This window comes from Stegodyphus dumicola, chromosome 7 (assembly GCF_044657685.1).
Source record: "Stegodyphus dumicola isolate Sdum_Otavi_A_Nest chromosome 7, ASM4465768v1".
Taxonomy (NCBI): Eukaryota; Metazoa; Arthropoda; class Arachnida; order Araneae; family Eresidae; genus Stegodyphus; species Stegodyphus dumicola.
In genome coordinates, this window is record NC_140774.1 from 200,204,319 (window position 1) to 200,276,407 (window position 72,089).

The window sequence follows — 72,089 nt, forward strand, 5'->3', positions numbered from 1 at the left end:
GTGGTCTTTTGTGTGGGAACAGTACCAATCTATGCACAATGACAAGGCCATCCAAACTATGTACAATGACGATCATAGGAAATATTTTATTTTTAGTGCACCTAAACGCCGCATGGGTAGAAACGCCGCACCCGCTGAAAATTTAAGTTTTAAACACGTAAACGCCACGGCGTTTTTTCCGGAAATTAAGGTACTCTAAATATAGCATTCTTTTAGGAGAAGAGGCGAAACTCGCCAAGCGCGCTTTGTTGATCGCCAAACAATTGTCAGATACTACAAGAATAATTAAGGTAAACATTTTGATATTTTCCAGTGTTTTCAGATGCTCAACCACAATTTTTGTAAGTTAACATTTCATACAGACTTGTAATACATTGGGGCTTGTAATACTCAGACCCACCTGCCCACCAAGTGTCCTCATGGTCAGAGAAAGAAAGAGTGACCCGCAAAATAACACCAAATACAAAATAAATAATATATAGTACACAATATAAATAAGATACAAATAAAACTCATATATAAAATAAAAATATGGAAAAACATATAACAAGCACTCATGAACATACAAAAATGAGCACAAAGGACATCATCAGATCAGAATTCCAATTACCTGTAGATTTACATTAATAGATTTAAGGACATCTTGTGCAAAAGATATAAAAGCCTTGATATCAAAATTATCATCATATATAGCATTATCAATTTTGTAAAGCTTCCTCTGATCGGCGGAAACAGGGCAGCCCCACACAAAATGTTTTGCGTCTCCAATTGCATTACAAGAAGCACAAAGTTCATTATTTTTTAAGTTGAATCTCTTAAAATAATAGGGAAATTTCCCGTGGCCAGTAAGGATTTGTATTGTTAAAAATAGCCATTTTGTTAGAAATTCTGATAATTTTCTTGTATCAGTTATTTTTTGGTGAATTTTCCCATAAATAAAAAGATGCCAAAAGAGCAAAAAAAGTTAAGCAAAAGTTAACCCTATTAACAACTCCAAGTAGAAACTATTTTTACTGGCAAAGATACATGGAACAAATTATTCGGAAACTTTCATCAGTTTACATCCTCACTATAAATAGTACAGCAAAAGGGTACAATTCTGATATACGGCCCTAATTTCACCAAATGTGGCGATATGTGTTCTGCGCTGGTTTTTGGCGCGATTGCGTGTTGTATGGCAACCTTGTTGACGTTGAAAAATCTTTTGCTGGAACTCGTTGGTTCGCGTCATGCTCTGTGTCTGAGAAGATAGGAGGAAAAGATAAAATGATGCAAGTTGTTGAAGTTCGGCGAAAGGAAATATCATTGCGGTTGAGGGACAGTGGGTATTTGGAGATGTGGAAAGAGGGTCTGAGAGATTATTTTTAGTGGCTGTGTATGATAGAAGAAGGGATTTGTGATTGTGATTTTATTTATTTGTGAACCATAGTAGGAGTTTTTTGGATAGCGTGTCTGGCTGTCATATAAATACGACAGGGATTACGTGGCAGCATGAAATTGGTATTTATGCTGTTCGAAAAAGCAGTAATTCATGGTAAGTGCATTTTATTTTATTCTTGCTCTTATTTTGTAGAATGTTATGTTCATTGTTTTTTAGTATGAATTTATGTCGTTATTGTTGTTTTTCTGAATTGTTTGAAATTTATTTTAGATATTTTAGTTTATTTTGTTGATTAGTGCGTAGTGTCTAGATTGTGCAATTCCTAGATGTTTTTTAAATTTTAAACAGAACGCTGTGTACATGGTAGTCTTTCAAATTTATTGTTATGTTAATTTATTAAAGCGAGGTGTGCGCAGTTCGTAGATTCGTTCGTTGCCTAGATTGCGCCATTCGTGGATGGTTTTAAGTTAAAACATATCGCTGTGTACATGGATTCTTGACAAATATTTTTGGTTAGTATCTTTACTAAACTAAATTTTTTGTCTTTGTTTCAGAATTTTAGTTTGAATTGTGTGTTCAAAACGTGGTTTTTGCGTGTGCGAAAACCGCGTTTTTGGAGACATTATAGGCTTAAAGTTCGAAATGTAGACAAAAAATTTAGATAGTAATATGGCAGCGTGGAGTTTCTCGTCAAAAATGTTTGACGTGAAATTTGGCGACTTGAGGGCGCATGTCAGAGTAGTTCCCAACATTTTTATCCGAAACCATATGTACACCTCGCACAAAAAATGGAACAGTTCTATATATCCCGTTCTACTGGACAGATTGTCGAAATTTAACTTCTGTTTTCCATGTGTCAAAAGCGCGACTTAAGGTATATATTAGTTTTTTTATTTAGCATAGTTCTAACATAGGTATTCTAACACCAAATCAGACTTTTTATGAAATAGCGTACTGAGATTTTTCCATATTTAGTTTCAACAATTTAAAAGTTGTTTAATTGAACTAAGCCTAACGAAGCTGCCATTTGTTTATATTTGAAATTCATAGTAGAACAGTGAATTAAGTCAGTTTGTGCACCAACTTCAGTGTCTGTTTGCTGAGTGAGACCAAAAGTAAACTTTCAGTTTTGTACACCGAAGAATCCGTCTTCCTGCGTCCTGGCCGAATTGTTTATCTTTACCCAGAAACTCTAATTTTAATTGAAAAAAAATTTAACTGTATTTGATGTTTTAGGTTATCTGTATTTTACAATTTTTAACCAAGGTGTTTTGAATTTGTATGTATTTTTGCCTTGCTACGAAGTGAGAACTGAATTAATTGAATGCGAAATATATCTCTGACGAAATTTGAAGAAGTAAGTTTAAATGAAGCGCAGCAAAATATATGTGTAATTTAATAGGTCGTGCAAGTAACTTATGTGGTGTCCACACCACATTCTGTCTAAAGTATTTTAGATGAAAAATTTGAACTTCTCTTATTCAGGTACGTTCTTGTGAGTGTTGTATACATTTTTCGGAGTACTGAAAGTACAAAAATTAAGGAGGAATTTTTTGTTCATCTTCCTTTTAAATAATTACATGCATTTCGAAATCCATTATTCCTTTCAACCGAACCTTTCTCGAACAATATTTTAATCAGTTAATTTTTATTCTCATGTATTGTTCATGATCAGTGGTGAACTAAGTTGAAATCTTGACGAAATATTTACTTGCTATTTCATTTCATTTCAGGAAAGCTGTTAAGGCAACTGCTCTGCTTTTCCCTCTTCTCGGCCTCACTCATTTAATGTTCTACGTCAACCCCAAAGATGATGCCTTGTTTGAAGAAGCCTGTATGATTACAAACGCTATTCTACAATAGTCACAGGTAAGTGTATATCCTAAGAAGTATCCAAGTGAATATAAATCTACATTAGGGGGACTTAGACTCGATAATTGACCGAACCATTGCGAAGAGCAACGTTGCCGGTTCCAGAAATAAAGGCCTAGGGCACATGACATAATGCAATCCGGACGTGGAAGCAATCTCAGAAGAGAAAAGGGGAAAAGAGAATTACTAAAAGGAGCAATGCAATCTAATCAGACAAATTCTCGAAACATGACGAGCCATCAGAGTTTTCTAGAAGAATACAAGACAATGCCGGTTCAATGACAACAATATGAGAAAATACAATACAGCAATGGCTTCAATGACAAACTCAAATTCTTCAATACAACCTCAATCAATACAACTAAGTACAACACAATTCAATACAACAATACAACACAATTCAATACAGCAATTCTACAACCACCTAGGCTACAAAATTCCAACACAACAGTTTCATCACAATAATGCAATTTACATCACAGCAATAGTAACCACACTTTCCAAGAACAATGTTCAAACAGCAGAAATACTACTATCAAGAACAGATGCATTAGAAGTATAAACAGCTACCAATTGAGGAGCTAAGTGATAAAGTTCTTATCTACTCCCATATGAAGGTGTGAGCTGCCAGTGGCCCGAAGCTTCGATCTTCGAAGAGAATTTCATAATTAAAAACTGGAGAGTAATTTACGAAGTCACACTGCACAGTTTTGTTGAAGAATATTTCATTGGATCTTCTGATATAATCTAGAATTGTTTCAAGTTTACATTTCTATGTAAAAGTTCATTACGAATAAGATAGTGGGAGTCAGTAATAATGCGCAGAACTTTGTTTTGTACAACTTGCAATTGATGAAGCTGAGTTTGAGTAACCGTGTTCCAAGCAGGAGCAGTATAGCAAAGTATTGGTCGAATGCAGGTAGTATAGATATGTTTTTTGGTACGCAAGCTAAGATTTTAGTATTTTACAATGATAGGGAGAAACATGCACGTGATGCCAATGGCCTTGGTCTTGGCACTTGTAATGTGGTTGGACCATGTAGGTCTTTGATTTAAAATGATTTCTAAACATTTAGCCTTTGTGATAAAAATCTACAGTTAGTTTGAGAAGTTCATATTTCCTTTATAGCTGTAAAAAGAGTAGTAGATATTTAAAAAAATATAAAAATCTACAGCTAGTTTGAGAAGTCCATATTTCCTTTATAGCTGTAAAAATAGTAGTATATATTTAAAAAAATATGCAAATGTTCTGTTACTTTTTTCTTCTCATGACTCAATGGTTCACTCAAGTTATTACCCTTTCACACAAGTATAACAGTAACAAGTTTTATTGAAACTGAAAATTCCTCACGTTTTCAAAACGTATTTAGATCTGCCGGAACGTTTCTTTTGTAGGACAGTAGTTACAGAGTGTTATTCGTAAGTAGAGGAATAAACTTCTAGTAGGGCTAAGGTACATCTAAACGACTCGGAATCCTGTAGCAGTGCAATCATAACAAGACAGGGAGGTTGCCAATGTCTGTCACAGGAAAACATCCGACAGGTGACAGGTGACGGAGGACGGGGGCGCCTGGTGTCTAACATAGGTAAACAGGCATATACCCCGCGTCCTCCACTGTGTAGAGGCAAAAACTCCCTGGAGCCCCATGAGGCCGCCCCGGGAGTTTATTAGGATCTTAAAAGTTAACATGGCCATACAAGGGCTAGACTACATGTAGTACATTGTAAGAACGTGAGACAACTGAAGGTTATGGTTACAGAGGTAGAACAAAATAAGACATAAAGATAAAACATAAATGGAAACATATAAAGAAAATCATGAAGAAACACATAAAGCACTAAAAACACAAGAAGGTACACTAAGATACACTAAAATACACGTAACTAAATAAACACCGAACTGACATAGATAAACACGATGCAGACAATTAAATAATGTGGACACATAAAAACGAAACACTTGATGATGTTATGAGACGCATAATAGCACGTAATTATTTAAACAGCGCGTGTGATACTGAGAGGACACTCAATAAGGCACGCATATATACGTGAAGCAATGTGATGACAATAGTTCATGAAGCCATGATAATAATAGTACGCACAAGAAAACGCGTAGATATGCAAGATGCAAAGTAAGGACTAACGTACATGATACAATGATATACAGGATGCAATATAATGGTAATAGTATATGATGCAATAAAGTTAGTAATTCACATAACAGGTAATAGTACACACATGTGAGCATACAAAGATACGTGTTACAGCATAGTGACAAGAGTACTTGACGTAATGGTGCTAATAGTTCACAATGAAAAACATCCGACAGCCACATGTAAAGCTATTAGGACGAATACATTGTGATTGAAGATTGACTTTTAAAGACAATAAGCTTAAGTCATGACTTTTAAGGCAATAAAGTTGCCGCTGGGCACAGTGTGGAATCTTTGTCGTTTTGAAATACACCCGACAACCTTCGGACGTGCCCAGTACATTTTGAAACGTCCGACATTCTATGTCTTACGTCTCGTTACGAAGAGTCGGCGACCTTTACCATCAGGAAAGTCAGGACTTACTTTCATGGTCTTCAAATGTCAGTTTGCGACTGCAGTATATTCCTATTTTCCATTCTACCACCTCTGGTATTATAATAGTTATACTATTGCTTTGATTCGTATTATGTTCTTGATTATCTTTTTATTGTATTTTATTATTTTAATATAAAATGATCATCATGCTCCGGGTGGTGGTCTTATAATAGTTATTCTAATGCTTTGATTTCCATTATGTTTTACTTGAAGGGTCAATATAAATTGATGATGCTCCTGTTTGCATTGTTTTCGTTTACGTTATTTTAATTATAGTCAATACTAGTTGATGATCATTTTTCAATTTTTATTGCTTTTATTTCAGTTTGTGGTGATTTGTTGATGATCATCCTACAGTTTACGTTATTTTATTTACTAAACCGCTACTAGTTGACGATCATTTTTCAATTCTCATTGCTTTTATTTCAGTTTGTGTGATTTGTTGATGGACTGATACCATTTGCTGATCGTACTCTAACTTGGGTGCTACTTTGGTAGATGGTTTCACGGATTTTGGCGATTTTTTTTTTCTGGCGAGGGATACGACTCATGGTAAACCCATTGCTGGACAAGTTATTTACGGTAACCGATACTTTGTTGTCATTTTATTTAAAAAATAATGAATGCGTTTTATTATGTATAAATTCAGTGTTTTAAATATTATTTATGGCGTCTAAATATTAAAAATCAATTTAATTTTGCCATTTTATTTGAAATAAATTTTTTTGTTTATATTTTATATAATTTTATGCTGTGGTTGATGTAATCAATGACGTCACCTTACTTAAAAAGTAATTGGTTTTATTAATATCTATAAAAATTAATGTTGTAAAATCTAACGTTTTAAACATTATTTATGGCTTTTAAATATTAAAATACAATTTAATTTTTAATTTAATTTAACAATTTTATTTTGGCCAACATGGCTTTCCTAATCAAAGATTTATTTATAAATTGTTAGAAGGGTCAGAGGAAATATATTTTAAATTTTTGGAAGAAACCTCGCTAATTGCTTCTTCAATGAAGTGCGAGAGATGTGGATCACAGATGAAGATAGTTAGATCTTTTTTCAGTACATATTTTTCTTTTACTTTATACTTGCATACTTCAATTTTTATTAAAAAATTAATACACTGTTTTCAAAAATTGCTGAGACATTTATTTCCACATGTGTTTTAATGTTAAATAATATCTTATAAAACTTATTTTAAAGTATTTGATTTTAAGTAATATTTTAAATCTTTTAAATGTTGGCGCAATATTTTTATAGCAGTGTTTTTATTCTATTATATGAAAGTAATAATTTAATCTTGCTTTAGCATTTTATATTCTTGGTAATTGTATTTATTTTCATTTGCCAGCCATCTTAAAAAAAACAACGTTTTCAACAAAAAATTAATCCATTATTTTTAACGATATTTATTTTTTAAAGTTTAACATTTTACTAAGCGTAAAATACGTAAAAACAGCATTTTTCAAGATCGCTGACGACTGTAAAAACCGCGCCAATATAAATTGCCAAGAATCCGTGCAACCGTCCACCAAAGTAGCACCCTATTTTGAATTGATACTCCAATTTGAAGTTTCTATTTACGCTATTTGTATTTACTAAGTCGCTACCAGTTGATGACCATTTTGCAATTTTCATCGCTTTTGCTTCAATTTGTGTTGATTTTTTGGATTGATACCAGTTGATTATCATCCTCCAGTTCATATTGTTTTTGGTTTCTGTTTAAGTTATTTTATTTACTAAGTCGATACTAGTTGATGATCATTTCGCAGTTTCCATTGCTTTTTCCATTGCTTTCCATTCGCAGTTTCCATTGCTAAACAGTGCATCCCATAATCAAAGAAAATTTCCCTAAGGTTATTAATTGTATTAGACTTGACTATAGTTTAATACATGCGTAATGCATAATTACCCACCCCCCTGCCCAAATTATCGCGCCTTCTTTGATTTATTAGGTAGTATATTTGGTACTCTAATTATAAACTGCAATGGTTTATCAACAGTATTTAAATGCCAATAGAACAATTAATAAGAATGAATGGAACAGGAGTGCGTCTGGTCATTTATCATAAAACTTGAGCACTGATGCTTACGATATGACTTTGCAGAATTTTATTCTCATTACTAAAATGAAAGACAACTATATTCATCTTGGTTTTGATAATTAGTTGTCATTTTTTATGCTTTGTACAAAGTAAAAGAAATATTGTAATCACGAAAAATTCTGGGTACCATCTCTCAACGAAAATACCCATCTTGACCGCTATCGTGTGCAATTTTACAATGTTTTTACTTGACATCCGTGCGTAAGGATTCTTTTCCCTAAACGAATTATAAAACTGGTTTAAAATTTATTCAAAAGAGATTGTTTCGTGGCGTCTGTATGTATGTATGCATCTCGCATAACTCAAATACAAGTAATCTCAGAACGTTAAAATTTTCTGCATAGGACTGCTATAGCATATAGTTGTGCACCTCCCTTTTTGGCGACAATCAGCAGCATATATATATATATATAAATGTTACCGTGAAAGACCGAGATTGGAGAATGTCGACTTTCACCGGATAATTCACCAAATACGTCGATGAAACACCAAATACATTCACCAAATACGTCGGTGAACACGTATTTGTCACTACATTCTTGTATATTCGGACCCTCACCGGTGTATGTCGACAATCACAGATATGCTCTGGTGAAAGTCGAAAAGGGAGGTCATAAAGTGCCATAATAGTTTAAGTTGTTGCAATAAATAAGATTTGAATCTCATAATTTAGTAAGTTTCTTTATAACTGTTATTTTGTTTTCTCATTTAGAACGTACTGTATAATTAAGTAAGTTTTTAACTTCTATTATTTTCCTTTCTCATTTTGAATGTATTGTGTGTTTTACGTTCTCATGTTCTTAAGTTCTTATTTCAAGTTCAAAGTGAATTTATTCGCGACTGAATAACGCAGAAGAAAATACAATATTGTTATATGTTCAACATTCACCATGGTGAATGTCGACATTGACCGGTGTAAGTCAGAAATAAGAGTATTTGGAAAATATTTCGAACGTACACCAAGAGACTATGTGAATGTTGACATTCATCGGTGAAAGTCGACATTCCCCAGATTTCGGTGTTTCACCGTAACATATATATAAAACCCAGGCCTTTCCCTTAGCTTTATTTGATAGGTAGGAGGCAAACCTCCTCTTAAATTCTAATTTAATTAGGAATTTTGCAGAATTAAAAGTCATATGGTTTTAATTTGTTCAATATAAGTCTTTATATAAACTTCAAATATTTATCATAAGACTGAGTATAAAATGTCAAAATGAATTTTTATAAGGTGTTACAGATTTTGCTTTGTTATATTTGTAGGCTGCTATAGAGGGTTTCGTTGCATAATAAATGGAACTCGACGGTTAATACGAGTCTTTTTTTCTTATTATCACATGGTTAACAATGCGAAACTATTCGACTCTGTTAAATTTTGCAACCATATATGTTATATTGTAATTTTATAACGATAATTCTGTTATGTTGTAACTTTGTGATTTTTATAACCGTACCTAGAGATAGACAGAATATGTTAATGACCTCACTTCTGTATGGTTAGTTTGATTACGGTAAAGCTCTCGACGGCTGTCTGCCTAAGGAGAGGGATGCCTTCGTGGAGGACTTTCTAAGAGAAACTGGCTTAGTATACACGTTACACATAGGGAAGATAACCACGCAACCAGCTCGTTCACCGGGATTCGAGCCCCGGATGCGTAATGGCAAACCGCACATTCATTTGATCAATGTTAACGAATTTCGTTTAATGCGCATGCTCAGTGCTGTACCGTTGGCGTGGCAGGAAATACTGGCGGCTATGCGTAAGCAACCATTACACAAGCCTTTTCATCATGTAGGTCTTATCGACTATTTACAATTACAACACTACCGAAATTTATTTGTGCGTAATGCTGCAATAATTTATTTGTGAGTTCCTTCTGTTTCATTTCATTTTGGTTTATTTTGTTCGTAAATGTTATATTTAATATCAGTTATTTATAATAATTTCTTGACTTTAATTCGGTAATTTAAACTGGAGTTACTCTTTAATTTGTTAAAGTATATACGAATTCACTCCCTTAAAAATAATTTCATATTTGACGTATAGACATAAGACAGTCTGGCTATGTAAAATTTCGAATATGGGATTGGTTACGCTGCGGGTTAATCCAAGAAATAGAGGTTCTGTTTTATTCTACTGCATCTACAATGGTTCAGTATGAGATTCATTTACTTCCTCCGCCCCCAATGGTCTCTGAAACGGTACTCCTACGAAAGTGAGGTATTATTCTGAAAAGGCGCTTAAAGGTTAAAGAACGAGACTTGACCCTAAGTGTTTCTTTCTCCTTTATAACTCCCCAGACGCGAATACAAGTGTCGATGGTCTCTTTTTCCTTCTTACCTCGCGAGGAATAGCGGCTATTTCAGAAACTTTCCAGGATTATGCGATCTATTTTGGTATCACTGGAATAGGATGTGTAATAGTTCTTGATCTTGATGTACATCTGTGTTGTAGATCCTGTTGCCTAAGTGCTCCTTGTATCGAAATCTTTGTCCGCAGTTGAAGCTTGAATTTTTTTTACCCTTTTTCTGTCCACAAATGATGGGATTCAGATGATTCGTTTGAGCCAGGCTAATCAGTGGTCCAGTTGTTAAAACTGTGAAACGTTGCGAATTTGCCCGGTTTTTGCTTGTATTGGTTGATTATTACAGCTTCGTGTGGTTTTAATAATTTTCTTCATGTGCAAAGTGTATGAAGGGCAAATTAACTTCGAAAATCCTCCTGAAGGTATCTCCATTCACAAGCATTTTGATGACTTTTGCCATAACTGGGTATTTTCAGACACAATAAATCGAATTCTTCCTCTCTATATAAATTATTTATTTATATTTTTACATTTGCCGGCAGACAATGTACTGGTTAGGGTGGGAGATACCGGAGGTCCCAGGCTCAAATCCCGGAGCGTCGCCGGATTAAACCGGATTGAACTGGTTTACCCGAACCGGATCAAACTGGATGAAACCGGTTTGAGCTCAATTAAACCGGTTGAAACGGGATAAATCCGAACCGAACCAGTTTGAATCGTATAAAAAATGGTTCAACCGGATTCAACCGGTTTAAACCGGTCTGAAGTGGACCAACCGGTTTGAACTGGTGTAAACTGGTTTAAACCAGCTCAAATCGGTCTGAACCGGATCAAACTGGATGAATCAAACCGGACTGAACCAGTTTAAACTGGATAAAAACTAGTTCAACCGGTTAAACCGGTTCAAACCGGTCAGAACGGGATCAAACTGGATGAAATCGGTTCGAAGAAGCGGATCAACCGGTTTGAACTGGTTTAAACCGGATGAACCGGATGAAATTGGTTTAAACCGGTTAGATTAGTCTGGATCAAACCGGACTGAATGAGTTTGAATTGGATGCAAACTGGTTCAAATCGGTCTGAAGTGGATTAAACCAGTTCAAATCGGTCTGGACCGGATCAAACTGGATGAAACCGGTTCGAGGAAGCGGATCAACCGATTTAAACTGGGTTAAACCAGGACAAATCAGTCGCCGCCTATTAGGCCTGCAGGCCGCCCTGCCGGTATAGTAACCACTATGGTTAGCTTTGCTGACTGCCGTGCTGACTGCCGTGGTCGAGTCCCGGATGTTTGTAAATGTTTAGTGTCGGTGATGCATGGCTGCACACTAAATATGCGGCCAGCCGAAAGTCCTCTTGTGTGGTGTGTTGGAAGGGGAGAGGGGTGGTAGACACCTGTCCATCAAAATTGGGGGCGGTGGAACTGAGCTAAATCGCGCTGTCAACTGTAAGGGTGTTAAAGGCTATTGCCAACGACAAGGGGTATCACGACAAGTGAGGTTGGACCAACAACAACAGAAACAGGTGCCTCCGTAAAGAGAATCCACAGAATTTCATGTAATTTAGTTTTGTGAATACAATATACATCGTCTAAAAAATGTGTGAACAGCCTCTGTAATGAAGTCACCACTGTTTCTTTTTAAAACTGTTACAATGTTTACGTTTTAAAAAAGTTAAGGAATGCATTTCAAAATTGGCAACGAGAATACAAATTCTAAAGTTTTAACGGTTATTTTTGTTTTAATTATTCTTGCATTTACCATGGATTTAAAAATTTGGAACTCGCCTAATTAATTAAACATCTTCTATGCAATTAATTCCTGGTACTGTTAAGTTATCAGGACCGGAGTCGTCGCCAAATGTTTCGCTAAACTCGCCAAATGGTTCATATGAAATCGCCAATGTCTACTTCTAAATTCGTTATAATGTTTACTTTTTTAAAAAAGTTTAAGAATGCGTTATCAATATTGGCAACGAGAATGCAAATTCTATAGATGTAAAGATAACTTGTGTTTTTATTATTACTGGATTTAACGCGGCTAAGAAGATTTAGGACTTATCTAATGATGAAACATGTGTGGTGTTTAAAATTTTCTTCCTCTGAATTTGGTCAGTATCAACTTGATATGAATCACTACATTGTTGTGGATTGGAACAGTTGCATATGGGAAGTCTATGGTCATGCAGTAATATCTAGACCGTCAGTTAAAATTGGAGGCACTGGTAATATTATCAAAGTTGACGAAAGTCTGTTTTCGCGCCAAAAAATAACGCTGGTCGTGTCCTTCCTCTCCAGTGGGTGTTCGGCGAAATTTGCAGAGATATTTTTTAGTTGCTGTGTGCACCTGCGTATGTTTTTAGACATTTTGAATGATATGCACAGTCTTCGCATTAATTTTAGTTCGATAACCGAATTTTTTCCCCTGATTCCTTTGCGGGAGCTCTTTAATTTTCATTAAAAGCTTCTAATTTTACGAATATATGTTATTGTTTTCCTTTGGATTTTTCTTCCCTGAAGTCTAATGGTAAAAATTTTGGTGATTATTTTTATGCTTCGAATTTTTTTCTAGATCATCAGCTTTTGGCGATATCTGAATCCGGTTCGCTATAACAGAACAGTGCCTAATTTCTGCAGGAACAAGGAATCATTCACTTTAGTAGGAGGTTTTACAAAAAAAACCATACAACTAAGTTCTGCTCTAATTCGAAAGAAGTACTGAAATGGAGATGTGAAGATCCAGATTTGAACATTCCTGCGTGAGCCGTAAGTATAATTTTATCGATCCCGATACTAGTTATCAATGCTCAAACTTTTGAAAGGTTATTGGATAGTGCGAAATAGAGTTCAACGCGGCAATGAACGTAACCAATTAGATTTTTATTTGAGTTAATGTGGCGGCAGTAGCGTTCTATAACGCTAATATTTCCAGACATTTAAAATAATATTCTCAGTTTCATGCCTACTCATTTTTCTTAATTCATTAAATTCCCTAACCAGCTTTTTAAAATATTTTTTAAGTTGTTTAAATTTACATTAAAAATTTCTAATTATACAAATAGCTGTTATCTTATTTTTTACCTTGTATTTTTCTTCAATTAAACCATGTCGTAAATATTTTGACCATTATTTTTACATTTCGAATTTTTCGCCAGATCATCAGCTCTTGGTGATATTTAAATTCGGTCCCGATAACAGAACAAGGCTTTAGTGTACAATTGGATAACCTTCGATTGCCGACAAATTTGTTCAGTTTTGGCAATGAAAACCCATTTCTGTTTACTATGATAGTTTTAAGGGTACTTTTCCGTTTTGCAGGCGCAGGCGATAAAGTCGCCAAAACTGGTACAGCCGACGACAAACGGAATATCTTCACTGGTAACGTTTTACGCCTCATTTTCAAAACAAGTCGCAGCCATTTCTTATCAGATAAATTGTCTCTTTCAATACTGGCATACAATTACATAGAAATTTTACCAGATAGTTGAATTTTATGCCCGAGGCCGTTCGCGGTAATTAAGTCAATTAGGATGTAATCACACCGCTCACCCGAAGACGAAAATATAGAAAAGGCAAAGTAAAGGGTTAAATTCATCCATTCTAATTGACAGTCCACTAACGAAGTAAAGCACTGAGGTTTTACATAATTTCTGCGTAAGCTGTTCGTACGAATTGAAATTATTCTTGCATTTAAATTTGTATTCCATATTAAGACCGGTCTGAAGTGGATCAACCGGTTTGAACTGGTTTAAACTGGATTAAACCTGTTCAAATCGGTCTGAACCGGATCAAACAATGAATCAAACCGGTTCAGTCCGGTTTGATTCATTGTTTGATTGTAAACTGGATGAATCAAACCGGACTGTTCCGGTTTGAACTGGATGGAAAACTAGTTCAACCGGTTAAACCGGTTCAAACCGGCGTCAACCGGATCAAACTGGATGAAACCGGTTTTAGGAAGCGGATCAACCGGTTTAAACTGGTTTAATCCAGTTCAAACCAATTCAAAGTAGTTGATACACTCCAGACCGGTTTAAACCGGTTTGATCCGGTTCAACCAGTTTTCATCCGATTCAAACTGGTTCAGTTCGGTTTTATCCCCTTTTATCCGGTTTAATTGAGCTCAAACCGATTTCATCCAGTTGGATACAGTTTGGTTAAACGAAACTGGTTCAAACTGGTTCAGTTCGGTGAAACCGGTTTAAAGAAGCGGATCAACCGGTTTGAACTGGTTTAAACCGGATCAACCGGATGAAACTGGTTTAAACCGGATCAGCCGGTTTGAGGAAGCGAGTACTGGTTTAATCTGGTTTAACCTGAACCGGATTGAAGCGGATGAAACCGGTTAGATTAGTCTGGATTAAGCCGGACTGAATGAGTTTGAATTGGATGTAAACTGGTTCAAACCGGTCTGAAGTGGATTAAACCAGTTCAAATCGTTCTGGACCGGATCAAACTGGATGAAACCGGTTCGAGGAAGCGGATCAACCGGTTTAAACTGGATTAAACTAGGAAAAATCAGTCGCCGCCTATTAGGCCTGCAGGCCGCCCTGCCGGTATAGTAACCACTATGGTTAGCTTTGCTGACTGCCGTGGTTGAGTCCCGGATGTTTGTAAATGTTTAGTGTCGGTGATGCATGGCTGCACACTAAATATGCGGCCAGCCGAAAGTCCTCTTGTGTGGTGTGTTGGAAGGGGAGAGGGGTGGTAGACACCTGTCCATCAAAATTGGGGGCGGTGGAACTGAGCTAAATCGCGCTGTCAACTGTAAGGGTGTTAAAGGCTATTGCCAACGACAAGGGGTATCACGACAAGTGAGTTTGGACCAACAACAACAGAAACAGGTGCCTCCATAAAGAGAATCCACAGAATTTCATGTAATTTAGTTTTGTGAATACAATATACATCGTCTAAAAAATGTGTGAACAGCCTCTGTAATGAAGTCACCACTGTTTATTTTTAAAACTGTTACAATGTTTACGTTTTAAAAAAGTTAAGGAATGCATTTTAAAATTGGCAACGAGAATACAAATTCTAAAGTTTTAAGGGTTATTTTTGTTTTAATTATTCTTGCATTTACCATGGATTTAAAAATTTGGAACTCGCCTAATTAATTAAACATCTTCTATGCAATTAATTCCTGGTCCTTTTAAGTTATCAGGACCGGAGTCGTCGCCAAATGTTTCGCTAAACTCGCCAAATGGTTCATATGAAATCGCCAATGTCTACTCCTAAATCCGTTATAATGTTTACTTTTTTAAAAAAGTTTAAGAATGCGTTATCAATATTGGCAACGAGAATACAAATTCTATAGATGTAAAGATAACTTGTGTTTTTATTATTATTGGATTTAACGCGGCTAAGAAGATTTAGGACTTATCTAATGATGAAACATGTGTGGTGTTTAAAATTTTCTTCCTCTGAATTTGGTCAGTATCAACTTGATATGAATCACTACATTGTTGTGGATTGGAACAGTTGCATATGGGAAGTCTATGGTCATGCAGTAATATCTAGACCGTCAGTTAAAATTGGAGGCACTGGTAATATTATCAAAGTTGACGAAAGTCTGATTTCGCGCCAAAAAATAACGCTGGTCGTGTCCTTCCTCTCCGGTGGGTGTTCGGCGAAATTTGCAGAGATATTTTTTAGTTGCTGTGTGCACCTGCGTATGTTTTTAGACATTTTGAATGATATGCACAGTCTTCGCATTAATTTTAGTTCGATAACCGAATTTTTTCCCCTGATTCCTTTGCGGGAGCTCTTTAATTTTCATTAAAAGCTTCTAATTTTACGAATATATGTTATTGTTTTCCTTTGGATTTTTCTTCCCTGAAGTCTAATGGTAAAAATTTTGGTGATTATTTTTATGCTTCGAATTTTTTTCTAGATCATCAGCTTTTGGCGATATCTGAATCCGGTTCGCTATAACAGAACAGTGCCTAATTTCTGCAGGAACAAGGAATCATTCACTTTAGTAGGAGGTTTTACAAAAAAAACCATACAACTAAGTTCTGCTCTAATTCGAAAGAAGTACTGAAATGGAGATGTGAAGATCCAGATTTGAACATTCCTGCGTGAGCCGTAAGTATAATTTTATCGATCCCGATACTAGTTATCAATGCTCAAACTTTTGAAAGGTTATTGGATAGTGCGAAATAGAGTTCAACGCGGCAATGAACGTAACCAATTAGATTTTTATTTGAGTTAATGTGGCGGCAGTAGCGTTCTATAACGCTAATATTTCCAGACATTTAAAATAATATTCTCAGTTTCATGCCTACTCATTTTTCTTAATTCATTAAATTCCCTAACCAGCTTTTTAAAATATTTTTTAAGTTGTTTAAATTTACATTAAAAATTTCTAATTATACAAATAGCTGTTATCTTATTTTTTACCTTGTATTTTTCTTCAATTAAACCATGTCGTAAATATTTTGACCATTATTTTTACATTTCGAATTTTTCGCCAGATCATCAGCTCTTGGTGATATTTAAATTCGGTCCCGATAACAGAACAAGGCTTTAGTGTACAATTGGATAACCTTCGATTGCCGACAAATTTGTTCAGTTTTGGCAATGAAAACCCATTTCTGTTTACTATGATAGTTTTAAGGGTACTTTTCCGTTTTGCAGGCGCAGGCGATAAAGTCGCCAAAACTGGTACAGCCGACGACAAACGGAATATCTTCACTGGTAACGTTTTACGCCTCATTTTCAAAACAAGTCGCAGCCATTTCTTATCAGATAAATTGTCTCTTTCAATACTGGCATACAATTACATAGAAATTTTACCAGATAGTTGAATTTTATGCCCGAGGCCGTTCGCGGTAATTAAGTCAATTAGGATGTAATCACACCGCTCACCCGAAGACGAAAATATAGAAAAGGCAAAGTAAAGGGTTAAATTCATCCATTTTAATTGACAGTCCACTAACGAAGTAAAGCACTGCGGTTTTACACAATTTCTGCGTAAGCTGTTCGTACGAATTGAAATTATTCTTGCATTTAAATTTGTATTCCATATTAAGAGTTCAGTTGAAATTAATGTAGATAATTACCGAGAGAATTAGATTTTTGTAGCGTAGTTTACATGAGATATCACTTGGGGTCACGTGATATGAATCGGCGAATCAGAATGTTGTACCACGAAAGCATAATAAATTCTTAAATTAATGTCTTTCTACAAATTTATTGTCTTTATTTATTGTCTTTTTACAAAATTTTAAACGATATTAAAAATTTTATGCCTTCAAAATAAAAAAATTTTTAGAACTAGCAATTTGTTAACTTTTTTATGTGTATTCTGTTGCCAATAAAGTCTGCTTGGCGAGATTTGCGCCGGCGAAACGGAAAAGTACCGTTTTAACTTAGTTTTAGCTTCCATTGCCGTTACCGTCAGGGTACCGTAACTTTGTTTTAACCTTATATGACTTCATCATTTTCCTGAATTTTTTTAAGGGGAAATATATCGATGACGTGCACATGGACAAAGTCAAGGCAGTGCGCAATGCCGAGTTTGTGCAATTGTCTGATGTTTTTTAAGTAAAAATAGATTGATGTGTACATGGACACCGAGTTTATGCAATTCCTTTAACTTATTTTGGTTTTGTGTAGCGGCCATCTTGGAATTGTGCCTTCTTGGCGTCAAAAAAGAATCGGCGAAAAAACAAAGAGCACCCCAATTGTAAACTTTCCCAGAACAATACGAAATTTGAATATGCCGAAACTCAGTTTTTTTATTACGGTAAAATAACATAAAGTAATATTTTTCGCTATTCTCATTTTCCTGCTGATTCAGAAGTGAACTCGCATCTGAGTAATTACACCTTCTGCAAGCGAGGATATGTGTCAAGGAATTTAACTATGTTTTGATTAATAACGATAACTGTCATTTCACTCACTGCATGGCATATCTGTAAATTATTTAATTCAGAAAGTACTCTTTTTATATCATTGTTGTAACGAGCTGAGAAACGTAAATGTTTAAATAATGGTAAATGTGTGAAATAAGTGTGAGGTGTTAAAAAATATACAAGATATTTTAAACTCGTATCTTTTATTATCTTTTTTTATTTTACATTAATTCATCTAATCGTAAAACAACTTTTTTTTAACATCGGATATTTTTTTTCTCTGGTTAGTTTATAGAAATGAATCCCAAGAACTTTCCTTCATTTTACATCTGTAGACATAATCATATTTTATTTAACAGAAACACACTTGATAACACCAAAAGAAAGGAAAATTATTTTCTAATGAAGTTTGGACATTCTGCCTACTATCGAATCATCGAACCTTTTTCCTCTGGTTGCAAAAAACGACATGGGTCGCTTCAAGGCTGAAAGAGAAAAATAAAAAAAAATTAGATTTTGATTAAATAGATATATCAAAGAAATATTTCAATATAAATGCAGTTTTCTAATCTATCAAATTTCATCACTACCCTTCGACATAAACAATATCAGTGGCGGATTTAGGAAGAGGTCAGTAGTTAATCAGTGGCTCATTTAGGAAGAGGGGACCAATCAATCGCTTGAGGGTGGAAGGCTCTCTTCTTAAATTATCGGTTATATTTAGTATTATTCTAAAATTAATTAATAATTTTGGAGTATCTTAGAATTTGGTGATCTTCGTAATTGCGACTTGCGCAACATTATAAATCCACATCTGAACGGAATGGGAAACCTATTTACTGAGCAAAAGTCATTTAGGATTCAACTGCTAGCAAGATTTGTATGAGCTATTAATTTATTTCCTGGTTTGTAAATCTAATTAACAAGAAAAGATTTAAAAATAACTTGATTATTAAAAGAAAAAACTTCAAATGACGGTTTAGATGCGAAGTTACCGTGTTTACTTGCGTAACAGTCGCACTTTGGTTGTCAATTTTTCATTGTGAAAGTCTAGGAGCGACTATTTTATGTGAGGAAATGTACTACACAATATTGCGCATTTTTGAGGATTTCTTCTGCTTCAAAACTGGGGGTGCGACTATTACGCAAGTAAATACGTTAATTACATTTCATTCTCCAAATAATCAGATGAAATTTAAAGAATGCAAACCATTATTATACGCACATCCCGACCCATAAGTCCTTGTGATCTTTTTTTTTTAAATGAAAATTTTGAGTGAAAAATAAATTGTCTTGACAAAGGTTTAATATTAGTCAACAGAGAATTATTTGCTTACAAAACGGTGTGTTTAGTTTTGTTTATTGCTGATATACTTTTTGTTCGTCTCATGTCACGTCGAGATCCCCCCGAAAAAAAAATGAAACTGATATCTTTCAGATTTTGTATTACGTCCAAAGGGACACATTTTAAAAGTTTTGTGTGTTACTTTTATTTATTAAATATCATGTTCTACCATAAAGCTACTAAACTGTTTTGCTACTTAAACGACAAAATTCAATTCTACAGCAATATCGCAAAATGACTTAAGAAGAGCATATTTTTAGAATTTCCGATACAATCTTGCACACTAGCGATAATTTTTTTTTTTTTCCCGTACAGTGTTGCCATTGCTCGCTTCGAAATCGTTGAGTTTCTTAATCAAAAACTCATAAATGCTTTACAAAATATGAAATTGATAATAAAACAAATTCCAAATTCGAGCTTCCAGTTGCCCGTATTCGGGTGGAGACGTACGTTATTCAAAATTGGATGGCTCTAGGTTATCGTTATTTTATCACTGCGCTTCCTCTTGATATTTTAATAAGCAAGAGCTTAAAGTGGTTTGACTATTTTTTAGGCTTTATAAAGATCTTCCCGTGTTTTATTCTCTCTAGAGCATTTAATGGTTAATGATCCTAATGCGATGCGTCAAATCATGCCATCTCACAATGTTTTAGAAACTTTGATCAATAATAAATTCGTGATCTTTGTATTTTGATATACAAAGTACATATTTTACGTTATTAGTAATTTTCAGTATGGTAATTAGAAAAGCAAGTATACTGTTATTAGATAGTTTGTTCAATTGAAGTCAAGTTTTCTGGAACTGCAGATATCCGAAACTTCAGTTATCCGAACAGCTTGTTTTCTTTTTACACCAAGTAAAATTTTTATTAATACAATACATAGGGATTCAAACATGACATGGACTGTTGCTGTTACAAATCACTACACATGCACAGAGCTGAGTGTCCTTGGGCCAGATAACCCCACCTTCTTTGGTTGGTTGGTATCGTGTTGTTTGAGAAGTCAAATGGATCCATGGTGGAAATTCCAGCTTTTTGGCAGTTCTACAATCTTTCCACTATACAGCATCTTCCTGGAAAGGAAATTCCTCCAAGCTTTGCTGAGCTGCAAGTATTGTCGGATAGGTGAAGACGTGTTCTGGAGAACGTTTCTTTTCGGGGCAGTTTCTACAAATTCTTATATGACCCATTACCATCTTCGTTAATTTTCATTCCTATGAAATGGCAGGTTCTCATTTTAATAATGGTCTTTATAATTTCTGACCAATCTTACATACCTGATGGTCTTTCTTAATTGATTTCTCTTTGCCGTTCAGATTAGAACTTGCTCAGTCAAGTCCGGCTGTCGCGAGAATGTTGAGCAAACAACAGCTGGCTTGCAGCGTGGAACAAAGAATTGCGGTCGAATTTCTAGTTCGGGAAAACGCCCAGATACCTGAAATTTGGCAGTGATACCAGGACTTAGAAGAGAAGGGCTAGCTCATAGAGCTTTTCCCCCTGAAGCAGAAAGTGAGAAGTGATGACGTAGCCATGATGACGCTGAGCGCGCCAATATAATTCACAGCTTGGAAATTAGCGTTTTTGAACCAGCGTTTAAAATGAGCTGTGTGTGAAAGATAGCTATAATTTGGAAAAGGCAATGTTACTGTTTTATGAATTTTAGACTGAACCATTAAAAATTAAATAATAATGTTTACTCAATTTTAAAATAATAGATAAAATGTGCTACTCTTTTAACATAAAGTTCCGTGGTTTTTTTTTATTTTTATTTGCACGTTTTTTTCTAATCATTTCTTTATTTGCATACTAACTGAGAGAATTTTTATGCTGCTTCTAAGATAACTATAATAGCAGCTATTTAAATTTACTCAAAAAACAACTTTACATTGACATAGGTTTAAACATATATGACATATATGGCAACATTTCTGCTAACCTACGTTTGATTTTTTGCCTAATTGTAAATTTTACATCGTTATAATTCTCTTCCGATTCAATATAATAGATATTTTTTAAATAATTTTGTAATTTATACTTATATCTATATTACAATTAAATAAATGTATATAAGATTGTTACCTTAATTTTGACAAAATAGCTTTATTCAGAGTACCTAAAACAGTTATTTAATTTTTCAAAAGTGTGAGTAAAGGAAGCAGGTCTTTTTATGCCAATTACTTTGATGTTTTATACTATTATATTTTATCTAGAATGCTAATCTAGCACAAAATCTAATCAATAATTAGTTACAAAGGATACAATAAGAATAACTTTAACAAGTACTTTACAAAATTAGTTTGTTAAATACTTGTTATTCTTGTTGGTACTATTTTGGTACTATTCATAATACCGAAGAGGCCCACTAGCGGCCGAGCGGTAAAGTCGCTGAACACTGGTAGTTCGGTCCGAGGTTCGAAACCCGCGAACGGGCTGGCTGCATGGGTGTTTTCGTGGTTTTCCCCATGTGTAACGTGTATACGAGCTAGTTTTCCTTAGAAAGTCCTCCACGAAGGCATCCCTCCCCTTAGGCAGATAGCCCTAGTGTGCTTTGCCATAATTAAATACACACATACACATAATACCGAAGGTATTATCGATTAACTCATGGAAGTCAGATGCTTTCTGATTTCCTGTGGGGTAGAGTATACCTTTTGCGGTACTTTTTGAAAATAATGTTTTCTCTGGAGCGACTTTTTGTCTCTCGTTTCCCTTGACCATTAAATAATTTGGTTTTAGTTTGTGAAAGAATTTGATTTCTTCTCAATCTCTATTTAAAACCTCTTTAATAATATCAAAATTTCAAACAGTTACATCTTCTAAAACAAATCCTCTATCTAAAACGCGGTTTCTCAGTAATTTGAGGCAGAGCGCGAAATGAGACTCTGATTCAAACAAACTGCACATTTTGAAAAGAACCATCTTAGTCCAGTTTAGAGTCATAGCAGAGTTTTCAATCTATATGCATTTCGTCGAAACTTAGAACGCATATTTTTTCTACAGAATACAAATATTCGCCTCTTTCCTTCTTTAGAGTAAGAACATTACTTTGAATTCTTGGACTACACTAAAATTTAGAAAACACTAAAAAATAAAATAAACACCATTTCTTTAATTTGATAATACTAGGTAAAGATATTCCAATTTTTTTCTTTCCAAAAATCATAGCTTTAAGATGACAGAGCTCTGATGACGATGCTACGTGAAATATTTTCACTAGTCCACCTGATTTTTTTCTTCTTTTTCAGTAATGCATTAATCTGCGTCTTTATAAAAATGGGCTTTAGACATTTTTCCAAATTCTCCGATTTGTGCTCCCCCCCCAAATTTCGCTATTTGAGATTTTAATTTCTGATACCAATTTCTATCTAGATGTCGTCCACCTTCTTTGTCGCTGAACAAACATTCTAAAATTGTTCTTTTCTCTATTTTTCAATACTTTAATACAATTTAATACAATTTTCTAAGGATATTATTTTGTTCTTCAAATTATCAATGCATTCTTGTTTATCCTTAAACATTCAAGATGATCTACATTTTCATTTGTGAGTTTTATTTCAAAATCATTAAAATTTGATTTATTATTGTCATCATCAATTTCGATTTATTATTGCCATCATAATTTACTTTCGGCACAGCATTCCATTTCAACAGTTTCTTTTTGTGGCTATCCAAACAATCGATTTTTCATATCATCTTCATAAACACTGCATAGAAAATGTTCGCTGCAGATTTTTCCGCTCTTCACATTAATAGAATCTTCTCTTTGACATTTGTGTATCCATTCTTTCGTCAAAAGCAAACTCTCATTTGGATCCTTTGGTCCCATGAAACAAAATATCTCATCCTTTCATACTTCTGTAAGTGCTACGGCACGTTACTGCAGCGCAAAAAGCCATATTACGTAAACGATATTTTACAATATAGAATTTAAAATAAAAACTGACTAAAATTACATATATATAAATTATTTTAAATATATACATTATTAGAAAACAGATATATATATATTATTAAAATTAATTTGGGATATGTAACCTCTAGAAAATCGTCTCGCAGCTCAATGAAACTACTGTTTTAAACGCGGGAAATCAGGACAGGTGGCATCACAGTGACGTCAGATTATTGCCTGTTACGTCCCCCCACTAGGCTCGCGTCGGCGAGGAGTCGAACGAAGAAATGAGCTAGCCCTTCTATTTATCCCTGTATATATATATATATATATATATCAGTCTGTAAGAATACTTGTATAGGCAATAATATGTGTATGTAATACATAAAAAAATTGAATATTAATTGAGAAATTTTTATATTTTTCTTAAATTGTTAACTTATTTCTAAGTTTGAAAATTTTTGCCGTATTCATGCCGCGGCTTGGGAGAAGAGAAAATGAAGTTATCAAACAAAGAGACCCTCTAAAAATAATTTTCACCCAGAGAAAAAATATATAAAAATTTGAAAGCTTTCAAACTTTACATTACGCCCAGAGGGGCGTTTTTTAACATTTTGTGTGTTTCCTTTATTTATTAAATATCAAGTTCTTCGCACTTAAGTCCTAAATTTCAGTTCAACAGCAATGGCGCAAAATAATTTTAAAATGAGTATATCTTTACAATTTCCGATACACAGTCTCGCGCCCTACAGATTTTTTTTTTTTTTTCGTACAGTGTTGCCATTGCTCGCTTTGAAATCGTTGAGTTTGTTAATCAAAAATTCGTTAAAGTTTTACAAAATATGAAATCGATATTGAAACAAATTCCAAATTCTGGTTTCTAGATGCCCATATTCGGGTGGAAACTTATTTTATTCAAAATTGGATTGTTCTAGTACCGTTGTTTTATCACAATGCGAGAAACATACACATATTTATGCAGATTTTTCATTATTTAATTTCTTTAAATATAATACAGGGCCCTAATATTTGGTGGCAACAATTTGAAAAGAGAATCAACGCAAAATTCGAAAACGAATCTGGGCAAATTGGCCCATTGGACTAAAGAAAAAAAAAAGACTCCGAAAGTCGTAAATTATGACAGTATTACAGAATAAGAATAATAAGAAATAATATTCGCAGAATTTTTTAACAACGAAAGCCACGCAGGCCTACTTAAGCCACTCTAGCACCAAATCCGAAAGGTGTGGAAGAAAGGAAAATAATAATTTTAATAAACATATAGGCAATCTTAGCAATAGCTTATTTAAAGGCGGTGGCAACAGTTCATTTTAAAGAGGACCATTAGAAAATAACTCATTTTTTTCTGTTGGTCTCATTAGTAATACGTATGATGGATAAATAATTCTTTGCGCATGCGGAAAGTTTTATACACGTATTATTGCGATGAAATAAATTTAAGCCCTGATTATATGGTATAATGTGCAATTTCAGAGGTTGATAGGTACAGAAAACATTCTTTTTCCTGCATGCCAATGAAAAAAGATAAAACAAAGTGTCACGAGTGTAAAGTGACCACACGTCCCGATTTTGGCGGGACCGTCCCGCTTTTTGGAGGACAGTCCGGCGTCCCGCCGATTTTTAAAAACGTCCCGCTTTTTAGAAAACATATGCATTTCTTATTTTAAATGTATTGTAAAAACATATTATCTATTATTTATTAATTATTATAGTAAATATAAAGAAATAAAAAATACATAAATAAAAAAACACATAAAATGCATGCAGACTAAACTAAAATAGGCGATATACTGAGTAAGCTAAATTAACGGAGGAACAGCTAGCATTAGCTGAAGGGCTATTTGCTTTCCACACCATAAACCAAAATCAAATCTTCAGATCAATTGATTGTACGCCGCAAACGATCAAAACATTGTACGACAAAAAATTTGCACGCCCAAGGACAAGAACCGAAGCAATTATTTGTAATGTTTTTTCACTATATTCGTTTTCACAATTTCAGGAAGAATTAGATTAAATACACATTTATATCCATATATTATGATGCTTCCAACAACAAAGATTTAAAATTATTTCCCACAATTGTTAGACTTTTTGATCCAGAAACAGGTATTAAAATTAGAATATTATATTTTATTTCATTGCCGGATGAAACTTCACAAATAATTTTTGATTCAATAAGTACTATTTTAAAAAAATAATTTGAACAATAAAATTATTGCCTATTGTAAGGATAACACTAACGAAAATTTTGGTGGAAAAACTAGAAGAGGCATCAATAACGTTTTTACGAAACTTGACGAACATTTGAACCAAAAAATTATTGGAGTAGGTTGTGCAGGGCGCATTCTACACAATACTATTCAAACAGCATCTGACTTACTTACAGTGGATCTTGAAAATATTATTGAAAACTTTTATTCGTATTTTTATACATATACACTGTCGTGTTGAAAGTTGGAAGAATTTATGTGAAAGCGCAGAAATCTCTACATATAATAAAAGAAAGAGTCTGTCTGTGTGTGTGTGTGTGTTTCGTTTGCCCTGCGCGTAAGCTAATAGACCCACGGCTACGAAATTTAGTACATACACTAATATGCAAAAATTAAGGACGAAGTCTAAAAATTAGCATATCAGCTGAACGAAGAGGCAGAGCGGACAGAAAGACCAATCAGGAGATTAAGTAAGGTGATGTACGGTAGCCCATGCGCAGATATACAGGTAGACGTAATGGGGGAGTGTCTGAGTAGTGTTGTCGGTGTAAGATCAGTATTTCTGGCAAAGAAATTGCACGCGGTATAGCAGTTAAAATCACACCAAGTGGCTGCCTCAGCGAGAAATGGCGAATAATCAATCTGTTAGACGACATCTGGATGCTTTTACCCGAGGTCGAATCATTGGGAAGTTGGAGGAAGGCCGCAGTGTGACAAGTGTGGCTGCAGAGTACGGAATTGCTCACAGCATCGTTTCACGACTTTGGAGACAATTTCAAACTACAGGAAAAGCTATCCGGGGGTTTAGTAGTGGTCGTCCACTAGGAACCACACCCGCAGATGACCGGTACATTGCCTTACAGGCCAGAAAAAACAGGCAGCAGACAGGTATGGTACAGCGAAACCTTCGCATCTAGCCAGGACTTTAGTCATAACTTTGCTAAAAAAATATGGGGCATTTTTATCCAAAGGTTAAACGTAGAGGCCTGAAACTTCCAAAACTAGTTACAAATGTTGCATATCTTTGGGTTCTTTCTGTTAACGGAATTTGCCAGTAGCCTCTAGATAAATCTAATAGGGTAATATATTTTGCTTTTGCTACAGTTTCGATAGGTTCTTCAATATTAGGCAAAGGATAGTATTCAGTTTTAGTAACAGCATTGAGTTTACGATAATCAATACAAGGCCGAGGATCCTTTGATGAAGATTCTATCAAAATCATGGGCGATGTATAGTCCGATTCTCCCGGCTTTATAATTTTAAGATCGAGCATTTTCTGGATTTCCCTTTTGAGAATTTCAGTCTGTCGGGGTGACAGTCTGTATGGCTTTATTTGTATCGGTTCGTTATTTAATAGCTCAATATCGTGACAAACTAAGTTTGTTAGTCCAGGATTATTTGAAAAACAACCAGAATATTTCCATAAAATCTTTCGTAAATCTTTTATTTGCTCGGATTTCAACCTTTTCTCGAGTTCATTCTCCTCTATGATGTCCGAGAAATTTAATATACTTGGATTGGAAGGTAAACGAGGAAGGTCCATTTCTAAGTCTCCTTCCACTTCAGTTATCATATTAATCATTTCTGGTCTTTTCTAATATGGTTTAAGCATGTTAATATGATATACTTGATTTGGCTCATTTTGTTCCTCGAAACTTACAATATAATTGGTTTCTGAAATTTTCTGCTCTATTTTTCCAGGTCCTTTCCACTGTACTTCTAGTTTATTTTGATGATTCGTTGATAAAACAAGAACTAAATCTCCTCTAGCAAATTCTCTTTTCACTGCGTTTCGATCGTACCATGTTTTCCTCCGTTGTTGAGCCTCTTTCATGTTTTCCACGGCAAGTTCTTGGCATTTCTTCATTCGATTAATAAGTTCGAAAACATAATGGACAACATTATTACTTTCTTCAATAGGTTCTAGCCACTGCTCATAAAGTAAAGTGACTGGCGTTCGTACGTTTTTGCCATGAACTAATTCTGCTGGTGTAAAACTAGTGCTTTCGTGTGTGACTGTTCTGAGAGCAAAAAGAACTGATGGTAGATAATTCTCCCAATCCGAAGTCGTTCCTATACATACATACGACATACGACTCTTAACACGCTTTTTAGCGTTCTATGGAATCGCTCAACGGAATTACCCTGCGGATGATACACAGAGCTTCTTACATGTTTAATGCCGAAACGCTCCAAAAATTCCTCAGTCAAAGCACTGACGAAAGAGGTCCCCTGATCTGTTTGGATCACTTTTGGGAAACCCATACGACTGAAAATCTGTAAGAAAGCATCAATCACAGATGGCGAAGAAATGTCTGTCACCGCAACAGCATCTGGATATTTGGACGACATACACAGAACTGTAATAATATATTTTTTTCAGTCTTTGAAATAGGTAGCGGACCAACGGCATCGACATTTATTTTAGTGAATATTTCGGAAATTACTGGTACTAATGTCATTGGAGCCTTCTTTTTGTCATTTCCTTTTCCAGCGCGCTGACAAGCATCACAGGTTCTTACAAAATCTTCAGTTTCTTTGTAACACCTCGTCCAGTAAAAATATCTAGCAAGTCTGTCTTTGGTCTTTTTGACACCCAAATGATCAGAAGTTCCTTCGCGGCACATCTTTATAATTGACGGCTTGAGTTTTCCAGGTATAACTGAAAGACAGCTTGTCGTTATACCTGAAAGCCCATTTTATCCGTCGTTTTTTTAACTAAAAGTGCTTTTCCTGTCAGACTATAGTTCTCATTTTTGCATGTACCTTCTTTAACTTCTTGGATGATTTTAGACAGTTCCTTATCAGTAAGCTGAAGTTGTGCAATTTCTTCTGAGTCAATGTTTACCAGTTTCATGAGAGTTTCATCTTCCGAATTTAGCTCGAATTCGGTAAATTATCTTCTTCTTCAAAAACATCTCTGGATGCTCTATTTTCTTCCTTCATCGGTTCCAAGATCTTCTCTTCGGCTATTTCTCTTTTCTTTTGAGCACTAGTAGAGACAGCATTAACCTGGTGAGGACAACTATCAGGTTCCTTTCCTTGTTTATTCAACAGTGCAAAAGTTCGATTGCCTAATAAATACCTTCCTTTGTCGAGTTCATTTCTAATAATGGCAGGCTTAGTTATTACTCGCCCAAGATCGCAATTTAGTTCGATCTCAGCCAATGGTAAGCAGGTTGGATTCAAATCTAATGGCTGTTGCACCCACACATTTTCACCTGTAAGCATTTCCCGCGTGATGTATTTGTGACAAACTATATCAATACTAGCACCTGAATCCCTTAATATAGGAATTTTATGACCATTTACGTAACCCATACTAGTATAAGGTAATAGAAATTTATCCTCTGGTTTTGCACTAATTCTGTTAAGATTAGCAGGAGATTCAGTTCTATTCTTAAGTTTTGGACATTGGGTTCTTTAATGTTGATAGGACTCACACTGATAGCATTGTGGCGTTTTTCGTTTTTCATATTTATCATCTGGACGTGGACTTCTAGGTCTATGAAACCAGCTTTGCGAATTAAATCCTGATGACAATTTTTTTTTTCAGTTTTCTTTTTATTATCTGAACTCAACTTACCTTGAGTTAGTGCATTGTATCTTTCTTTCTGCCGATTCACTACAGGCCTTTTTTGAAAGTTTCCGCAAATGTTTTTATAGGCATCAAGTTTTTCAGCTAATTTTTCAGATGAAATCATCTTTACCCATTCATCAAGAAAATGATCTCGAATTTCAGGAGGAACTCGACGTTTAAGTTGGTCAATCACCATCAAATCTAGCAACTGATTAGAAGTCTTAACTTCTAGACCAGTCACCCATTATTTGCAATAATTTTCTATTTCATAATTGAAATCCACCCATGTGGATTCGGTACTCTTTTGATGTTTCATAAATTTCTGCCTAAACTTTTCCGGGCTTAGTTTAAACCGTCTTAACAATAAATTTTTCACGTGTTCATAGTCTTTAGCTTTATCGGAGGATTCTCTAGCTATTAACTGGGTTACTTCGTAAGGAAGTAGTCCTAGTAAATGAGATACAAATTCTTCTTTATCAATTTTAGCCCATTCTGCTTGCCTTTCAAACAATAGCAAATATAGACTGATAGCTCCTTTCTTGTCATCGAATTTCTGCATAAGGTGACGCAGCTCCGTTTTCGGCCGGATCTGTCCGATATTTTGAGACTTTGTCTCTACTTCAAGTCTTAATCTCTCTAATTCATATTGTTCGTTCCTTCTCCGCTCTTCTGCTTCTTCCTGTCTCCTATGTTCTTCTCTTTCCCTTTCCTCCCTCTCTTTCCGTTCTTCTCTTTCCTCCCTCTCTTTCCGTTCTTCTATTATTGTGTCTAAGACTCCTTTGACGAAGACTTCATCATAATCTCTACTTTCAACAATTTTCTGTTTTAAATCAACTATTTTCAAATCTGCAGTCACATGAATTCCCACTTCAGCCGCGAGATTTTGCAAATCTTCCTTACGAGCTCTTCCTAAGTAAGACATTGTTTCTATGTTTAAAATCTTCCTTACGAGCTCTTCCTAAGTAAGACATTGTTTCTATGTTTAAAATTAACGAACACTGTGTTCCTTATATTTCCTCAAAATAGCTCAAAAAGGAAATATTTAAATTATATGAAGTTCATTCTCTCTACCACATTGTGATTAAAATAAGAATAATAACATAGAGCAATATATATATCTACCGTATGGACAACTAAAATGAATATTAAATATAATATCAAATACGGTAATAAAATAAGACATTTTATTATTAACAGGAAGTAATAATCTAGTATCACTAATATTATGTTCAGTGATAAACTAATAAAATAAAGCAATTCTATACGAACAGGAAGTAATAATCTGGTATCACTAATATTATGTTCAGTGATGAACTAATAAAATAAAAATACGCACGATTATTCGATCTCGGTCGGTGCCTCCAAAATAATTAAGACTGTGATACTTCTTTGGCGAAATGAAGCAACTCCAATGATGGAACACAGCAATAACTTTTATTTAACACTCAAAAAATGGCGACATACAAACAAGAAGAGAAAACATATTCTAACATTTAAAAATAAATTACATTCTCTCTTCTTCTTCTTCGAGTCTGGTTTCGAATATTGCCATTCCCAAATACCTTAATGTTCATCTATTTAAATTATTTAAACTATAAGATTTTAATACTATTTAAAGCTGTTACAACACTTTTCACATCTTTAAAAATGTGTTTTTGGCAACAATTTTCCTGTTGTTGATAGATTTTTGATGAAATCGCATTATTTTGAGTAGTTTCATTCTTTTAGAAATATGGGTTTGGCAACAATTTTTCATCGTATTTCTTATGTCACTGTTTTTATGAGATTGGCATATTTCATTGTCATTTATATATATCTAATACATTTTTATTGATTTTTTTTTGATAAAGTTGTTCTGCAGAATAAAATTCTGCGCTGAATTTTATGTTTTTTGAGTTGCTTTCATGTCATTTTTTGCTTATTTCACTGTTTGTAAGATATTGAAAAGTTTTGTATGATTTCTTTCTTCAACGGAAAGTTGGTTAAACTTTTATTAGGATAATTTATATTTGTATTAAGGGATGTAACTTATTTCATTGTAATTTTTTTCTCTTGAAAATATAAGATAAAATATCATTAATTATACTTTGCTTTTCAAAATTTTTTGTAGTTTAGGTTATTTATTGCTCATTTCACTGTTTTTAAGATATTGAAAGGTTTTGAGGGGTTTTTTTTAGGAAACAAAATTCCTGATCTCCTTTATACCATTTGAGTTCTTAAGATTTTGCAAAGGGAACTTGGTTAATTTATTTATTAGAATAATTAATATTTGTATTAAGGGTATTGCTTATTTCATTGTAATTTTGGTGCTACTTTGGTAGACGGTTGCACGGAGTTTTGGCGATTTACGTTGGCCGAATTGTTGGCGCGATTTTTACAAACGTCAGCCATCTTGAAAAACGCTGTTTTTACGCATAGTAAAGTATTCGAAACTTAAAAAATAAATGAATGAATATCATTAAAAGTAATGGATTAATTTTTTGTTCAAAATGTCATTTTTTTGGATGGCAGGCAAGTGTAAATAAATACATTTACTATGAGTATAAAATACTAAAGTAAGGTTATTATTACTTTCATATAGCAAAGAAGAGAATAAAAACACCACTATAAAAACATTGGCCCAACGTTTAATTAGATTCAAATATTACTGAAATTGAATATCGAATTAAAAACCATCATACCAACATTTAAAAGAATTAGAATATTATTAAATTCAAATACTTTAAAATACGTTATATAGAATATAATTAACATTAAAACATATGGACAATAATTATCTCAGCAATTTCTGAAAATAGTGTATTAATTTTTTTAACAAAAATTGAAGTATACAATTATAAAATAAAAGAAAAATATGTACTTACATTTTTTTGAGTGTTTAACCTGTTGTTTATTGATAAGTAGCACAATAAAAAATCAGAATCATAATTTAGATAACATCTTTGAAGGAATTCGAAGATATAAATTAAATTTTAAAACGGCGCGGAAATGCACAAATTGTCAGTAACCAATCAGGGAGCTGATTACAGCTCGTTAATGCACAAATATTCTATAACCAATCAGAGAGCTTATTACATGACGGCTAGAATTAAAATTATTTAAAAATTCATACATAATAAAATTATTTTTTAAAAAATGCAAAATTAAATTGTATTTTAATATTTAAGAGCCATAAATAATGTTTAAAACATTAGATTAAATTTATACATATTAAAACGAATTACTTTTAAAGTAAGGCGACGTCATTGATTACATCATCCACAACATAAAATTTCATAAAATATGATAAACAATAAAATTTTTATTTCAAATAAAAATGCAAAATTAAATTGATTTTTAATATTTAAAAGCCATAAATAATATTTTAAACACGGAATTTATGCACAATAAAACTCATTATTTTTTAAATAAAATGACAAGAAAGTATCGGTTACCATAAATAACTTATCCAGCAATGGGTTTACCATAAGTAGTATTACTCGCCAAAGGAAAATCGCCAAAATCCGTGCAACCGTCTACCAAAGTAGCACCGTAATTTTGTTATACGTAATAACTGTTTTTATGAAGTTCTTCTGCAGAGTAAAATTCCACGCAGTTTTTATATTTGACGTCTGGTGTTCCCTTCAGCCATTTTTCCGGTACATTTAAAAGCCAGACGAAGGCTGGAAGCGAAGCTGCTAGTCAAATATAAAAGAATTGGGTGACATTAAAAAAGGAGATTTTATGAGAATATGTGGAAAAATCTTTTTAATATATTAATCACCCTTTTCCGGAAAATATTTGCGAAAATGATGTTTTTGATGAGGGGTCACTGTGGTAAAAAGATATGTTACTGATGAAAAAATTAAATGTTGGTTGACTGCAAATGCGGAAACCGACAAAAAATGGACTGAGTTATTCCGTCATTTTAAACAATAATATTCCTTCTGAAAATATTTTGAAAATTGTTAAACACGCGCTCCCCCTTCCAGGAACAAATGCATCAACAGAAAGTGTTTTTTCTAGTATCAATAAAATATGGACAATTGAAAAAACGCAGTTGAACATTAAAACTTTAAAATCTGTATTAAGGGTGTAATATGATTTGATCAATTCGTGTGAGAAATTTCACATTTTAATAAATGATCCGAATCTATTGCAAAGTATTCACTGGGGAAAAAATTTCACCGTGAAAGAAAATCATGATTTTTTTTAAATAAAATTGTAAATTAATTAAAACGCATAATATTCAAATTATAGATTTTTACAAATATTTTTATAGTTACTAATAGTTAATAATAAATATATTTTTGTATATTTATAGACAAGTATATGAATGTGTACAATAATATATATATTTTTTGAATTATTGGTCTTGTAACAGCTTTAAATAATATTAAAATCTTGTAGATTAAATAATTTAAATAGATGAACATTAAGGTATTTGTGAATGGCAATATTTGAAACCAGACTCGAGTGCCTCGTGCGACTCTCGCACGAAGACTGTAATTTGTTTTTAAATGATGGAATATGTATTCTCTTCTTGTTTGTATGTCGCCATTTTTTTTAGTGTTAAATAAAAGTTATTGCTGTGTTCCATCATTGGAGTTGCTTCATTTCGCCAAAGAAGCATCACAGTCTTAATTATTTTGGAGGCACCGGCGAGATTTTGCAAATCTTCTTTACGAGCTCTTCCTAAGTAAGACATTGTTTCTATGTTTAAAATTAACGAACACTGTGTTCCTATATTTCCTCAAAATAGCTCAAAAATGAAATATTTAAATTATATGAAGTTCATTCTCTGTACCACATTAATTGTGATTAAAATAAGAATAACAACATAGAGCAATATATATATATACCGTATGGACAACTAAAATGAATATTAAATATATCAAATACGGTAATAAAATAAGACAATTTATTATTAACAGGAAGTAATAATCTGGTATCACTAATATTGCGTTCAGTGATGAACTAATAACATAAAACAACTCTATATAAACATTAAGTAATAGTCTGGTATCACTAATATTATGTTCAGTAATGAACTAAAACAATAAAAATACGCACGATTATTCGATCTTGATCGGTGCCTGCTTTCATAACTAAATTACAATTTTGATTTCTTTCCATTTGTCCCGCTTTGTCTAAAAATGTGGTGACTTTACACTAGTGAGAATACAGTCGAGTCCCTCAAACTCGACATAATGTGGACTGGGACACTGTCGAGTTTTACGGACTAAGGGGTGGGTTTTTCAGAACTCTTTAATATTTACCTGTAAATTACTCTAGACGTTTGTAGCACAATATTGGACACAGAAAAGTACAGCATACAGTTAAATTAACGTTGATTCTTTTATGCTAAGCTCTAGCACAACAGGAGTCGTAAAAAAAAAGTTATTGATAGTTCTTGGTAGAAAAATGCAGCTACATCCCGTAGACGACGGAGAAACAAAATGTCCATACCAGATGCCCCTTTCTCCTTCATGTAAAAATGACCTACCAACATACATGTGTCTTTTATAAGTTCTGTCCATGTCTTCAATCCCTAATGACCTCTCTCATATAATTTTGTCATGAGTTAATATTGATCTTAACTCTGGTACAGCGCACAGAAAGAATCAACATTTTTTTACTGCTCAATGATCTCTCTCTTAATGATTTTGATTATTCTTATTTTCGAAAAATTTACTTGCCCCCTCTGGGATGTTCTCTCTCAAACGTGGGGCGGAGTTGCACAGTTAATGGCATGTTACTGCACCTATACAACCTATGGTGGAACTCCTAGTTATACACTTATACCTGCAACCGTAAACATTTAACATTTAATAAGTTGAGTGCTTCTTTAGTTTTATGTCTGCAATTATTATTTTTTTAATGCCACCAGCTGCAGCGTCACGTCCACACATACACAATTCTTCCTCTTCGCCCTTCGTTTTTCTTCGCCATTTTCTTTCTCTTCGTCTTTCTGAATCATATTAACCAAGACGCAGAACACACCCTAACGCTAAGAGTAATAACTAAATTAACAGCAAATAATATTTAAAGTAAACAACAAGGAATCCTATAAATCTTATAACATCCTTATAGATTATATTATTAGAATCTTAGAATTAATTAACAGTTTTAAATATATAAAAATAACATCTTAATATGTTTCCTAAAATAAAAGTTTTAAAATTTAGAAGTCCATTTTAAATTGCTTCACAAATCGTTGCGTACAATGCTTCAAAACAAAGAACTGTTATGGCTTCGTGGTTAAGAATGTACCATTTGACAAGACGAAGAAAAACATTTATTAATATAACATTAAGGCATATAATTTTACTTGTAGCAGTACATCACTCCCACAACAAACAATAATCCAGCACCTCCCTCCTCCGAAGCTAACATTCAACTACCGTAATTTCCGGAAGAAAGGCCGCATCAGCGTAAACGCCGCAGAGAAAAATGGCGGGAAAAAAATTAAAATTACACGGAAACGCCGCATCAGCGTAAAAGCCGCAATGGATTAAATTGCTAGTGACATCGTCGTGGGCCGTATAGATGCAAAAACTCAACCTAAGTCCTGATATATGACATACCAGTTAAGAAAAATGCATGAAATGAAACCATAACTCAAAAATAAATTAAAAGGTAAGAAATGTATAGCTTCTGTGCCGTTTAGAGACATTTTCAAAAATTTTCCGCTCCCTAATTAAAAACTATCCAACAAGTACTTGTACCCTAACTGATGGGATCTGTATTTGGCAGAATGCCAAGAAAAATCCATTCATGCTGAAGCGGAAATACGTCAGAGTTCGTTATTGCGAGGCAGGTGGAGTCGTGTCCGCCTTTGAAAAAATTGCAGAAAAGGCAGGGGTGGAAAGAGGATGGGTCCTGGAAGATTCATCGAATGGCAGAGGAGAGAGACTATTCAAACTGATGAGAATGTTGATTTGAAAGGGGGAAGAATGTTATTGTTCTGAGATCTCGTTTAGGGTGAATAAGGCATTTAGGTCTGTTCAAGGGAAGAACGTAAACAAAATAACGTTCGCAAAAAGCAACTGAGTGGTCTTTTGTGTGGGAACAGTACCAATCTATGCACAATGACAAGGCCATCCAAACTATGTACAATGACGATCATAGGAAATATTTTATTTTTAGTGCATCTAAACGCCGCATGGGTAGAAACGCCGCACCCGCTGAAAATTTAAGTTTTAAACACGTAAACGCCACGGCGTTTTTTCCGGAAATTAAGGTACTCTAAATATAGCATTCTTTTAGGAGAAGAGGCGAAACTCGCCAAGCGCGCTTTGTTGATCGCCAAACAATTGTCAGATACTACAAGAATAATTAAGGTAAACATTTTGATATTTTCCAGTGTTTTCAGATGCTCAACCACAATTTTTGTAAGTTAACATTTCATACAGACTTGTAATACATTGGGGCTTGTAATACTCAGACCCACCTGCCCACCAAGTGTCCTCATGGTCAGAGAAAGAAAGAGTGACCCGCAAAATAACACCAAATACAAAATAAATAATATATAGTACACAATATAAATAAGATACAAATAAAACTCATATATAAAATAAAAATATGGAAAAACATATAACAAGCACTCATGAACATACAAAAATGAGCACAAAGGACATCATCAGATCAGAATTCCAATTACCTGTAGATTTACATTAATAGATTTAAGGACATCTTGTGCAAAAGATATAAAAGCCTTGATATCAAAATTATCATTATATATAGCATTATCAATTTTGTAAAGCTTCCTCTGATCGGCGGAAACAGGGCAGCCCCACACAAAATGTTTTGCGTCTCCAATTGCATTACAAGAAGCACAAAGTTCATTATTTTGTAAGTTGAATCTCTTAAAATAATAGGGAAATTTCCCGTGGCCAGTAAGGATTTGTATTGTTAAAAATAGCCATTTTGTTAGAAATTCTGATAATTTTCTTGTATCAGTTATTTTTTGGTGAATTTTCCCATAAATAAAAAGATGCCAAAAGAGCAAAAAAAGTTAAGCAAAAGTTAACCCTATTAACAACTCCAAGTAGAAACTATTTTTACTGGCAAAGATACATGGAACAAATTATTCGGAAACTTTCATCAGTTTACATCCTCACTATAAATAGTACAGCAAAAGGGTACAACTCTGATATACGGCCCTAATTTCACCAAATGTGGCGATATGTGTTCTGCGCTGGTTTTTGGCGCGAATGCGTGTTGTATGGCAACCTTGTTGACGTTGAAAAATCTTTTGCTGGAACTCGTTGGTTCGCGTCATGCTCTGTGTCTGAGAAGATAGGAGGAAAAGATAAAATGGTGCAAGTTGTTGAAGTTCGGCGAAAGGAAATATCATTGCGGTTGAGGGACAGTGGGTATTTGGAGATGTGGAAAGAGGGTCTGAGAGATTATTTTTAGTGGCTGTGTATGATAGAAGAAGGGATTTGTGATTGTGATTTTATTTATTTGTGAACCATAGTAGGAGTTTTTTGGATAGCGTGTCTGGCTGTCATATAAATACGACAGGGATTACGTGGCAGCATGAAATTGGTATTTATGCTGTTCGAAAAAGCAGTAATTCATGGTAAGTGCATTTTATTTTATTCTTGCTCTTATTTTGTAGAATGTTATGTTCATTGTTTTTTAGTATGAATTTATGTCGTTATTGTTGTTTTTCTGAATTGTTTGAAATTTATTTTAGATATTTTAGTTTATTTTGTTGATTAGTGCGTAGTGTCTAGATTGTGCAATTCCTAGATGTTTTTTAAATTTGAAACAGAACGCTGTGTACATGGTAGTCTTTCAAATTTATTGTTATGTTAATTTATTAAAGCGAGGTGTGCGCAGTTCGTAGATTCGTTCGTTGCCTAGATTGCGCCATTCGTGGATGGTTTTAAGTTAAAACATCGCTGTGTACATGGATTCTTGACAAATATTTTTGGTTAGTATGTTTACTAAACGTTACTAAACTAAATGTTTTGTCTTTGTTTCAGAATTGTAGTTTGAATGGGGGGTTCAGAACGTGGTTTTTGCGTGTGCGAAAACCGCGTTTTTGGAGACATTATAGGCTTAAAGTTCGAAATGTAGACAAAAAATTTAGATAGTAATATGGCAGCGTGGAGTTTCTCGTCAAAAATGTTTGGCGTGAAATTTGGCGACTTGAGGGCGCATGTCAGATTAGTTCCCAACATTTTTATTTGACCCCATATGTACACTTCGCACAAAAAATGGAACAGTTCTATATATCCCGTTCTACTGGACAGATTGTCGAAATTTAACTTCTGTTTTCCATGTGTCAAAAGCGCGACTTAAGGTATATATTAGTTTTTTTTATTTAGCATAGTTCTAACATAGGTATTCTAACACCAAATCAGACTTTTTATGAAATAGCGTACTAAGATTTTTCCATATTTAGTTTCAACAATTTAAAAGTTGTTTAATTGAACTAAGCCTAACGAAGCTGCCATTTGTTTATATTTGAAATTCATAGTAGAACAGTGAATTAAGTCAGTTTGTGCACCAACTTCAGTGTCTGTTTGCTGAGTGAGACCAAAAGTAAACTTTCAGTTTTGTACACCGAAGAATCCGTCTTCCTGCGTCCTGGCCGAATTGTTTATCTTTACCCAGAAACTCTAATTTTAATTGAAAAAAAATTTAACTGTATTTGATGTTTTAGGTTATCTGTATTTTACAATTTTTAACCAAGGTGTTTTGAATTTGTATGTATTTTTGCCTTGCTACGAAGTGAGAACTGAATTAATTGAATGCGAAATATATCTCTGACGAAATTTGAAGAAGTAAGTTTAAATGAAGCGCAGCAAAATATATGTGTAATTTAATAGGTCGTGCAAGTAACTTATGTGGTGTCCACACCACATTCTGTCTAAAGTATGTTAGATGAAAAATTTGAACTTCTCTTATTCAGGTACGTTCTTGTGAGTGTTGTATACATTTTTCGGAGTACTGAAAGTACAAAAATTAAGGAGGAATTTTTTGTTCATCTTCCTTTTAAATAATTACATGCATTTCGAAATCCATTATTCCTTTCAACCGAACCTTTCTCGAACAATATTTTAATCAGTTAATTTTTATTCTCATGTATTGTTCATGATCAGTGGTGAACTAAGTTGAAATCTTGACGAAATATTTACTTGCTATTTCATTTCATTTCAGGAAAGCTGTTAAGGCAACTGCTCTGCTTTTCCCTCTTCTCGGCCTCACTCATTTAATGTTCTACGTCAACCCCAAAGATGATGCCTTGTTTGAAGAAGCCTGTATGATTACAAACGCTATTCTACAATAGTCACAGGTAAGTGTATATCCTAAGAAGTATCCAAGTGAATATAAATCTACATTAGGGGGACTTAGACTCGATAATTGACCGAACCATTGCGAAGAGCAACGTTGCCGGTTCCAGAAATAAAGGCCTAGGGCACATGACATAATGCAATCCGGACGTGGAAGCAATCTCAGAAGAGAAAAGGGGAAAAGAGAATTACTAAAAGGAGCAATGCAATCTAATCAGACAAATTCTCGAAACATGACGAGCCATCAGAGTTTTCTAGAAGAATACAAGACAATGCCGGTTCAATGACAACAATATGAGAAAATACAATACAGCAATGGCTTCAATGACAAACTCAAATTCTTCAATACAACCTCAATCAATACAACTAAGTACAACACAATTCAATACAACAATACAACACAATTCAATACAGCAATTCTACAACCACCTAGGCTACAAAATTCCAACACAACAGTTTCATCACAATAATGCAATTTACATCACAGCAATAGTAACCACACTTTCCAAGAACAATGTTCAAACAGCAGAAATACTACTATCAAGAACAGATGCATTAGAAGTATAAACAGCTACCAATTGAGGAGCTAAGTGATAAAGTTCTTATCTACTCCCATATGAAGGTGTGAGCTGCCAGTGGCCCGAAGCTTCGATCTTCGAAGAGAATTTCATAATTAAAAACTGGAGAGTAATTTACGAAGTCACACTGCACAGTTTTGTTGAAGAATATTTCATTGGATCTTCTGATATAATCTAGAATTGTTTCAAGTTTACATTTCTATGTAAAAGTTCATTACGAATAAGATAGTGGGAGTCAGTAATAATGCGCAGAACTTTGTTTTGTACAACTTGCAATTGATGAAGCTGAGTTTGAGTAACCGTGTTCCAAGCAGGAGCAGTATAGCAAAGTATTGGTCGAATGCAGGTAGTATAGATATGTTTTTTGGTACGCAAGCTAAGATTTTAGTATTTTACAATGATAGGGAGAAACATGCACGTGATGCCAATGGCCTTGGTCTTGGCACTTGTAATGTGGTTGGACCATGTAGGTCTTTGATTTAAAATGATTTCTAAACATTTAGCCTTTGTGATAAAAATCTACAGTTAGTTTGAGAAGTTCATATTTCCTTTATAGCTGTAAAAAGAGTAGTAGATATTTAAAAAAATATAAAAATCTACAGCTAGTTTGAGAAGTCCATATTTCCTTTATAGCTGTAAAAATAGTAGTATATATTTAAAAAAATATGCAAATGTTCTGTTACTTTTTTCTTCTCATGACTCAATGGTTCACTCAAGTTATTACCCTTTCACACAAGTATAACAGTAACAAGTTTTATTGAAACTGAAAATTCCTCACGTTTTCAAAACGTATTTAGATCTGTCGGAACGTTTCTTTTGTAGGACAGTAGTTACACAGTGTTATTCGTAAGTAGAGGAATAAACTTCTAGTAGGTACATCTAAACGACTCGGAATCCTGTAGCAGTGCAATCATAACAAGACAGGGAGGTTGCCAATGTCTGTCACGGGAAAACATCCGACAGGTGACGGAGGACGGGGGCGCCTGGTGTCTAACATAGGTAAACAGGCATATACCCCGCGTCCTCCACTGTGTAGAGGCAACAACTCCCTGGAGCCCCATGAGGCCCCCCGGGAGTTTATTAGGATCTAAAAAGTTAACATGGCCATACAAGGGCTAGACTACATGTAGTACATTGTAAGAACGTGAGACAACTGAAGGTTATGGTTACAGAGGTAGAACAAAATAAGACATAAAGATAAAACATAAATGGAAACATATAAAGAAAAACATGAAGAAACACATAAAGCACTAAAAACACAAGAAGGTACACTAAGATACACTAAAATACACGTAACTAAATAAACACCGAACACACATAGATAAACACGATGCAGACAATTAAATAATGTGGACACATAAAAACGAAACACTTGATGATGTTATGAGACGCATAATAGCACGTAATTATTTAAACAGCGCGTGTGATACTGAGAGGACACTCAATAAGGCACGCATATATACGTGAAGCAATGTGATGACAATAGTTCATGAAGCCATGATAATAATAGTACGCACAAGAAAACGCGTAGATATGCAAGATGCAAAGTAAGGACTAACGTACATGATACAATGATATACAGGATGCAATATAATGGTAATAGTACATGATGCAATAAAGTTAGTAATTCACATAACAGGTAATAGTACACACATGTGAGCATACAAAGATACGTGTTACAGCATAGTGACAAGAGTACTTGACGTAATGGTGCTAATAGTTCACACTGGAAAACATCCGACAGCCACATGTAAAGCTATTAGGACGAATACATTGTGATTGAAGATTGACTTTTAAAGACAATAAGCTTAAGTCATGACTTTTAAGGCAATAAAGTTGCCGCTGGGCACAGTGTAGAATCTTTGTCGTTTTAAAATACGACCGACAACCTTCGGATGTGCCCAGTACATTTTGAAACGTCCGACATTCTATGTCTTACGTCTCGTTACGAAGAGTCGGCGACCTTTACCATCAGGAAAGTCAGGACTTACTTTCATGGTCTTCAAATGTCAGTTTGCGACTGCAGTATATTCCTATTTTCCATTCTACCACCTCTGGTATTATAATAGTTATACTATTGCTTTGATTCGTATTATGTTCTTGATTATCTTTTTATTGTATTTTATTATTTTAATATAAAATGATCATCATGCTCCGGGTGGTGGTCTTATAATAGTTATTCTAATGCTTTGATTTCCATTATGTTTTACTTGAAGGGTCAATATAAATTGATGATGCTCCTGTTTGCATTGTTTTCGTTTACGTTATTTTAATTATAGTCAATACTAGTTGATGATCATTTTTCAATTTTTATTGCTTTTATTTCAGTTTGTGGTGATTTGTTGATGATCATCCTACAGTTTACGTTATTTTATTTACTAAACCGCTACTAGTTGACGATCATTTTTCAATTCTCATTGCTTTTATTTCAGTTTGTGTGATTTGTTGATGGACTGATACCATTTGCTGATCGTACTCTAACTTGGGTGCTACTTTGGTAGATGGTTTCACGGATTTTGGCCATTTTTTTTTTCTGGCGAGGGATACGACTCATGGTAAACCCATTGCTGGACAAGTTATTTACGGTAACCGATACTTTGTTGTCATTTTATTTAAAAAATAATGAATGCGTTTTATTATGTATAAATTCAGTGTTTTAAATATTATTTATGGCGTCTAAATATTAAAAATCAATTTAATTTTGCCTTTTTATTTGAAATAAATTTTTTTGTTTATATTTTATATAATTTTATGTTGTGGTTGATGTAATCAATGACGTCACCTTACTTAAAAAGTAATTGGTTTTATTAATATCTATAAAAATTAATGTTGTAAAATCTAACGTTTTAAACATTATTTATGGTTTTCAAATATTAAAATACAATTTAATTTTTAATTTAATTTAACAATTTTATTTTGGCCAACATGGCTTTCCTAATCAAAGATTTATTTATAAATTGTTAGAAGGGTCAGAGGAAATATATTTTAAATTTTTGGAAGAAACCTCGCTAATTGCTTCTTCAATGAAGTGCGAGAGATGTGGATCACAGATGAAGATAGATAGATCTTTTTTCAGTACATATTTTTCTTTTACTTTATACTTGCATACTTCAATTTTTATTAAAAAATTAATACACTGTTTTCAAAAATTGCTGAGATATTTATTTCCACATGTGTTTTAATGTTAAATAATATCTTATAAAACTTATTTTAAAGTATTTGAATTTAAGTAATATTTTAAATCTTTTAAATGTTGGTGCAATGTTTTTATAGCAGTGTTTTTATTCTATTATATGAAAGTAATAATTTAATCTTGCTTTAGCATTTTATATTCTTGGTAATTGTATTTATTTTCATTTGCCAGCCATCTTAAAAAAAACAACGTTTTCAACAAAAAATTAATCCATTATTTTTAACGATATTTATTTTTTAAAGTTTAACACTTTACTAAGCGTAAAATACGTAAAAACAGCATTTTTCAAGATCGCTGACGACTGTAAAAACCGCGCCAATATAAATTGCCAAGAATCCGTGCAACCGTCCACCAAAGTAGCACCCTATTTTGAATTGATACTCCAATTTGAAGTTTCTATTTACGCTATTTGTATTTACTAAGTCGCTACCAGTTGATGACCATTTTGCAATTTTCATCGCTTTTGCTTCAATTTGTGTTGATTTTTTGGATTGATACCAGTTGATTATCATCCTCCAGTTCATATTTTTTTGGTTTCTGTTTAAGTTATTTTATTTACTAAGTCGATACTAGTTGATGATCATTTCGCAGTTTCCATTGCTTTTTCCATTGCTTTCCATTCGCAGTTTCCATTGCTAAACAGTGCATCCCATAATCAAAGAAAATTTCCCTAAGGTTATTAATTGTATTAGACTTGACTATAGTTTAATACATGCGTAATGCATAATTACCCACCCCCCTGCCCAAATTATCGCGCCTTCTTTGATTTATTAGGTAGTATATTTGGTACTCTAATTATAAACTGCAATGGTTTATCAACAGTATTTAAATGCCAATAGAACAATTAATAAGAATGAATGGAACAGGAGTGCGTCTGGTCATTTATCATAAAACTTGAGCACTGATGCTTACGATATGACTTTGCAGAATTTTATTCTCATTACTAAAATGAAAGACAACTATATTCATCTTGGTTTTGATAATTAGTTGTCATTTTTTATGCTTTGTACAAAGTAAAAGAAATATTGTAATCACGAAAAATTCTGGGTACCATCTCTCAACGAAAATACCCATCTTGACCGCTATCGTGTGCAATTTTACAATGTTTTTACTTGACATCCGTGCGTAAGGATTCTTTTCCCTAAACGAATTATAAAACTGGTTTAAAATTTATTCAAAAGAGATTGTTTCGTGGCGTCTGTATGTATGTATGCATCTCGCATAACTCAAATACAAGTAATCTCAGAACGTTAAAATTTTCTGCATAGGACTGCTATAGCATATAGTTGTGCACCTCCCTTTTTGGCGACAATCAGCAGCATATATATATATATATAAATGTTACCGTGAAAGACCGAGATTGGAGAATGTCGACTTTCACCGGATAATTCACCAAATACGTCGATGAAACACCAAATACATTCACCAAATACGTCGGTGAACACGTATTTGTCACTACATTCTTGTATATTCGGACCCTCACCGGTGTATGTCGACAATCACAGATATGCTCTGGTGAAAGTCGAAAAGGGAGGTCATAAAGTGCCATAATAGTTTAAGTTGTTGCAATAAATAAGATTTGAATCTCATAATTTAGTAAGTTTCTTTATAACTGTTATTTTGTTTTCTCATTTAGAACGTACTGTATAATTAAGTAAGTTTTTAACTTCTATTATTTTCCTTTCTCATTTTGAATGTATTGTGTGTTTTACGTTCTCATGTTCTTAAGTTCTTATTTCAAGTTCAAAGTGAATTTATTCGCGACTGAATAACGCAGAAGAAAATACAATATTGTTATATGTTCAACATTCACCATGGTGAATGTCGACATTGACCGGTGTAAGTCAGAAATAAGAGTATTTGGAAAATATTTCGAACGTACACCAAGAGACTATGTGAATGTTGACATTCATCGGTGAAAGTCGACATTCCCCAGATTTCGGTGTTTCGCCGTAACATATATATAAAACCCAGGCCTTTCCCTTAGCTTTATTTGATAGGTAGGAGGCAAACCTCCTCTTAAATTCTAATTTAATTAGAATTTTGCAGAATTAAATGTCATATGGTTTTAATTTGTTCAAAATAAGTCTTTATATAAACTTCAAATATTTATCATAAGACTGAGTATAAAATGTCAAAATGAATTTTTATAAGGTGTTACAGATTTTGCTTTGTTATATTTGTAGGCTGCTATAGAGGGTTTCGTTGCATAATAAATGGAACTCGACGGTTAATACGAGTCTTTTTTTCTTATTATCACATGGTTAACAATGCGAAACTATTCGACTCTGTTAAATTTTGCAACCATATATGTTATATTGTAATTTTATAACGATAATTCTGTTATGTTGTAACTTTGTGACTTTTATAACCGTACCTAGAGGTAGACAGAATATGTTAATGACCTCACTTCTCTATGGTTTGTTTCATTACGGTATAGCTCTCGAGGGCTGTCTGCCTAAGGAGAGGGATGCCTTCGTGGAGGACTTTCTAAGAGAAACTGGCTTAGTATACACGTTACACATAGGGAAGATAACCACGCAACCAGCTCGTTCACCGGGATTCGAGCCCCGGATGCGTAATGGCAAACCGCACATTCATTTGATCAATGTTAACGAATTTCGTTTAATGCGCATGCTCAGTGCTGTACCGTTGGCGTGGCAGGAAATACTGGCGGCTATGCGTAAGCAACCATTACACAAGCCTTTTCATCATGTAGGTCTTATCGACTATTTACAATTACAACACTACCGAAATTTATTTGTGCGTAATGCTGCAATATTTTATTTGTGAGTTCCTTCTGTTTCATTTCATTTTGGTTTATTTTGTTCGTAAATGTTATATTTATTATCAGTTATTTATAATAATTTCTTGACTTTAATTCGGTAATTTAAAATGGAGTTACTCTTTAATTTGTTAAAGTATATACGAATGAAACATATAGTTATTCACCATACGCAGTTGTTTTTATTTCTCACAAGTATATTCAATAAAGATTCAGCTAATATATCCTGTAATGTTTCTTGTTTTGTAATCATTCTTAAAACGTAATTTGAGTCGTTTACAATCGATAGGTACCCTCTAAGTAATAAAGTAACTTACAACCTAACAAGTTTTAAGCCCCCAAATTTTTTACGCCCAGATAACAGAATATCAACCACACACCGTATTTATCTTCTTTTAAAATTGGACCAAATTCGTAATTACGCAAAATTCTCTTCTCGGCATGCGCAGTATGCGAAATTCGTTTAACATTGATCAACTGAATGTGCAGTTTGCCATTACGCGCCGCGGACCGAATTACCAGTGTTCAACGGTTTTACCGCTCGGCCGCTGGAGAACCCTCACTTCTTGAAGAAAAATTTCGCGAAAAGTTTTATGGATTCCATCCTTTTGCAATTTTCTTACAATTTAATCTAAATCAGTTTCACTATGCATACAATAATCTTTTACTTTGAAATATTGGGTTGTTTGAAGAGCCTTGACGCTTTTTTTCCTGTTCTTCAGAGGTTCTTTATATATATAAAAAACAGCGGGCTTTTAACAGTGTATTCCCGGTTTGTTCGATAACTTTTTGCTTTCTTTTAATGATCTTCGCAGTTTGGCATTCACGAAAGAACTGAGCTTGAGGGTCGATAAGCTGAACCAGGTACTGATATATGGCCTCATCTAAATTGAATGTTGTACCGCGAAAGAAATTTTGAAGGCAGCGAAACAAGTGAAAGTCTGACAGCACAAGTTCATCCGAGTATGATTCTGCGTGGCAAGACATTTCATTTTAAAACTCCAATCATTTTTGTCACGTGATAAACTTTTATGTGGTCTCCTGTTATCGGGATGGAATGCAGTTCCTATAAAGATTAATGAATGATCTCTGGAAGTGTCTGGAAGATGGATTCGTTGAAAGTGTTCAGTTGACAGCATTGATTGTTCAGTTGACTTGATGTCTTCTTCGGAATCGAACTCGGCTCCTACACTACGAAAGCTAGAGTCGCTAAATACCATTCAAGGGGGCAAGGCGCAAGTTTTTATTTAATATCAGCGGCATTTGTTCGACTATAAATCCCTGGGAATATTATTTTATTTTTTAGCAAATACAAAATAATTACTAAAGCAAAATATTATACAATGTAAAAACACACCCAAAAAACTGAAACCTTTCGGATTTTATATTATGCCCAAACGTTTTGTGTGTTATTTTTATTTATTAAATATCGTGTTCTTTGCACTTAAATCATAAAATTCAATTCGACAGAAATATCACAAATTAATTTAAGAAGAGCATATCTTTAGAATTTTTGATACACAGTCGCGCGCGTTGGAGATAAAAATGTTTTTCCTTTTCTCACCCCCTTCGTACAGTATTGTCATTACTCGCTTTCAAATCGCTGAGTTTGTTAGTGAAAAATTTCTTAGGTTCACAAAATATGATATAGATAATAGAAACATCAATAATTCTGGCTTCCAGATACCCATATTCGGATTACTTTATTGAAAATTTGATGTCTCTATGTACCGTTGTTTTTTCGGAGAGGGAGAAACATACCTACATTCATGCAAACTCTTCATTATTTAATTTCCTTAAATATAAAGCAGAGCTCTAATATTTGGTGCCAACAATTTGAAAATTGAACCGATATTTATAGTGAACCGACACAAAATGCCAAAACGAAATTGACAACCCTTCTGCGCTAACGCCGTTTGGGCCAAAAAGATACAATTCGCTCCCTTAAAAATAATTTCATATTTGACGTATAGACATAAGACAGTCTGACTATGTGAAATTTCGAATATGGGATAATAATTTTGATTTACGGTGCCGGTTAATCCAAGAAATAGAGGCTCTGTTTTATTCTACTGCATTTAGAATAGTTCAGTATGTGATTCATTTACTTCCTCCGCCCCCAATGGTCTCTGAAATGGTACTACTACGAAAGTGAGGTATTATTCTGAAAAGGCGCTTAAAGGTTATAGAACGAGACTTGACCCTAAGTGTTTCTTTCTCCTTTATAACTCCCCAGACGGGAATACAGTCGATAATCTCTTTTTCCTTCTTACCTCGCAAGGATTGTCTTAGAATAGCGGCTATTTCGGAAGCTTTCCGGGATTATGCGATCTCTTGATCATGATGTACAGCAGTGTTGTAGATCCGGTTGCCTAAGTGCTCCTTGTATCGAAATCTTTGTCCGCAGTTGAAGCTTGAATTTTTTTCTCCCTTTTTCTGTCCACAAATGATGGGATTCAGATGATTCGTTTGAGCCAGGCTAATCAGTGGTCCAGTTCTTAAAACTGTGAAACGTTGCGAATTTGCCCGGTTTTTGCTTGTAGTGGTTGATTATTACAGCTTCGTGTGGTTTTAATAATTTTCTTCATGTGCAAAGTGTATGAAGGGAAAAATAACTTCGAAAATCCTCCTGAAAGTATCTCCATTCACAAGCAGATAGTTTTGATGACTTTTGCCATAACTGGGTATTTTCGGACACAATAAATCGAATTCCTCCTCTCTATATAAATTATTTATTTATATTTTTTTATTTGCCGAACAATGTACTGGTTAGGGTGTGAGATACCGGAGGTCCCAGGCTAAAATCCCGGTGCGTCGCCGGATTAAACCGGATTGAACTGGTTTAACCGAATCGGATCAAACTGGATGAAACCGGTTTGATCGCAATTAAACCGGTTAAAATGGGATAAAACCGAACTGAACCAGTTTGAATCGGATGAAAACTGGTTCAACCGGATTAAACCGGTTTAAACCGGTCTGAAGTGGATCAACCGGTTTGAACTGGTTTAAACTGGATTAAACCTGTTCAAATCGGTCTGAACCGGATCAAACTGGATGAATCAAACCGGACTGAACCGGTTTGAACTGGATAAAAAGTAGTTCAACCGGTTAAACCGGTTCAAACCGGCCTGAACCGGATCAAACTGGATGAAACCGGTTTTAGGAAGCGGATCAACCGGTTTGAACTGGTTTAATACAGTTTAAACCAATTCAAACTGGTTGATCCACTTCAGACCGGTTTAAACCGGTTTGATCCGGTTGAACTAGTTTTCATCCGATCCAAACTGGATCAGTTCGGTTTTATCCCCTTTTAACCGGTTTAGTTGAGCTCAAACCGGTTTCATCCAGTTGGATCCGGTTTGGTTAAACGAAACTGGTTCAAACTGGTTCAGTTCGGTGAAACCGGTTTAAAGAAGCTGATCAACCGGTTTGAACTGGTTTAAACCGGATGAAACTGGTTTAAACCGGATCAACCGGTTCGAGGAAGCGAGCAACCGGTTTAATCTGGTTTAACCTGAACCGGATTGAAGCGGATTAAACCGGTTAGATTAGTCTGGATTAAACCGGACTGAATGAGTTTGAATTGGATGCAAACTGGTTCAAACCGGTCTTTGCTGACTGCCGTGCTGACTGCCGTGGTCGAGTCCCGGATGTTTGTAAATGTTTAGTGTCGGTGATGCATGGCTGCACACTAAATATGCGGCCAGCCGAAAGTCCTCTTGTGTGGTGTGTTGGAAGGGGAGAGGAGTGGTAGACCCCTGTCCATCAAAATTGGAGGCGGTGGAACTGAGCTAAATCGCGCTGTCAACTGTAAGGGTGTTAAAGGCTATTGCCAACGACAAGGGGTATCACGACAAGTGAGGTTGGACCAACAACAACAGAAACAGGTGCCTCCGTAAAGAGAATCCACAGAATTTCATGTAATTTAGTTTTGTGAATAAAATATACATCGTCTAAAAAATGTGTGAACAGCCTCTGTAATGAAGTCACCACTGTTTATTTTTAAAACTGTTACAATGTTTACGTTTTAAAAAAGTTAAGGAATGCATTTCAAAATTGGCAACGAGAATACAAATTCTAAAGTTTTAACGGTTATTTTTGTTTTAATTATTCTTGCATTTACCATGGATTTAAAAATTTGGAACTCGCCTAATTAATTAAACATCTTCTATGCAATTAATTCATGGTACTGTTAAGTTATCAGGACCGGAGTCGTCGCCAAATGTTTCGCTAAACTCGCCAAATGGTTCATATGAAATCGCCAATGTCTACTTCTAAATTCGTTATAATGTTTACTTTTTTAAAAAAGTTTAAGAATGCGTTATCAATATTGGCAACGAGAATGCAAATTCTATAGATGTAAAGATAACTTGTGTTTTTATTATTACTGGATTTAACGCGGCTAAGAAGATTTAGGACTTATCTAATGATGAAACATGTGTGGTGTTTAAAATTTTCTTCCTCTGAATTTGGTCAGTATCAACTTGATATGAATCACTACATTGTTGTGGATTGGAACAGTTGCATATGGGAAGTCTATGGTCATGCAGTAATATCTAGACCGTCAGTTAAAATTGGAGGCACTGGTAATATTATCAAAGTTGACGAAAGTCTGTTTTCGCGCCAAAAAATAACGCTGGTCGTGTCCTTCCTCTCCAGTGGGTGTACAGCGAAATTTGCAGAGATATTTTTTAGTTGCCGTGTGCACCTGCGTATGTTTTTAGACATTTTGAATGATATGCACAGTCTTCGCATTAATTTTAGTTCGATAACCGAATTTTTTTCCCTGATTCCTTTGCGGAAGCTCTTTAATTTTCATTAAAAGCTTCTAATTTTACGAATATATGTTATTGTTTTCCTTTGGATTTTTCTTCCCTGAAGTCCATTGTAAAAATTTTGGTGATTATTTTTATGCTTCGAATTTTTTCTAGATCATCAGCTTTTGGCGATATCTGAATCCGGTTCGCTATAACAGAACAGTGCCTAATTTCTGCAGGAACAAGGAATCATTCACTTTAGTAGGAGGTTTTACAAAAAAAACCATACAACTAAGTTCTGCTCTAATTCGAAAGAAGTACTGAAATGGAGATGTGAAGATCCAGATTTGAACATTCCTGCGTGAGCCGTAAGTATAATTTTATCGATCCCGATACTAGTTATCAATGCTCAAACTTTTGAAAGGTTATTGGATAGTGCGAAATAGACTTCAACGCGGCAAAGAACGTAACCAATTAGATTTTTATTTGAGTTAATGTGGCGGCAGTAGCGTTCTATAACGCTAATATTTTCAGACATTTAAAATAATATTCTCAGTTTCATGCCTACTCATTTTTCTTAATTCATTAAATTCCCTAACCAGCTTTTTAAAAAAATGTTTAAGTTGTTTAAATTTACATTAAAAATTTCTAATTATACAAATAGCTGTTATCTTATTTTTTACCTTGTATTTTTCTTCAATTAAACCATGTCGTAAATATTTTGACCATTATTTTTACATTTCGAATTTTTCGCCAGATCATCAGCTCTTGGTGATATTTAAATTCGGTCCCGATAACAGAACAAGGCTTTAGTGTACAATTGGATAACCTTCGATTGCCGACAAATTTGTTCAGTTTTGGCAATGAAAACCCATTTCTGTTTACTATGATAGTTTTAAGGGTACTTTTCCGTTTTGTAGGCGCAGGCGATAAAGTCGCCAAAACTGGTACAGCCGATGACAAACGGAATATCTTCACTGGTAACGTTTTACGCCTCATTTTCAAAACAAGTCGCAGCCATTTCTTATCAGATAAATTGTCTCTTTCAATACTGGCATACAATTACATAGAAATTTTACCAGATGGTTGAATTTTATGCCCGAGGCCGTTCGCGGTAATTAAGTCAATTAGGATGTAATCACACCGCTCACCCGAAGACGAAAATATAGAAAAGGCAAAGTAAAGGGTTAAATTCATCCATTCTAATTGACAGTCCACTAACGAAGTAAAGCACTGAGGTTTTACATAATTTCTGCGTAAGCTGTTCGTACGAATTGAAATTATTCTTGCATTTAAATTTGTATTCCATATTAAGACCGGTCTGAAGTGGATCAAACGGTTTGAACTGGTTTAAACTGGATTAAACCTGTTCAAATCGGTCTGAACCGGATCAAACAATGAATCAAACCGGTTCAGTCCGGTTTGATTCATTGTTTGATTGTAAACTGGATGAATCAAACCGGACTGTTCCGGTTTGAACTGGATGGAAAACTAGTTCAACCGGTTAAACCGGTTCAAACCGGCGTCAACCGGATCAAACTGGATGAAACCGGTTTTAGGAAGCGGATCAACCGGTTTAAACTGGTTTAATCCAGTTCAAACCAATTCAAAGTAGTTGATCCACTTCAGACCGGTTTAAACCGGTTTGATCCGGTTGAACCAGTTTTCATCCGATTCAAACTGGTTCAGTTCGGTTTTATCCCCTTTTATCCGGTTTAATTGAGCTCAAACCGGTTTCATCCAGTTGGATACAGTTTGGTTAAACGAAACTGGTTCAAACTGGTTCAGTTCGGTGAAACCGGTTTAAAGAAGCGGAACAACCGGTTTGAACTGGTTTAAACCGGATCAACCAGATGAAACTGGTTTAAACGGGATCAACCGGTTCCAGGAAGCGAGCAACCGGTTTAATCTGGTTTAACCTGAACCGGATTGAAGTGGATGAAACCGGTTAGATTAGTCTGGATTAAACCGGACTGAATGAGTTTGAATTGGATGCAAACTGGTTCAAACCGGTCTGAAGTGGATTAAACCAGTTAAAATCGTTCTGGACCGGATCAAACTGGATGAAACCGGTTCGAGGAAGCGGATCAACCGGTTTAAACTGGATTAAACCAGGACAAATCAGTCGCCGCCTATTAGGCCTGCAGGCCGCCCTAAAGGTATAGTAACCACTATGGTTAGCTTCGCTGACTGCCGTGGTCGAGTCCCAGATGTTTGTAAATGTTTAGTGTCGGTGATGTATGGCTGCACACTAAATATGCGGCCAGCCGAAAGTCCTCTTGTGTGGTGTGTTGGAAGGGTAGACACCTGTCCGTCCCGGGGTGCTGTCCATCAAAATTGGGGGCGGTGGAACTGAGCTAAATCGCGCTGTCAACTGTAAGGGTGTTAAAGGCTATTGCCAACGACAAGGGGTATCACGACAAGTGAGCTTGGACCAACAACAGAAACAGGTGCCTCCATAAAAAATTGACCACCACTTCTGGCCTTAGTAGCGGCGAAAGCCGAAATGGCTATAAACGGCGTATCACTTTTCAAATTGTTGCCACCAAACGTTAGAGTCCTGCACTATATTTAAATAAATTAAGTAATGAAGAATCTGAATAAAGGTATTTATGTTTGTCGTATAGGGATATTAAAACAACGGTACTTAGAGCCATCCAATTTTGAATAACAAAAATTTGAATAACAAAATCCAAAAGCTCTAATTTGGAATTTGTTTTATTATCTGTTTCATATTTTGTGAAACATTAACGAATTTTTGATTAACAAACTCAACTTACAATACTGGCAAGACGAAAAGAAAACATTTTTATCTGCAGCTCGCGAGACTGTGTATCGGAAATTCTGAAGATATGCTTTTTTAAAACCATTTTGTGATATTGTTGTTGAACTGAATTTAATGGTTTTTAAATTGTTGTTGAACTGAATTTAATGGTTAATTTAAGTACGAAGAACAGAGTGATATTTAATAAATAAAGGAGACACACAAAGCATTAAAAAAAGGCTCCTTTGGGCCTTGAAAACTTTCAGATTTTTTTTTTTACTTTTTTAGTTCTTTTTGTATTTTAAAGAATATTAATAATATTATATTGTGTGTTTTTCATTTAATTATTAAATAAATTTTAAATGTGATTACATAGCGAAAAATTTTCGCTTATGATTCCTTCAAAGTGAAAGATAGCACGTGTGTATAAACAGTGCATCCCATAATCAAAGAAAATTTCCCTAAGGTTATTAATTGTATTAGACTTGACTATAGTTTAATACATGCGTAATGCATAATTACCCACCCCTCTGCCCAAATTATCGCGCCTTCTTTGATTTATTAGGTAGTATATTTGGTACTCTAATTATAAACTGCAATGGTTTATCGTCATTTATCATAAAACTTGACCGTCTTGTCTTTTGCGTCTGGTAATTTATCATAAAACTTGAGCACTGTTGCTTAAGATATGACTTTGCAGAATTTTATTCTCATTACTAAAATGAAAGACAACTATATTCATCTTGGTTTTGATAATTAGTTGTCATTTTTTATGCTTTGTAAAGAAATAAGTTGTAACGTTGCGCGCCTCCAACTTGCACGCAACCAAGGGGTGACTGTTAAAACTGTATAAAAGATAGTCTTGTGAAGGGTTTAAGTCCCTTTTTATTCAACGTAATAAATTACAATTGCGTGCTCTTGACGCTCACAGACTGTGCCAACTCGGCAGTCAAATAAAAATAATAACCTGAAAAGAAACTAAAGACAAGATTCTAACTACGAGGCTCTCTTAAATAACTAACTCACCGCGTTTTACAACACCGCTGCTAATTCAGCAGACTTGAAGCTCACTTGAACGATTAACACTACTTCCCGCCAAACACATAGGCCGAAACGCGGGGTTCTTCAATTTCTCGCTAACTACCTCCGCGCTCGTGAAGTAAGAATATCACACTCCGAACTTGTTTCCTCTCCATTTAAATCATAATACTTCCGCTGATAATTTGAATCCTTGCGCGTTCTACTCAAATTTACATATTCTGGCATTGGCAGTTCCAGGGGAAAGTAAGGCTTGAAACAGGAAAGATAGTTTAAACTTAAAATAAATGTTAGTTAAAATAAATATAAACCCTACATTTGCCGCTGCCAGAATTTGGAAAACTTGGAAGCAGGTCCTACAAACGACCTGTTGTGAGTTTCTCTAATTCTGAACTAACTGGCGAGAACCTCGTTTACACAAAAAATCTTATGTAAGAAATTGTATACTAAAATTCTGTTGATCGTTATAAAGATCTCTTCTTACAGCAACTTTTCCTGGACTTCAATCAATCAATCTTGGTCTTTCCTTCCAGCATCTGGAAGGAATAAGTATCAGTATCTTTCTACATACATTATAATTTACACTTTCTTGACACAATAAATTTTTGTTTTTAAACGATTCGTTTTTCTTAGTTATTGCTTACTTCACATTCATTCAATTTTTCAAGCATTAATTTAACTTTACCCTGGCTCTCCACCATGTGTGGTGTCAAACGGGAATATTCGTGTTTTAGTCTTACAACACTTCCCCTAACCACCATGATTTGTTAGAATTCAACGACCAAATAGACACACCTTACTCGACATTCTACAACTCAATGAGCTACTTTAATAGTCTTAAAAATTCAAATGTAGGTGGAGAACCCTACAAAACACATTCATTCTAACTTCCCCCTCATTCATCTTTAAACATGCAGGCTTTCGCTCTAAAGCATGACTTTACAGTTTAATATTTAAATTTTGACTTCATTGCTTTTAAGCATTCACTTTTAGCATCTACAATTTTATGCTTCTAGACTAAATTCTACTTTTACATAACATTCAAGTATTTACGTACATTTACAAAATTTTAATACATATGATTTTTACAATTTACCATAAAATGAATAAGAGAAAATAAATTTTTACTTTACTCATTCTTCGCCAAGCTGGCGGCACTGAAACTAAAATTCTTATTAGTACAAGAATACGAAGTTATTTTTATCTTCGGCCAAATTTTGGCTTTAACATAACAGAATTAGTCTTTCGACCAACAGAAAATGCTTGTTTTTAGCTTTTACACTTAAAGAAAATAATACTTGTGCCTTAGCTAAATAAAGTAAAACAAAACTAAGTCTCAACCGAGACATATTGACTTTCGTCAAAACATATAACTTCGTACTTATGCATAACATTTCGGAACAAAAGAGAAAAAAAATTTATAGAAGGTTTTAACTTATTTTTGAGTTTTCGATGCTTGAAACTCCGTCATTCGTTTTTGGCAGAATTGGTCCCAAGTTAGAGGTTTCATGGATGTTAATCTTCTCCTTACTGCCCTCCGAGTGTCGTCCACCTGACTTTTTCTTTTGCGTCCTCTACATGCTGGCCTCTTGGCGGAGTAATCGTCTGGTTGTTGGCATTTCCGTTTATCCCTGGGACGGCTGGTCTTGACGTCCTCCGGTCTGGAGTCCTTCTTGAATTTCTTCTGTTCCTCGTATTTTTGTGCCTCCTGTTGCCGTTTCAGTTTCCGGAACGGCGGCCTTGCTGGCACCTGACTGTGTGGCCGTGTGCGCGTTCTCCTTGATGTGTAATTTCTTCTGCTATCCTTTGTAGGTGGTGTTTTTCTCTTTACCACGGTTTCTTTACCCGGTTCATCTGTATTTTTGTTTTTCTTAAACGCTGGGGTTTGAAAATTATTTTTTCTTTTTGATACCGACGTCCTGGTTGTAGAAGTGCTAGGTCTCTCTTCAGTTCTGTTTCTTGGGTGGTGGAATAGTTGTTGTCTCTGGACCTTCTATTTCGTTTAGACTTGAGTCCTGCAAGAAACTTTTAAGATTTCAAAATCATTTGGATTATAGTATTTTTTCACCTGGTCGGGACTTGCTTTACAGATTTCCCCTCTCTCGTTCTTAAGATATAAGACTACTCCTTTGATTTCCTGAATTACATAGGGGCCTTCAAACTTTGGAGCTAGCTTTGCCGTAAAATTGTCTGGGGCACTTGATAAAGAAAATTTCCGCTTCAATACTTTATCCCCAACTTTAAAATCTGCTTCACGGCGTTTTCTATCGTAATATAGTTTCTGCCTATTTCTTGCCGTATCCGAGCTTTTAAGTGCCTGATCAATTAGCTTTTGCACATCTTTTTGTTTAAACTCCTGCTCTCTTTGTTGCACAAAGAATAATTTATCTAAAGGCGTAATTAATTTTCGGCCTAAGAATAATTCTGCTGGAGTTTTTCCCGTAGTATCATGATGTGCCGTTCTTAAAGCATAAGCTAATTCATTTATGTAGCCATCCCAGCGCTTGTGATGTGTGCTCACGTAACTGCGAATTATTTTTACTATGTTTTTATTAACTCTTTCTGCTATGTTAGCCTGTGGTCTATACGGAACCATTTTGATATGGCGTATGCCAAGTCCATTGCATATGTTTTCAAATATTTGACTAATGAATTGTTTTCCGTTATCGCTAATGACTTTTATCGGTGCACCGTATTTTAAAATGTATCTGTGTAAGAATGCATCTGCGACTGTTTTGGCTGACGCGCGTTTAAATGGAACAATTTCTGTCCATTTTGAAAAATGATCTACTATTACTAAAAGAAAACGATTTTTATTTAACTCGCTCTGGGGGAAGGGACCAAGAAGATCTATGCCTAAAATTTCATTCGGAAATGTAGCGCGAATGCTATTTAAGTACCCGGCCGGGCTGTAATTAATATCATTTATTAACTGACATTGATTGCAGGACCTGACATACGCCGTTACTATTTTGTATAATTGCGGGAAATATACCGCCTTGCGTACCCTTTTTAAAGTCTTTCTGACCCCTAGGTGGCCGGCTGTTTTTGCTTCGTGCAACTCCTTCAAAATGCTTAATCGAAGCGAGGCTGGGATGACTGGCTTATACTCAAGATTTTCGTTTGTTGTTTTCGTATAAAATAATAAATTATCTATTATTTCATAGTTTTTTGCTCTATTTCTTATCGCATCGATATCTGTGTGCTCGAAGCTTTCGGGGTCTTTCAAATAAGCATAGATATTTCCAAATTCAGGATCAGCTTTCAGTTCAGTAATGACCGTATCTCTAGAATCTAGAATTTTTGAAGTCAACACAGCGCCTTTAAGTTCATTTCCTTCATCGTCCAGTTTTATACGAGAAAGTGCGTCAGCTACATTGTTTTCCTTACCCGGTTTATATTTTATTGTGATATTATATTCTTGGAGTTTTAAAGCCCATCTTATTAACCTGGGCGTTAGGTTTTTCCCCGAGTAAAGTCTACCAACAGCCGCATGATCCGAAAAGACTGTTACTGGCGATTTGCCGAAATAAACTCGAAATTTGTGTACAGCCATTAATACGGCTAATGTTTCTCTTTCTGTAGCTGTATAATTCCTTTGTGTCTGATTCAATGTTTTACTAAAAAATGCCAGCGGATGGTTATTTTGCATAAGAACCGACCCACCGCATAGTCTGACGCATCTGCTGCAATTTACAGGTTTTCGTCCCCCTCAGGGAATTTTAAAACAGGGGCATTAATAAGCGCTTCTTTTAATCTTTCAAAAGCTGTGTTAGCTTCCGCTGTCCACGTAAATTTACCCCTTTTTCGTTTGATTACTAAGAGTGGTTCAACAATATTAGCGAAATCTTTTATGAAAGATCGATAGTAAGAACATAACCCAAGGAAGGAAGAAAGTTTCTTGGCGGTGTTTGGCGGTGGGAAATTCTTAATAGCTTTTATTTTTGAATCTTGCGTTTCTATACCCTTTTGCGAAATTTTATAACCGAGATATTTAAGTTCTTTAGTTGCGAACTTGCATTTTGAGGCGTTAATTGTAAGACCGGCCTCTTTTAATAATTTAAAAACTTGTTCGAGGTCATTAATGTGTTGTTCCAACGTACTACTCGTTATAATTATATCATCTAGATAAATTAAAGTTGATTTTCCTAGGACAGGTTTTAGAACAATGTCCATAGCTCTCTGGAATGTTGATGGGGCCCCACACAACCCAAAAGGCATGCGTAAAAATGCATAAGTGCCCGATTTTGTTATAAACGCGGTTTTATGTATATCTTCGGGTCTCATAGCTATTTGATAGTAGCCAGACGTTAAGTCCAAAGTAGACATATATCTTGTCGATTTGATCTGTCTAATGATCTCGTCTATAACCGGCAAAAGAGTCCCTGCAATGTTCTTGGGTTTATAATTTCAAAGTAGTCTTGAACAGCGGGTAACAATCTTGGTAATATTATTTCAATAATCTCCGCATCGGGTTTCTTTCCATACAGCATATCCGTTAGCTTGATTTTTCGTAGAATAAAGTTCGTAGAATAAAATTTTAAAAGCTAGCGTGCTGGAAAGGGTTAAGTGATGAAAGGGTGAGTCAACTTTGCCCAGCCCAGAGATCGAATCCCAAACCTGTGGTGCAGCTGTTCTGCGCCACCGAGCTATACCAGTTGCTACTATTAAATATATATTTATGCAGCTAATAGGAAAATGATTTTTTAAGCGAAGTATAGTTGGCATATAGGCAGTGCTCTTAAGCGGATTCGAACTTGGGACTTTTGCTTTTCCACTCCTAGCTGCTACTTATTCATTGCTAAAACGCAAAGTACAAACGCTTCAATTCTTAACTTAGGATGCAAGGGTGATTTTGCACGAATAAACTGGAAATAGAGCTTTTTTTTCACTTGTGGTGAACGCCAAGCATAGTTTATGCATAAACCCATTTCGAAATTATCACCTGTAAGTTTACACGCTTTTGTAAACTTCGTTGAACTCCATAAAAGAAACGAGAGTAATTATATAGCTTCATTACTAATCTATTATTTGAAACGATACATTACCTAAGTGAGACTTTTTAATTAATACATTGTGAAGCAGCGAACAGTTAGAAACTAAAGCTTACATTTATTGTACTTTTGTTTATTCCAAACTTGAAAATGTAACTAAGAAACAGTTTAAACTAGACCATTATTCAAAGCAAATACAATTTATTTCTTTTCTCGATGGAGGCATGTTGCGTGTTTAACAAAGCTAAGAAACTCTTTCCCTCATACGAAGGACATTAATTCGGATATAAAACAAGAGAAAAAATATCTCTGTAAGACCACAACATATCACTTATTTTAGTTTAATTAAAGGTTCAGTAGAAAAAGACAAAAAAAAAAAAAAAAAAAAAAAAAAAAAAGTTAATAGCAGCAGGGCCAGATGTTTTTAAACGGAATTAGCGAACGGATACCGTATTACGAAAGCTTATTCCAATTAATTCTAACCTTTTACTTTTTAAAATGTTTTTGCTTTTATTTGGCACAATTTAAGGCGCCCTTTTTTTTTTTTTTTTTCTTTTCCCTCTCCGCGTCGTTTTACGTATGACTGAATTTTTACTTTTATTACGAAGAAAAGATTACATCGTATATTCATCAAAAGTCTAAATGCTGTTTTAATGCATTAGCTTTATTTATGGGAATATAAATATAGCTTTAATCTTGTGCTTTACAAAAAATCAAAAGTTATAACTTACCTAGCTCTGCTGTAAGTAACCAACTTAAAAAAAAAAAAAAGTGAAAGATTTCAGATTTAAAATTATATCCAAAGGGGCGTTTTTTTTAACATTTTGTGTGTTATCTTTATTTATTGAATATCATGTTTTTCGCATTTAAACCATAAAATTTAGTTCAAGAGCAATATCGGAAAATAATTTTAAATTCAGCATATGTTTAGAATTTCCGATACACGGTCTCACGCGTTGGAGATAATTTTTTTTTTTTTTCCCTGTACAACGTTGCCATTGGTCGCTTTGAAATCCTCGAGTTTGTTAACCAAAAATTCGTTAAAGGTTTACAAAATATGAAATAGATAATAAAACAAATTCCAAGTTTCAAATTTGGGCTTCCAGATGCCAATATTCGCAGTAGGGTTACGCGAATCAGTTTTCAAAATTCGATGTCTCTAGGTACCGTTGTTTTATGACAATGCGAGAAACATACATATATTTATGCAGATTCTTCATATTTAATTTCTTCAAATATAATACAGGACGATAATATTCGGTGGCAACAGTTTGAGAAGTGAAACGGACATTCAGAGTGATTCGACGCAAAATTGCAAAACGAAAACAATAGTGCCTCGGGGACAAAATGCTGTTTTAAAACAATAGTCCCTCAGACACACAGTACTTGTTTATTTATTTTAAGTCCCTTTTCGACTAAAAATGCAGAATAAAACTTTAAAATTTAAAACGAAATTTTCAGTGTTTTTCCTTTGCAACAGATAAAAATGAGTAGAAAAAATAGGGCATAGAAATTGTTAAGAAATATTTTTGATAAAAACATTTTATACAATACTCGAATATTTTTCAACTTTATTATAAAATCAGGCATACTTTGAAGGAGCATTATATTCTTAAAATAAATGTTAGCGGTTTTTTCTTTTTTTTTTTTTTTTTTTTCACTTTTGTTTCTAATAGGTTTTTTCTGTTTCTGTCGAAATGGGCTCAGATTTGATTTTATTATTTAAAGCAATCTCCATAACAAGTCTCTCTTTTTTTTTTTTTTTTTTCTTGGAAGTAAAAGTTTAGTTCCGCATAATAGGAGTTCCGCATAAAAGTTTAGTTCCGCATGTTTGGAATATTGTTTAAAAGACTATTTGATTTAAACACATTTGTAATTTGTATTGCCTCTATATTTTTATTTGAATTTGAATTTCGGATTTGCATATAATGTTTTTTTAGCCCAATTTGGTTTTTTTCGAATGGTCATTTTACATTATGTAAAGTTTTTTTTCTTTGAAACAATGTTATGTTTTATTGTTTTTTCCAAGTGTTTCGAATGCGTGTAGGGAAAACCCTGGTACATTTGAGATTCGCTTTTTCCGGTTTTGTATGAGTTTTAATGTAATGAAAATTTATTTCACTTTTCGTGTTTTGATATCAAAGGAACCAGGAGAACGGATACAGGTTTTCGAAGTATATTCATCAACTTTTATGAAGCTTTAATACATTTTCTCTTGATGAGTTTTGAATTGGAGTTTCAGTAAAAGGAGATTTAATTTTTATATTTCTGTTGTCTTGTATATTTTTCCCCATTTTGCATTTTCCCCATTTTGCATTTTTTGTGTGTAGTCAATTTGAAACAATGTTATTCTTTATTCTTTTTTCCAAGTGTTTCGAAGGCGTGTAGGGAAAATCCTGGTACATTTGAGATTCACTTTTTTCGGTTTTGTATGTTGTATGAATTTTAATGTAATGAAAATTTTTATTTCTTTTTTCGTGTTTTGATATCAAAGGAACCAGGAGAACGGATACAGGTTTTCGAAGCATATTCATCAACTTTTATGAAGCTTTAATTCATTTTCACTTGATGAGTTCTGAATTGGAGTTTCAGTAAAGGGAGATTAATTTTTATGTTTCTGTTGTCTTGTATATTTTTTCCCATTTTGCATTTTTAATTTTTGAATTTGTACTACTTTGGTTCTTTTTTAAACTTTGAATTCTTGAGATATTGTGTGAAACCTCTTATACAAGGATGCAATTATTAATATTGGTGAGGAATTGCCTTGCTTTAACTCCAATTTTAGATGCTTTAAGTTTATATATATATGTAGGAAAACAATGTATGAATCAGAATTATAATATAACTATAAACATTAATTCTTCCTCGCTATTCTAAAATCGTAATAACTTATCTGCATTGCGTCATTCAAATTAATCATGCGATCTTACGTAACCGTTAATACCAGATGCCTCTTGACGACCAATCACCGAATTGTAAACCAAAACTTTTCTCTTCGCGTGCTTCCATCTTTCATAACGACGCACTTCAGCTTTTGCTCTCTACTGTGCTAAGATGTAATTTCGCTGGCTTCCTTGCTATCCCAACAATATCAAAAATGTAAATCTTCTGTGGAAAGGCACGACTAGAGTGCCAAGTGATTGTGGCCACAAATATCAGCTGGAAATAAAAATGGAATTAAAACTGCCTCGACTGCCAAGTTCTTTAAATACTACGCAATCAAAATTCTTCTTCAATATGGGTCTAATCACGCATCTACAGTGTTCCGTCATTTCCTTTTGCTTTTATTATGACATATATATATAACTATATCATATATATCCATCATATAGCTATGTATATAAATATATCATATATATCCTGATATATCCATATATATAAATACATCATATATACCTTGCATATATATAAATTTATCATGCATTTATGCTTATATATATGCTAGCTGTTATCCGGTATGCATTGTAATGCTACTTAACTCTTTGATGGGCAGAAAATGGCAATTAAAGTTTTCAACAAAACTCTTGTTTTATTTACTATATCAGGTGTTACAGTGAAATTACTTGCAACAATTACACATATTTTGTTCAAGACGCGTGAAAAAAAAATGACACTTTCTGGTGGTTACTCCCACAGAATACATCTCTACAAATCAGTCTCTATGGTACTGATGGAAACAAAGCACACATCAATAATAACAATATCATGAGCAATAATCAATTTGGCTTTCGATCCGGCTATTCAACTACCCATCAAATCACAAGAATAATAGAATTCATAGGAGAGAGTTTTAATAAAAAAGAGACTGTCGCAGGAGCCTTCTTAGACATCGAGAAGGCATTTGACCGAGTATGGTTCGATGGTCTACTCATTAAATTAATTAACTACAGTTTCCCTCCAGGCCTGATTCTACTTATCTCAAATTTTCTACATCAACGTTCTTTTCAAGTGAGAATTAAAAATCATCTTTCTTCCAGCAAAACACCCAAAGCAGGCGTCATTCAAGGATCAATTATTTCTCCCACCCTTTTTAATATCTATGTTAATGATATGCCTATCTCAAACAGTATTTTAACTGTTTGCTACGCTGATGACACAGCTCTTCTCTGAAAATCTTTGAAACCTCAAACCGCCAGAAAAATTCTCCAAAGTCACATAAATATTCTCTCCCAATGGATCCGCGCCTGGAAAATAAAAGTGAACACCTCTAAATCTGCATTAATTTATTTTAGAAAAAATTGCCTATGCCAAGACATCGGCGACATTACTATGGACAACAACAATATTCCCAACGAGAACTGCATCAAATATTTAGGAGTTCACATCGGCAACACGTCATAAAAACAAGAAATAAAGACTTTCAAGCCTGCATGGCAATTTATGCTCTTCTAGGAAAAAATTCATCACTCAGCCTTGCCACAAAACGAATTATTTATCTTCAAGCCATACGTCCCATTCTACTTTACGCTTCACTTGCATGGGTAGCCACAGCTAGAAGCAATAGACAACTTTTACAACAGACTCAAAATAAAATCTTACGCATCATATCAGGAGCACCATGGTTTATCCCTAATACTGTCATCCATAACGACATAAGCCACTCGACAGCGAAATTCTAAAAACAAGCCATAATTTTCACACAAGTTGTGATAATCACTCTGACAACATTATCCGAAATCTCAACAACTACGATTTTACTATTCTGCAAAAACATAAGAGGCCTAGAAATATTTTCCACGACGAAAATTGGCAGTTACTGTATATATGTAAATATTTATTTTATTACTCGTATTTAATCAAGATTTTACTTACTTATTTTACTTTATTTACTATTTTTTACTATTATTCAAGTTTTGATAAGAATATGGACTTATCGTGAACCTTTTTTTGGTTATGAACTTTGCACGTGACTAGAACTACCAATCACAGCCTTCGTGTAGGCACTCTAAATACAGCACTCCTCCCACCTCCACCATTCTAAATTCTAATATCTACTTAGGATTATGCCAACACTCAGATTGCTTTCATCGCTTTTCGCGATATTATGGGAAAACATCTTGTAGAACTGGCTCAGAGGCTAGCCGTTTGTATGATTTTAATTTGCGACGCGTTGACAGGAGCGAAAACTAGGGTTTTCCAGCTTGAGACTCGGGTAGAAGGCTGCTGGCGACGAGGCTCAAGAGTGGAATGTGTAACGTTCGAAAGTCATGAAAAATTTGGGCCTACGGGATGCAGGGGTGTTAGCAGAGTATTCGTTGGTTGCTAATACCTGCCCCAAGGACGGAATGTGGAAAAAATGTCGAAAGAAGCGAGTAGAGCCAACCTTGGTATCCCTTTCTGGAATATCTACAGGGACGCCACTATTACATTATCTACTGGTGGACGGCGACCTTTTAGGGAGTTGCCTGATTAAAAATTAAAAAGCACAAAGTTCCCCGTCAGAGAAAGGGTCGTCGCCAGGGACTTAAAGCTAAAAAGTTATAAAAGAAGATACCTTCTTTTGTTAAAGCTGAGGAAGGAAGGGGGAGATGATTGAAGCCATTGTGAAGACTGATGAGAAAAATCATGCAGCCCAGCCTATGGTAATGTGGTTAAAGGGTAAATGAATTTTCATGAGAAAACTGCTTATGCTGTAACTCCCATTCTAAAAATCACAGTTTACTTTACTATTTCTTATTTTACAGAAAACTAAGTGTATTTATGATAACATGTTAATACCAGCAAGAATTTAAACAGAAAGAGAAACTAAATGATGCAAAAAATGATAATATTTGAGAATCCTGTTTTTTAAAGGTGGCCGAATAATTTTATAAAGATATGTGACATTTTGTTTCGTTTACTATGGTTACCAGCTGCATCCAAAACTTTTCTAAATGTAACAAGCTTCTAAATGTAAACTGTATACTAAATAAATAATGTTTATTTTTTATAACTTAAACAAACGTGCATATTTAACAGTTTAGTTTTACAGAAACCATTTATTTGCACTGGACTGGGTTATAGCATTTTATTTATTATTACACCGCAATTAGTTTTATTTATGTTATAATGTTCTGAAAACTTTTACTTACATCTTTGAATTTGTTTGACTTTTATGTATACTATTCATTATTCAGAATGACATAACAATCGTGAAAGTATCTATTAAAGTGATTTTCCAATCAAATTTTAGTGACTGCATTCCAATCAAATTTTAGTGACAATCAAATTTTAGTGACTGCATATTTGGGTCATGTAACTGTTTTATAACGACGTTTTCGTGGAATTAGTAATGTGAGGGTTTACTAGCGGATAAGCAAACATTTTTGAAGTTAAATACAAGCACTTTAAACTGTATTACCTAGACAGATTTTTAATATATATTAAAATCGCAGTTGTTAAGTAAGAAATTTATTGTTCCTAAATTGCTTCCGTAAGAAATCGCAGTTTGGTGAAATGTGGAAGAAAAATTAATAATCTTATATTATGATGAAAGGCATCTTTCTGTAAAATAGATATTTTGATATTTTAGAGGCCCCATGGAAAAGCGATAAAGCTACCTACGAAAATTGTTCATCCTCACCTCAGATTTTCAACTTTAATTGCTCTCACGTTATTTTTACTTCATGTTACCATCGTTTCAACGCATCGCTTTTTCATTTTTGCGCTAGGAGCGCAAATTTCTTCCACATGCGGATGACGAACTTACATAGGTTCCCTTTTCAGGGAATTATATTATATATTAGTAAAGGCCCTTATTAGGGCCGAATACTAATTATTAGGACTAGGACATGAACATGGACATGGACATGGAAACAGTTTTTCTTTTTCAAGCAGAGTGCAACTTTGGATGGGCTGCCTTCCCACACTATTCTTATAGGCTTTTTCTTGATGCTGCGAAGTGCACATCGTCGTGGTGTTGTCTTCGATGGCTGATGCTTATTTTCTTGAAAATGAATTGCTGCATCAACTACTGGCTTATGTGTCTTGATTGCCATCTAGTGAGCTACAAGGCAACTTCAGAAATGGTCAGTCTCGAAAACCACTCACACGAGTGAATAAGGCGTTCAATAGAAAAGGTGGATACTGTAGGTTACCACCGCCCTTCAAAGAGTTAAAGGAAACAAAGTGTTCGTGTTTTAATTCTGTGTATTGAAATGCTTTGGATACACATTACTTTACATTTTTTTCCATCTGGTGAGGGCAGTTTCACTTTTCTACCCTCATAGCAACATTCCTGGTGCTTCATTCTTAAATCTGAGGGATCTGTAATACATTATTATTTATCCATCATTCCAACGCCCACATTTGGATGAAGACTGTAATCATAATTAGCATCGTAATGGAATGCACCAAGAGTTAAATCGGCGTGCAGTGTTCGTCTAGATGGAGCAGTGCGTACTCGAATATTTTCCAGTCTTGCTTCTTCCCGTTGCTCGTTTGTTTCATACGAACGGGGTTGGGCAGTACGTATTCGAACGTTTTCCGGTCTTGCTTCCCATTGCCAGTTTGTTTCTGAAGCTCATGATACCTTTTTTTTTTTTTTTTTTTTTTTTTTTTTTTTTTTTTTTTTCGAGCAACCGATTTTCGCTCTAGTGGCATAATTGATTTCGCAGCAAAAGTAACGCTTTGGGGCGTCTACCACAAATTCACTTTCAAAAGCAAAGAAAATGCGGGTAATGCAATAACACGCATGTGGATGCGTGCGTGTTATTGGGTGAAAAATTAAGTATTTTACGCCTTCCTGAACGATAACACCAGCGGCCAAGCGGTAAAGTCATTGAACACTGCTAGTTCGGTTCCAGGTTTGAATCCCGCGAACGGGCCAGCTGCATGAGAGCTTTTGTGGTTTTCCCCATGTGGAACGTGTATACGAGCCAGTTTCCCTTAGAAAGTACTCCCCGAAGGCATCCCTTTCCTTAAGCAGATAGCCCTCGAGGATTTGCCATAATCACACACACACCTGAACGATAACAATATTTTAATTTGGGCAGTGCAACACATTTCTCTTAAATACCCTAGTTTTTATTAAATTCGAGATAAATTATTATAATTGCAATTTGCAAAATGGCGACACAATTTTTTTTTTATATCGCCGAGGATTTTGATTAAATTTGAAATATATATATATTACGTTTTGCAGCGTGGCAATACAAAGCTTTCAGATCACCGAGTTTTGTATTAGAAGTTCGTTAAATTATTTGCGTAAAATATACGTATATTGATTTTTTTTATAAGAAAAAGTGGACGCCGACCTTTCTCAAGACCCAGAAAAGAATTGTAGAAAGTTTCGCGAGAATAGCTATAATAGTGACTGAGTGTATCGCGAACAAACAAACATGCTAACAGACATTCTTCTTTATCTATAGAGATATATCATGCATATATATAAATATATCATATATATATATCGATCAGCCCGGAGTTACAGTCGTTGCACGCAGCGTCAAAGTGGCAAAATTTGCGGAGAATTGGGGAAGCAAAATTTTTAGGATTTAGAGAATTACAGAAAGGCAAAGTTTAGGAAGGGCAAAAATTTTAGAATTTAGGGAGGTACCTGGTGGCAAAATAAGATCCACAGGGATTGCACCGTAAGGCCAGGGCCAGATTACCAATTAGGCACAGTAGGCACGTGCCTAGGGCCTACGAAGGCCAAAGGTCTTAGGGCTTTGAAAAAAAATATATTGAAATAAAAATACCCAAAAACTTATAAACATTTCTATATTATTATATAGTGAAGGTCAAAATAATATATGTAAATACAAATACACAAAAAATACGAATACAAAACGTTTGGTTTACTAAGTAGATCCTAAAATAACTCCTTTTTTCGGGATTTTGACACAGCGAATTCGTGTATTATATCTTCAAAATTAATGCCGCGAGCGACATCACTTTCAATACACAGAAGGCCCAGTGACGAAGTTCTCTCTTGACCCATAGTTGAACGCATAAAATTTTTTATAAGCTTCAACTTGGAGAATGATCTTTCTCCTCCTGCATTCGAACCCAATATCGAAAGGTATATGCGCAATGCAATATTAACATTTGGGAAACTTGACACAAGTTTATCCTTTATTTGTAATTTGATGAGATCCGTTATAGAGGTGGTTTTGGGGTACAAATTTGAAAAAATCAAATACTCATCAACAAAGTTTTCTTCTAAGTCAGACGGATACATTTTTACCAGAGCTTGAGCCTTAACCTTGATAATGTCCTCGGTCAGTGTATTATCCGTAAGAAAACTAAATGTGTCATAAAGGCTGGTATACGCAGTGCGTCTCTTTGTCATTTCAGCGCAAAGCACATCCAGAACAATAAAAAAAACATTAATCTTAAAGGACTCTTTGGCACTGCGAGAGGGAGTCTCATCTGGCCCTTCATCGAACTGTCGTTTTCTCTTACGAACTCTAGTTTCGGATTCTTTAAATTCTGAATCTGGTGCAAGGGCTTTTGCCTTAAGATAATAGCTATTATACATGTCCTCAGTTCTGCAGTGAGATAAATATTGAATTAAACTGTCGTAAAGTCGCACCATCGTGTTAAACTCGATGCCAGGTTCTTGAAGAGATTTATTTACAATATCGACGTGTTTTAGTAGATCTTCCCAAATAACTGTGAGTAATACCATCTCCAAAGTATTCATTTGATGGATTAAGGTTTGTGCCTCAATCACTGTTGTAGGTTTCATACCTTCACTAGTTGAAATATTTGTAAGAATACCACGTATATCATCATAATGGGCACATAATGTTTTTACAGCCTCATAACGTGCTGACCATCTGGTCTCTGAAAGTCTTTTTACAGAAATTTTACTTCCCAAAGACCTTAGTTTAGACCATCTTTGAGCGGACGCTGCAAAGAAATTGTAGAGCGATTGCAAAATTTCAAAAATTTTACAGCTTCTAAGCAGCTTTCTGCCGCCGCTGTGCCAACTAGATTAAGACTATGAGCTCCACATGGTACCCAAGTGGCTGCGCTGTTGATTTCCCTAAATCTAGTTTGTACTCCCGAATACACTCCGCTCATATTAGCCGCATTGTCATAAGACTGACATCTGCAAACTTTTGGGTCTATTCCCTGATTTTCTAAAACTGAAATTAGAGTGTCAAAAAGATACTTGGCATCATGTTTTTCTATTTTAACAAACATCAAAAATCTTTCATATATATCTCCAGTTTTTGAGACATATCTAATAACTATGGAAAGTTGATCCGTATGGCTAACGTCAGGTGTAGAATCCACAGTGATTCCATAATACTTGGCTTCTTTGATTTCTGTAACTATTTTTTCCAATACTTTTGACCCCAGTAAAATTATTAGTTCTTCATACGTTGTGGAGGATAAATATGATACTTTTCCGCGGCCTGGATTACCGTATCTTCTTACATGTTCTTCTTCTAGAAACGGATCAAATTTGGCTAAGAGATCGATACACCCAAGAAAATTGCCATTACTAGGATCACCATGTATTTCATTATCGCCTCTAAACGCTAGTCCCCTTTCGGCCAAAAACTTAATTACTTCCACTACTCTTCTTAAAACCGTTGTCCAATATGTGCTTTCTTTTTCCTTGACAATATCAAACGTCTCATCAATTTTTCTAGTTTGTTGGTAGTTCACTAAAGCAGAAATAGATGCAAAATGTTCTTTTGACACTTCATGACTTGAAATTCTCGAATGTGCGTTTTTCCAGTCATTAAAGCCTGTAAGGAATTGGTTACACAGGTTTGGATTTCCAGGTAGGTCCGATTTGAACAAAATACATTTATAACAAAAAAACTTGCCATATCAACCAGTCCCTTTTTATAATATCATTGTTGTTCAGTTTTCTGAAAAAATAATCTTGTGATGGACATCTCATTATTTCGCCAAATTTAGTGGCGTATAACTTAAAATTTATATCCAATTTCTGCACAGGGTGATTACGAGAGAAGTAATCGATAAGATCTGCGCTTATGGTTGTCCACCGTGCTGGATCAGAACTGAAAATACTTGAGGCTGATGTTGTTGGTAGTGATTCAGGCACCACCTGCTTGGAAGCGTCGTTAAAATTTCGTAAACCCCCGTCAGCCTCGTCTTCTGTGATATTCTCAGTTTTATTGGTTGAACATTCTTGCGAGTCCCAACAAGCCTCAGCTTCTTTAGGTCTAACCTCGATCGAGGAAATATCTACCGCATCTGCATTATCTTCTGTCTCCTTAGAAATGTTAACATATTTCAATAAAGAACCTTTAATTTTACTAAGCGACTCACTCACTTTCTCTTTCTTTTTGCGTTTTTCATGTCCACTTTGGTGTTTTCTTTTATATCCATCAGACATTTTTCGCTAAAAAAAAAAAAATATTTAAAAAAAGCTTTTATAAATTGCGCTTAAAAGTTTAAAATAATTTTTTAACTTTCTGATATACCATAATAAAAGCGATGGGCACGCACAAACTAAAATTTAAACTTGTTTTCTCCTTCTTCTCGTCACCTTTAAATATACATTTTAGTTTGCGCCCGTCGCTTTTATTATGCTATCAGAAAGCTAAAAAGTTATTTTAAATTTGTTAAGTAATGCATTTTAAACTTGTAAAAACGAAACCCGGATATACGAGTATGGATTAAAATTAAGCTATTCCAAAGGTGATTTGGACTGTACTATTTCTACGACTACTACTGGAGATTTTTTACAATAGTATGGCCAAACCACCCCATAGTAGGCCTACTCAAAGTTCCTTGCATTGTGCTGCATTCTACGGCGGACTATTATACTAATAAGAAGTGATAAAATGAAAATTCTATTATTTATAATGGAATGAAGCAATATTCCAGAATCAAAAACTAGGTTGAAATAAGTAGAGTATAAAAACAACTTTCCTTTACTTACCTTACTTATAATAAATTTAACTTCCAGTTTTTAAACTAAAGATTGACTTGGGGTTGAGCGTGATTAAATACAAGCACAGGCATACACGCTCTATCGTAGTGTTTACATATTAACTTATTACACAACTGAGCTACTAAAACAAAAGACCTTAGCAGCAGGGAAAACCTCTCGATCGCGCGCAAGCGTTTGGTAGTGGGCATGGAAACGTGGCCAACTGTGTCAAACGCATGTGCCCGTCCGAGAGGTTTTCCCGGCGGCTAATGTCTTGTCATGTTCATGTACTAAAACCCTGGAATTCTGCATGGAATTTGGTAGATATAAAAGTTGCATTGTTGCAGATAAACTCAATTCTGGAATTATGGCTATTGAAAATGGCTCTATGAAAAATAAAAACATTAAAATCCCAAAATAAAATAATGTTATTTTACCGCATCATCACATTTTCGGATTTATATCTACAACAAAATTATTACTTAATATTAGCGGTCAATTTCAGTTAAAAAATGTTTATTATTTCGGGGCCTACGCTGCTGGAGTGCCTAGGGCCTACGACACCTTAATCCGGCCCTGCGTAAGGCAAAATCCTTAATGCTGGTCTCGTATATTCCATTGTATATGAAAGACAAAACTAATCAACAAAAACCACTGTGCAGATCCTCCCGTACAACAGA